The sequence below is a fragment of the Ruditapes philippinarum genome, unplaced genomic scaffold, assembly GCF_026571515.1.
Source record: "Ruditapes philippinarum isolate M1 unplaced genomic scaffold, ASM2657151v2 ctg8460_1_1_1_1, whole genome shotgun sequence".
NCBI classification, from domain to species: Eukaryota; Metazoa; Mollusca; class Bivalvia; order Venerida; family Veneridae; genus Ruditapes; species Ruditapes philippinarum.
In genome coordinates this window covers 3648-75736 of record NW_026858383.1, presented here as the reverse complement: position 1 = coordinate 75736, position 72089 = coordinate 3648, and the positions used below count along the sequence as shown (strand labels likewise).

Sequence of the window (72089 nt, the reverse complement as noted above, 5' to 3'; positions counted from 1 at the left end):
AATATCAATTTGTAAAGGCGCTCGGTCTTGCAGTCGAATTATTCAGATTACATATGACAATGCTATTATTTTCAAAACTGTCACACAAAACTACACAGCATCTGCCAATAAATTCAATTTTGTGAATAATGAATATTCGGGGAGAAAAACTTTTTGATTAAAATCTCCATATTTGACTACCATATCCCTTAATTGTTACTATGTAATAATCCAATATACTGGCATATCATCTATTCGTATAGCTTGAATTTTATAGTAAGTTAACTGTTAGGAGTTTTCCACATCTTAATTTGAAGATTTTGACCCATCTGTCCTTTTATACTTGCATTTTGTGGAAGACCGTGATGCTGTAGTAACCTCTGAAATCAATCACCCAAAATGGCAATAGCAACTTGTCAATCTTCGGATAAGGACCTCCAACACAAGTGGATGAATACATGTGCACAGAACGGATAGGGTATTTCGTTAACTAACGCTAAAAACCTTAACATGTAACAATTAGTTTTTTTTAATGCTTGGAGTTTTTGACAAACTTATTTCAAATATTAGAAGTAAAAGTCCACCTTAAATAAGTGAATTCATAGAAACAAAATGCAAACAATACATTATTTATATATTTATTATTATGAGTGTAGAAACCGAAAGTACAAAATGCCAACCTGTTGACATTTAGTCGGATTTGTTTAAATTGTACACCAGTGGGCATTTTAAAATTCAAAATGGTTGTCATACATATTTTCAATCATAATTATCCCGAGACAATCTTTATTTTTCTTTGGATGTCAAAATAGAGAGAATATGAAGATAACATTCTCTGTTTTTGTATACATCTGATACAACGTGTTAAAACTACTTTCAATCCGAGGTTATAATTGATTATAGCCGAGGATGTTCCGATTGCGGAAATGGCAGATAATAGAAATAGTTTTAAAATTAAAAGACAATTTATTGAATATCTTGAAATAGAATTCCACAAACAGTTTTGGAAAAGGATCACTTATTAGAAATCATGTATGATTTTTATATATATATATTTTCCCGATAAATGTTAAGTACCGTGCCCGGGCTATAATTAAGGCATTTATGGCGCTCCATAGATATATTTTGGCAGTCCGTGACACCTGGTTACTATTAATAGTTTAATGTTCATTAGAGTTAATTCAGTGCATTTCAAGGCAACCAAAAGTTGACTTTTTGTTATAGAAATAAATATAAAGTGAGATGAAACAGTAAAAAAGGTATATACTTGAGACATTTTGTATGAATTTCAGTTAGATCTCTCTATATATTTCGTACAAATTATTAAAAAAGTGTGTTCGTCTGCTTTTTTAGTTAAAAAAGGCAGACAAATACAATTTGTATCTTTTTGAACGATTTTTGTTCGCTTTTCTTTTCTTTATTAGTGAGGCTAATTGTGTTTTATATACATCAGACTTCCTGAAAGTTGAAAAAACTGTCAGACATTCGGTCTGACAAACCATGAAAATCTGTCGGACCGCAACGAAATCTGTCAGACCGAATAAAATTGATCAAAATCAAAGAAAAACTTGTGTTTGTATTTCTAAGACACTTTTTGGTTTTAATTTTTTCGCCGTTAAAATTGGCACATTCCGTACAGCGCATTTTCATCTCCTCCCTGTCATACACCAACGATTCATGGTCCTGCTTCCATTTTTCCTTAAATTTTGTCTCAGTTCTATTCTTTTCATCCTTTTATTGCTGTTCTGCGCGCTCCTCTGACATAGATTTTCAATTTTTCCAAGGTTTGGCACCTTTAGCGACGCCATTTTGTATACATTCGGCTTCGATAAAAGCCGGACTGTCGGACCGATCCGGAATAAAAAATCGTCGGACCTGATCAAAATTTATCGGACATGTCCGTCGGACCGACGTATTTCAGGAAGTCTGTACATGTATTATAATATATATGTACACACTTCTAATCATATCAGTGTTTGTTGGTTTTTATTTCGTCACCTGAATGAATATTAATTAGAATCTACTAGTATATCAATTATTTCTATTTTAGAACTAAAGAATGAACTCATTACATGGTACAACACCAATCACAGTACAGTTCCTCTTTCACCACTCACAAATGATCCCCATACCCCTCTAGCTGGGTTCTACATTATGCCAAAAATTGACATACAGACGAATCTACCAGGTGGTAGGAAAGAAACAACTAGAGTCAAGTCGTTACATGACCTGTTTACATCGGGTAGAAAAGTTCCAAGGGAAATATATTTATCAGCGGTCGCTGGATTTGGGAAAACAGCATTTTCAAAATATCTTGCTATAACATGGTGTCAAGCTCATAAAAAGGATGGAAATTATAACCATTTTAAAAAAGAAGAATTGGAGGCGATATCTGGCTTTGAGTTTTTATTTCTAGTGCTATTGCGAGACTCAGATACAGAATGTGATATTGACAACATGATTGAACAACAAATCATAAATAATCTTCGTTGTAAATCTGAAATACCAAAAGCTTTTTTAAATGACATTTTACGCAATGAAAAATGTCTTGTTATACTAGATGGACTTGATGAATGGTTTCATCCTGACAACGAATGTACAAGACTTCCTAAAAGTATTCCACATCGATATGCACGTGAAAAGTGTGTAATCTTGACAACGACCCGGCCATGGAAGCTTGGAGTCTCAAACTTAAATACAAGTCAAATGGACAAAACAGTAGAGCTAGTTGAACTAAATGCAGATGATACAAGGCAGTTTAAGCTTAACACTATGAAAATATTGATAGGCAACATTGAAGATGATAAACTGACAAATGAACTGTGTAGATTTGAAGAAGAAATCAGTAATCATGACATTGACGATATGGAATCTACCCCTCTTCTGTTACTCTATCTTATATGTTTATGGATTGCAAAAATCCCAATAGGAAATTCCGCAGTAGAATTATATACAGGCATTATTCAGCTCCTTCTATCTAGAACAGAAAAGTTACATGGAAAGTTTCATTCATCGTGTGAAACATCCCCTAGTAATGTTCCTGAATGTTTCAGAAAACATCAACATTTCTGTCGTTACTACACGTTTCTGAAGACCATTGGGAAACTAGCTTTTAATACATTGTTCAGTAAGAAAAAGGAGCACACATTAGTTTTTGATGAAAATGTTGCAAAAAAATATCTTAAAAACCAAGAAGATTTGAAAGCAAGCTTTCTATCAGGAATATTATCAGAAAGTAAAGTAAAAACATTAATAAATGAAAGTTCTAAAATCTCATTTTCACATAAAACAGTGCAGGAATACTTTTCAGCAATATTTATTAGTTTTCAAAATACAAGTGAAGTTCAAAAAATCATTTTTGAAGAGTGCAACTGTTTACAAAATATTCTAGACATGTCAAAAGTGTTTGTCTTTATAAGTTACATGAACCCTAAATTAATGTCTACGATATCAAGTGATTTGATGCCTGTGATAAACAATGATGAAAAAACAAGCAAATACAGAACTTTGACAGATTATGAAGACATGTACATTGATCCATTACAAGACATACAAGACATGTACATTTCTTGTGCCAAAGAAAGCCAGGAAAACAAAGACCTCAAATTGTGTTTACAGGATTTCTTCATTAATGAAAAATGTAAACAAGAAAACTACTTCAAACAATTACAACATCTTAGTCAACACAATAAAGAAAACATAAAATCAATAATGATAGAAAATGAAGATATTTGTAGTCTACAAGAAATAATCAATTTGTTTACACTTTCTGGCCTTCCCCATATAGAGAAATTATACTATCATGGTGAAATTGTAGAAAAGGAAATAATGAGCTTGTTATTGAACCCTTTAAAATGTTTAACTGTGAGATCAAATACATGGGAAAATCATGAATTTGTAGGAGAACCTTGCCTGCTGTCTGCAGAGATAAATGGACGACTGGTAAAATTACAACACCTGGAGTGTTTACATATAAGCTGTTTCACTATGACCCACGAGGTAATGGAGACATTGTTAAATTTCCTCACTAGTAAAAAATCAATGAAAGAAATAACATTGGACAGTTTATACTGTAGTGATCACACGAATACTTCATGTAGGGGATTCAACCTTGACCTGTCTCAACATTCACAACTAAGATGTTTAGGATTGCACCGGATACCTGTGTCACAAGTAAATATGGATGTATCATTGTTAGAGAAATGTGAGGTAGGTAATTTATATAAACCTGGTGTTGTGTCATCTTATCTCAGTCAACTACCAGCAGCCAGAAAACTACAATCATTTAGGTGTATTCGTCTAGAATCTTCCAGTGACATAAAAACAATGTTACAAACATTATCATTGTTATATCACGTGAAAGATGTTTTGTTGTATGATATCAATCTAGGTAAAAGATCATTAACACTGTCACCTCAAATGATCAATATTGAACGTGTTGACTTTTTGTATATAACAATGTCTTGTTCAGTGTTATATGATCTCATTACTGTTATAAACAAACTACCACATACAGTGGCAGTAGGTATGGTAGGTTGTGATATAAAACCAGAAACAGAATTTGAAAACTTTAAAACATTTATAAAACAATCAGACAATTTTGTGGTCACCATTGATGGCACCGGGAAGTCTGGAGAGTACCTGTTTGAGTTTAAAACAACAACAAGTACTGAGTAACCTTACATGTACTTGGGAGAAACAATTTATAAATAGATTATGAGACAAGTGACAGGTGAAATAGACATCATTTTTTTTATTTTGAGTCTGAGATTTAATCAATACTTTGCTGTTCATAACAATGTGATGTGAATGGAAACTGAGGATTTTCTTACTGGGATAACAAATGTGGATTAATTTTAGATGTATTTTACCCAAGTAAGTGTTGTTTATTTTTTACATGTACTTTATAACAGTTATATGTGGCATATACATTGATGCTCCTGGGCCTGGTTCAGCATTATTAGCATTACTATAAAGCATGTCATGCCAACTCAGCCTAGGTCAGCTCATCCTGTGACCAACTTGTTACCTTTTGGGCAACTCGTAGCATGAGTATTTGAAGAAGAAGAGTTATCCTAGTACCTATAGAATGGGGTCTGCGTCGGCATAACCAGTTATGCTAAAGTTTGCACACTTGTTCACCATTCTGCCCAACCTGTAAATAAGAGGAGGTAGCTCTATCAAGTATTTTGACAGAATAATGCTCCCTTTTCTACTTATAATTTTCACCAAGTTTGTGTACCACCTTAAATAAGTCCATATTAATTGACATATTGCCTGCTGCACAGTAAATGGGCCAATTGTGTTAGCATCTTAGTCAACAAATAAAGTTAAACATACAAGGAAATATTTGCTCTTTTTAAGAACCTTAGGATGTCTGTAACAATATTTTTGGGATGAAAGGATAAGTTTTTAAATACTTTTTTCAAAATATTAAATCTTATGCAGTGTCGGTAGGGGACGGATGTTACAAAGATATATACTAAAACTTAAAAAAGTCTGAATATCTTAAAATTTATAATAAAAATTGTATTGTTTCTCTTTATTTTTAGCTCACCTGTCACAAAGTGACAGGGTGAGCTTTTGTGATCGCTTTTCGTCCGTCGTCCGTCCGTCCGTCGGTAAACTTTTGCTTTAAAAAACATCTCCTCATAAACCACTGAGCCAATTTCATCCAAACTTCACAGGAATGTTCCTTTGGTGGTCACCTTTAAAAATTATTCAAAGAATTTAATTCCATGCAGAACTCTGGTTGCCATGGCAACCAAAAGAAAAAACTTTAAATATCTTCTTTTAAAAAACCATAACAGCTAGAGCTTAGATATTTGGCATGAAACATCTTCTAGTGAATGTCTACCAAGTTTGTTCAAATAAAAGCCCTGGGGTCAAAATTGGCCCCGCCCCAGGGGGTCATTGATTTTCCCTATATGCATATAGTAAAAACTTAAAAAATCTTCTTTTAAAGAACCCAAAGAGCTAGAGCTAAGATATTAAGCATGATACATCTTCTAGTGAGTGTCTACCAAGTTTGTTCAAATTAAAGCCCTGGGGTCAAAATTGGCCCCGCCCCCGGGGTCATAGATTTTCCCTATATGCATATAGTAAAAACTTAAAAAATCTTCTTTTAAAGAACCATAAGAGCTAGAGCTTAGATATTTGGCATGAAATATCTTCTAGTGAATGTCTACCAAGTTTGTTCAAATAAAAGCCCTGGGGTCAAAATTGACCCCGCCCCAGGGGTCATAGATTTTCCCTATATGCATATAGTAAAAACTTAAAAATCTTCTTTTAAAGAACCCAAAGAGCTAGAGCTAAGATATTTAGCATGAAACATGTTCTTATGGGTGTCTACCAAGTATGTTCAAATAAAAGCCCTGGGGTCAAAACTGGCCCCGCCTGCGGGGGGGGGGGGGGGGGGTCATTGATTTTCCTTATATGTGTATAGCAAAAACTTAAAAATCTTCTTTGGAAAAACCCAAATAGCTAGAGTTTAGATATTAAGCATGAAACATCTTTAAGTAAATATCTACAAAGTTTGTTAAAATAAACGCCCGGGGGTCAAAACTGGCCCTGCCCCAGGGGTGTCATTGTTTTTAACTATATGTGTATAGTAAAAACTTTAAAAATCTTCTTTTAAAAAAGACAATGAGCTAGAACTTAGATGTTTAGCATGAAACATCTTCTTATAGGTGTCTACCAAGTCTGTTCAAATAAACAAATAAAAGCCCTTGGGTAAAAATTGGCCCGGGGGTGGGGGGGCCTATATACAGGTGAGCGACCTCAGGGCCATCATGGCCCTCTTGTATTAATATAGTATGTATTCTGAAAAGTCTGTCACAAAACTTTTTCAGAAAATTCATCTTAGATATAAAAATATTTGCTTTCAAATTGTCAGCATTTTCCCCCCGCAAAATTAAATCTTCAAACATGTTAGAAACATTAAGTAAAAAAAACAAGGATAGGTACATCAAACCATACTTAAATCAAATATGCAAACACATTTCTTTTAAACAGTTAAAATTATAGGACTTTCTTATGTATATTTCTTGTCAGATAATACAGAAATGAATTTATCAGGGGGTCGGATGTTACATTTTTTTTTGGAGGGGACGGATGTTACACTAGATGTTTAAAGCTGATAGTTCATACTTTCTTTTGGATTTATTATAAAGTAATAAAATTTCTAAGAGTAGTATGCTTTGTATAGTACAATAAACGTATAATAATTGAACAAATTATGAGAAAAATGTAGAAATATACCTGACAATTATGGAGTTTCTTACTTTTTGCGTTTCACAATGAAAAGATGCATTGCGTTAGTTGTCTTCCAGTTATCTTACATTTGAATGAACTTTGAAACGTTTGGATTAAAATAAGATCATTGCTTATCGATTTGATGAAACTTTAAGTAAATTAATGTGGAAAATAAGCAGCATAATCCAAAGATTTCATTATGATTCAGTGTCATAAGCTAATTGTACCCCCACCACAAAATGTGGGAGGGGGCTATAATGGATTCGCTTTGTCGGGTCGGTCGGTCACTCCATCTGTCTCCATTTTCGTGTCCGCTCTATAGATCCTATACCAATTTAAGGATTTTCTTCAAACTTGGCTCAAATGTTCACCTCAACAAGGGGATGTGCAGAACCCATGTTGCCTATGTGTCAGCTCAAGGTCAAGGTCACAATTGGAGGTCAAATATCAAACAATCAAATATTACACAATATATCGTGTCCGCTCTGTAATTAAATTTTTGCTTCAATCTTGGCTCAAATATTCACCTCAACAAGGTTATATGCAGAACCCATGTCACCCTATTGCCGGCTTAAGGTAAAGGTCACACTTGAAGGTCAAAAATTGACTTAGAAAATATTCTTAAATTTTAACATGTAATTATTTGAATATATCTGAAACTAGAAAAGGTATTTGCTTGAAACTTAAAATATATATGAAGTGTCACAATTTAGATATGCTTTTCAAGTTTCATAACTCTGTATTGCATTTTAACAAAGTTATGCCCCTTTGTAAGTCTTAAATTTACATACAATTAGACAATATGTTGTGATCACTCTATAAATACTATACTAATTGAAAATTGTCTTCAAACTTTACTCAAATGTTCACCTCAACAAGGTTATGTGCAGAATCAATATCACCTTTGTCATGTGCCGGCTAAAGGTCAAGGTCACACTTGAAGGTAAAAAAAAATGACTTTGAAAATGTACTTAAATTTTCACACGTACTTGAATTTTTCTGAAACAAGAAAAGGTATTTGCTTGAAACTTAAAAGATATATGAGGTGTCACAAATAAGATATGCAGGTCAAGTTTTATAACTCTGTATTGCATTTTGACAAAGATATGCCCCTTTTTATTTGTATTGTCTTCATACTTGGCCACAGCAACCCTTGGGACAAGACCTTTCAGTAGATCACACTAACCTTGACCTTCATCCATAAATGACCTTGACCTTCAAGGTTAAAAGTCCAAATTTTGCTTGTTCATGCTGTTATTGGCTGTAACTTTGTTATTTTTGAATGGATTGTCTTCAAACTTGAACATAATAATCTTCAAGGATATACCTTAAAAATAACCAGATAGACCTTGACTTTCACTCATTAATGACCTTGACTTTGAAGTAAAATTTATTGAAATTTTCATTGTTTTGGCTGAAACTGGCTGTAACTTTGCTATTATTGAAGGGATCAACTTCATATTATAACAGAACATACTTAAGGACAAGACCTTGTTGTGACATCACCATGTGACTTTACCACGTGACTGCACCACATGACTTACCACGTTACTTCACCACATGACTCCACCACATGACTCCACCACGTGAATCAAGCACGTGATACACCACGTGACTTCACCACATGACTCCACCACGTGATTTTACCACGTGACTCCACCATGTGACTTTACTACGTGACTCCACCACGTTACTCTACCACGTGACACCACCACTTGACTTCACCACGTGACTCCACCACGTGACTTTACCACGTGACTTCACCACGTGACCTCACCACATGACTGCACCACATGACTCAACCACGTGACTCCACAACGTGACTTTACCACGTGATACACCACATGACTTCACCACATGACTCCACCACGTGATTTTACCACGTGACTCCACCATGTGACTTTACTACGTGACTCCACCACGTGATTTTACCACGAGACTCAACCATGTGACTTTACCACGTGATTTTACCATGTGACTCTACCACGTGACTTTACAATGTGACTCCACCACATGACTCTACCACATGACACCACGTGACTCCACCACATGACTTTACTATGTGACTGCACCATGTGACTGCACCACATGACTTAAAATCGTGACTCTACCACATGACTTTACCACGTGATACACCACGTGACTTCACCACGTGATTTTACCAAGTGACTCCAACACTTGACTTTACCACGTGACTCCACCACGTGACACCACCACGTGACTTTACCACGTGATACGCCACGTGACTTCACCACATGGCTCCACCACGTGATTTTACCATGTGACTCTACCACGTGACTCTACTACGTGAGACCAGCACGTGACTTTACCCTGTGATTTTAACGACGTGACTCCACCACGTGACACCACCAGGTGACTCCACCACGTGACTCCTCCACGTGACTTTAACACGTGACTCCACCACGTGACTCTACCACGTGACACCACCAGGTGACTCTACCACGTGACTCCACCATGTGACTCCACCACATGACTTCACCACGTGACTTCACCACTAAACTCCACCACGTGACTCCACCACGTGACTCCATCACGTGACTTCACCACGTGAGTCCGACACGTGACTTCACCAAGTGACTCCATCACGTGTATCTATTTATAGAATTTTCTATTTATAGAATTGTGTGTTTCTATTTATATATATATAAATTAGTATGCTGATATATAAAAAATATATAGACAAACCTAATTTGACAAGACTGAATGATTAATTTTATAAACGTTGAGATTTTGTTCAAACATTTCTTTGTTTGCTTTTAGAGAAAGTAAAAAGTCGAGCGTTGCCCCCGCCCGGCGGTGGCTCTTGTTTTTCATATAATATGGCTAATATAAAATTTGACTTTTCAAAACCTGTCACAATTCTCCCTAGAATTTGCTGTTCTCTGAATGATGAAAAATGTGATATCACAAATTCAAAATTGTACCAGTTCATGTTAAATGTTGAATTCTGCTTAAGCTGCTACTAGGGGGCGTGGACAGTAGTTTGCACTTAACAGTACCGTCGATGAACAGGCTCAATCAAACTGAGCCTGTAACATTTTTCATTATGCCATTTTGAGCTTTCTTTAGGGATTCTTATTTTATAAACATGTGTACATGGAATTGAAAAAAAAATAAACTCTGTTCTTTCAATGTGACATTACAGTTAACATTTGCACAAAAATAAGCTACGAAATCTTTACCAAATTCACAGAATATAAACATGTTTTAGAGCATTATAATGTCTTACAACTTTCTAAATATATGTGAGAGACCTGATAATAAGTATGTCAATTCAAAATGCTTCTGGCATTGGTTATTGTAAGATTGTTATTTTAAAACTTTGATTTGTTTTGTATTTTCAGCATTATGTGTATTCCTTCTCCCAAGAAATGGACAGATTCACAAGAGACTTCAATTAATCAAAGAACTGACATTCATGTGAAATTTTCTGTAATTGTGATATGAACAAAATCATAGACTACAAAATGGGTCCTAAACTAACATAATGTGTCACATCGGAATCATGAACAGTACATGTATGGAGAAATTTTGCATGTATACAAATACTTAAGTCACCTAGTGTAATGACGTCCAGCAACTGTTTGAATATACTGGTATTTATAAAATATATAACAGTTGATATTAACATTACTCTTCCAAACTTAGGACTCCAGCTATTTATGAGATGATTAGTTAATAGTTAAACTAAATGAGTACCTGACACTTAGTTATTACCAGAAAGTTGCAGTCATTGTATTGTTTAAAACATGGATATACAACTCAGACAATTCCAAGCATGAAAATAACCTACTCGTGCAATTTTGCGTTATATTAACTCTCGGGAAAATTTATTTAATGAATGTATACATATTTATTTGTATAGAATTTTTACTGTATAGTCATAATGTGCAAATTTTATAATCATGTATAATATGTAAATATACATTTATGTAAAATATAACTGCTAGCCAATATTTGTACAAAAACTATTTTTAAGTTAGATTGTTAAAAAAAAAACATTTTGCCCTTGACCAAGTGTATGTAGTGAGTTAATGAGTACGTTTTATTTTTAAAAAATATACAGTCATTTCAGCTCAAATTGACAATGAAAAATATTATGTCACTGTCACTGAAAAAAATGTACATGAATGTCCACTTAATGTGATAAATTATATTTTTGTGTTACATGTATTTTTGAAATAATAGCTAATGCTTAATTTATCTTTTGTGATTGAGCACCATTGATTGTAATGTTTTGCTATTTTACCAGCTATAAAGTTTTCTTTAGTATGGAAAAGTGGTAGGATTATTACTTGTTAATGGGGAAAAATCAGTGTTATGATTACAAATAACTTATATATAATTTATGTATATCAAATTGTTTAGAAAAAGTGAATTAAGATTTATTTTCATTCATATGTTGAAGATTTTAATATAGATTTGTGAGTAGTATTACACAACAGCTTATCAAGTTATGTTTCTTTTCAAAGTTACAAAAGTATTGTTTTCTAATATGTTTTAACTCAACTTTTTTTTTAGAAAAGAGAGGTACTGTTACAAACATGTTGGCGTTGCCTTCTTCAAACTTGTACCTTGAACAGAACTTGTTAAGTTCTTAGTTTATTGTCTTCATACTTTGCCACAACAACCCTTGATACAAGACCTTTTAGTAGACTAGACTGACTTTGACCTTCGTTCATATATGACCTTGACCTTCAAGGTCAAATGTTAAAATTTTGCTTGTATCTTGCTATAAGCTAGCTAGATATATATAGTGGCTATAACTTCAAACTTGAACATAATAATCTTTTAAGATAGCCCTTTAAGTTAACAAGACATACTCTGACCATCACTCATGAATGACCTTGACTTTGAAGGTCAAATTAATTATTTTTTGCTGTAACTGGCTGCAACTTTGTTACTATTGGATGGAATGACTTCATATTATAACAGAACATTTTTTTAGGATAAGGCCTTCATGTATATCAAACTCAAATTGACCTTGGGTCTTTAATGACATTGACCTTTAAGGCTAACTGATTATAGCTATAATTACCTGTTTTTTTGTAATTAATCCACATATTATTAGATTATTAAGTTGATTGATTTACATATGACCTTGACATTAAGGTTATGTTAGGTTATAATGTTATATATTCTTAACATTGTCATTTTTATTGGAAAGGATTCATACTTAGCATGACTAGACAGACCTATAAAAATATAAAAAGGAAAACTAAACTTTTTTCTTGAAGACTCGAGATTAGTTTAAGCCGTTTATTTGTTTGCTTTTAGAAACAGTAAAAAGGGCGAGCGTTGTCCCTGCCCGGAAGTGGCTCTTGTTTATGAGTTGCTGTAAATAGATTTTTATGCCCCGCCACAAAATGGCTGGGCATATAGTGTTATCCTGTTTATTATCTCTCAAATTGTTGTTCACACTTAACTCAAATTTGCCATATGTCATAGAAATACCCAGGTAAAGTTCGAAATAGGTCATGGTTTGATGATTTTTGACAGAGTTATCTGTCTTGAACTTTGTAAAAATAAGATATTTTAGTTGCCCTTCATTATCTTCCCAACATTTTTACAAATTCAAATGAAATTTTCCATACGGTTACGTTAAGAGAATGCTCAGGTGAAGTTTGAATTTGGTCATGCCTTGTTGATTTTTGGAAAAGATATGCCCCTTAAACTGTGAAAAAAATAACATATTTTCGGTTTTTGTTTATTATCTACCAATTTGTACACATTGAACCTAAATTTAACATATTGATATGTCATAGGTATACTCAGGTCAATTTCGTATTTGGTCATGGTTCGATAGTTTTTGACAGAGTTATGCCCCTTGAACTTTTGAAGAAAAAGGAAGAAGTTGTTAATTTCCGTTCATTAATTCTCCCAAACAGTTGGTCACATTCGACTCAAATTTGACTTACAGATAATCACAGGAAATGCAGGTCAAGTTTGTATTTATAATGTTGAAATCGCATGTGCAGCCCGTATTTAACAAGCAAATACAAGTCAAGTTAATTTTTTTAATTTGATGCGATAAGTTATCATTTTTGAACTAAGAAAAAAAAAGAAATTTATGTTTTAGAAGATTTGCATTTTGGTACATGATTTATTACAAGACTTATATTTGTTGGCATAGTTTAATGCAATATTTGTATTTGTGTACATAGATAAATGTAAGATTATTATTTGTGTACATAACTTTCAACAAGATTTGTATTTGTGTACATATTATTTATCACATTGTATAAGATTTGTATTGTGTACATGAGTCATAGAAGATGTGTATTTCTTTGCTTGATTTTCTTTAAGATTTGTATTTGTGTACATCATGTACATAGATAAATGTAAGATTTGTATTTATGTACATAATTTTCAACAAGATTTGTATTTGTGTACATATTATTTATCACATTGTATAAGATTTGTATTTGTGTACACGAGTTAAAGAAGATGTGTATTTGTTTGCTTGATTTTATTTAAGATTTGTATTTGTGTACATAAATAAATGTTAAATTTGTATTAATGTACATAATTTTTAAGATTATTGAGTACATGAGTTATAGAAGATTTGTTTTTGTGCTCGAATTTCTGATCTTCTATATGATTCGTATTTGTGTACATAGCTTACAATTAGATAAGTTTTTTCTACATTATATGAGAAAGGTATCAAGCTAGCTTACTCAGGTGCCTGTTTATGCCTGATTCAATTAATAGAAGGGGGCACCTGATGTTTATGCTCTACCAGTAAGACTGGACATTTACTGAGTTGGTGTGCCGTAAAACCCAAACAAGCAAACAAACATTTTTTACTATAAAACTTTTATATTATGTACATGATTAACTCTCAGTTTTGTATTTGTTTACGTGACTATCTATAATAGTTATATGTGTGTTTTCTATAAGTTTTACTACATGAATAAGATTTCTATATTTGTGTACATGATTTACTTTAGGATTTGCATTTGTCTATTTCATTTACTGTATAGATTTTACCATGAAAGTTAATTCATGTAAATAATGAGGAGAATATTGCTGCTATAATGACCATTTGAATTTTGTAGTTACTTATATGATGTTTTCCCCCTGAAACATATAATAATGATATGCAATGAAGTTGTTAAGACAAAGTACACTGTTTTGAAGAAAAGACTAAAACGCATGTTCAGGTGTCATGGGAGCTGTATGGTCATTCTATTTTAAGATTTTCAAACAGCCTTGTTTACACTTGTAACCAAACTAAAAAAATCATCACTCTATTTGCTTCTTTATTCATAGCTAGTTGTTTTTACCATGCAACAAGAAAACTGACTTAAAGTTTTACACCTTAATCTGCGCTCAAATCTAGTTGGTAGAATCTAATCGAACTCAGTAAGAACAATCTTTGAGTGGACGATATAAAATTAGTTAACATTATATAAAATATATTTAAACTTTCAATCGATTTTTATATTTAAACTACGTTTTACCACGAAAAGGAATATGTTATATAAACTTTTCTGTAATAATTCTCCTTAAATGTGTAATAATTTTCCTTTTATGCTTATAAACAAACAATATGATTTATTTGTCATACTTAAATTAATTATGTCTCCCAAAATTTTTGGAAGACATATTTTTTTTGCCTTCGCCGTGTGTCTGTCCGTCCAAATTAGGCTTGTCCGCCCTTCACAGGTCAGACTACTTGTGGGATTTCAACCAAACTTTACAGGAGTGATCAGTACCATCCCTTGTTATCGTACATTCGCTTTGCTGCACAAAATGGGCGCCAGAGCTAAAAAAAGAAAAATCTTGTCCGGCCTTCACCTGTCAAATTACTTGTGTTATCAGTACTATCCTAAGTTGTGCACATCACCATCAGGTTACGCTTCGCTGCACAAAATGGCCATCACAGTTATAACTAGAAAAACCTTGTCCGGCTTTCACTGGTCAAGATACTAGTGGGATTTCAATGAAACTTCACATGAGTGACCATACATAGTTTTGGTTGGCATATGTTTTTGTGACAGAAACCCTTCTAGTTAGTCCCCTACCGGTTTAACCGGAGGGGACTTTAGGTTTACCCTCCGTCCGTCTGTCCGTCTGTCTGTCTGTCCGTCTGTATGTCTGTCTGTCTGTCTGTCTGTCAGTCCGTCAGTCCGTCCGTCCACAAAACTGGATCCCGCGATAACGCTAAAAGTACTGAAAATATTTTTATGAAACTTGATATATGGATAGATGGCAGTATGGAGATTATGCACGTCTTTTTTTTTCTTCCTATGTTGAAAATTCTGGTTGCTATGGCAACAAATAGTCTGAAAATATGGCAAATTTAACACATAAACTGGATCCAGTGATAACTCAAAAAGTACTGAAAATATTTTTATGAAACTTGAAATATGGGTAGATGGCAGTCTGGAGATTATGCACATTTTTTTCTTTTCTTCCTATGTTGAAAATTATTGTTGCTATGGCAACAAATAGCCTGAATTTCAAGATTTCTGATTTAAATATGTCAGCTTTTTCACTATATGTTCTTTATTTCTTAAGGTGTTTACTTCAAACTTTAAATATAAGTTTCTGGTCATCAACCACATCATATGTGACAAGGTTTATAACTCTAGCAAAAAAATTATCAGTATTACCTCCCTTGAACTTATATTTTTTAGGGAAAAAATGTTGTCTTTTTTAAATAACTTCTTTATTTCCTAATGTATCTACTTCAAACTTCATATATATGTTTCTTATCACTTGACATTTTTGAGAAGGTTAAATACTCTAGCAAGACTATTTCCAGAATTATGTCCCCCTTGAACTTAGATTTTTTTCAAGAAACTGGTATTTTCACTCCAACTTCTTCATTCCTTATAGGATTTACTTTAAAATCCCACATCGTAATAATATGACAAGGTTGTATAAACATAATTTCCTTACTAAGCATGGAAACTTAACACATTACTGTGATATAGACAAACTTATTTTATTATGTTTTGTGGTCGATATTTTCAAATACAGACTTCATCCTCAAATTCATTATAAATGGCAATACACAGGAGTGTATGACAATTAAAGAACTTTTTGAGGGACCGGTAGGGGACTACTGTATTGCCCGCAATACTATCAAATGCTTGTTTTACTTAAACTCATTAGGAATAATTATTGGGGATCATACTCAAAATAATTAGAATCAAAACAAGATGGCTGCATTAGCAAAATAATGATAAGAAAAACCTCCAGCCGACATAGCTTGTTTTTGTTATAATACTTGGCAGTCTTATAAAGCTTAAAAGGAAATATCATTAGAGATTTGTTTACAACAAATAGGTATAGTCGTTTTGTTCTGCTAAATTAAAGATCCTGCAAATTGAAACTATCATTTTAACAACATCTGGTAATTAACAATTGGACAGACTTTGGTATAACTTAACAAAAATACTTTTCCTTTGTTCTTTTAACATGTCTTGAAAAGGTTTGAAAAGGATCATGTTGTCTTCAAGACCTTAAAGTACAACATTGTTTTCCAAATGATTGAAATCATTAAGAAGTTTTCGTTGAGACTGGAAACAAAATGATTCTTGGAAAGTATTGAACAAAAAAGGTTATTATTTGTACTGTTTATTACAGTTAACAATTGTACTAGCTGTACAAGATCAGTTAACAAGTGTACTGTCTGCTGAGCGAACGTACTTTCCCTTTGAGTCGTTGACTCGGATTGGAAATTAATTATTGAACTATTGTTGCTGGAGTAAAAAAAAATATTTTATTTTTCGGACATAATATATCCAAGATTTACAGTATTTTATTATTATCATAATTATTAATATTATGTATAAAAACATATGATTTTGTATGTTTGCATAATGATTGTTTTAAGATATTATCTATAATAAATCAATAAATCAGTGTTGACACAATGTTATTTGCTTTATTATTCCACTGTTTACACCTACTTTCCATATATTCATGTCAAAATGACAGTTGTGTGCCTTAAATGTTACCAGAGCTATTTTTCTGTTCAGCACATTGAAAAAGTAATGTTTGGCTTTTGGACGGTGCAAGTTATTTTCGTTGCGCTTGATCATGAAATCCTTTCTACGGTCATTCGCACTGTACATCTGCTCTTGCATGTCAGCCATTCTCCCATAATTGAAGCACTTTTGGTTCACAAAAAATGAAAATTCTGACTTTCATAAACAACGTTTTCTATGATTTGCTTTTAATGTTCAATATCTTGGACAGATTGTGTGGAAGTTTAACACACACCATTCGCTCCGTTTGTATACTGGAAGCTTTTGAAGTTAGTTACTGAATTACACTGTTACGGAACATATATATACCATAGGAAATACTTTGGAGGTATTGTTTTACTAACATTTTAAATTAAACAATCCAAAAGAATTTGCATTGAAAAGTTGAAGACCAATGGTTACCTTTAGCAAAAATATTTTATGCCATATCTTATTCTGAAATTTGTATACTTCGTATTTGAAAAGCTAGTATAAGCAAATATTTTCGTAACTTAAGATTGACATTGTTTCAATATCATGCACAAACAAATACTGCCATAAAAGTTATCGAATTATATCTAAAATAGAAGCAGAAAACAAATCAAGCATAACTTTTAATCGGTGTAACGTTACCAAAAAAACTACGCTGCACCAAATGATCATCAAACAGACCTTATGATCTGTTACGGAACATAGGTGAAAAAATTATAAAACATAGGATTTATAACTCAATAGTTTCACTCTTTAAAATTACTTAAACAATTTAAATGTGGTATCTTCACAAACAACATCAATCATAAAACACTGTATCAATTAAAAATAACATCAACAGTTTAATTTAGTGAGAAGTGCCGGTAAAAGATATCTGTTACGGAACATATGTTATGGAAAATAGAATATTATGTTTTTCACTGAAAATGAACAAGAATTCTTTTTTTTTCACTTTTATTTGCTTTATTTCTGCCCAATTTAACAAATTTGTTGTAAGGTAATAATGTTTCATGTAGTTTCCTCTACATTTTCTTCACCAGTGCTTTTCCTTTTTTGAATGGGAACATACTTTTTTCTGCTTTCTTTCTCTTTTAAATGATTTGTTGTTTTCCCCTCTCTGCTTTGTCTCTTGTATTTCTGTTTTTAAAAGCACCATTCTAAAATAGAAAATTATAGCTTATTATAAATATATTAACCTTGATACATGAATATCATTAAAATAATTATTTTTATCATGATTATTATAAATATAACAATTACATAATAATCATCATTTTTATCATTATTACATAAATATCATTATTAATATTACTTTTTTCATGATACTTGTTATTCTAAAACTTTTAGATAATGTAAGTGACATAATGATACAATTTTTTTATAAATATAGTAAAAAAATAAAAAAATCATATTCAAACATAGCATTTATGAATGCTATGTTCCGTAACAAATTTGATATGTTCCGTAACGGAAAACTGCAACCTTCAACACAATACAAATCATGTTAGACTTCCAGTTAATATTGGACACCATTTTCATATATCTTTATAATGAAAAAAACACACTGGAACAGTTTTTATAAACAAACTGAATATATGTATTATGGTGCTGAAAAAGATGATAGAAGACTATGCTTCCGTAACAAATTGCCTTTGATTAGTTGATAAACTGTGCACTTATTTTTCATCAAAAATATGTGTTCCATGTTTGAAACCAATCATTCATTTCAAATTGTTAAATACCTATGAATAAAGTACATATATGACATCAGATTATGATATCAAAATAATTAACTATGTTCCGTAACAAATTGTTTCAAACAGGTAAAAAAAATATAAATAGCACCAACTTGCTACTTTTGACTCTGTGGTTTGCTGAAAATAAAGCTTGCAATCGATTTTTATCAGTAAAATTTCTCGTGTAAGCAACATAATTGTGAAAACATCGTTATCAAATCAAAAACAGTGGTTGCCAAAAAAAAGTACAGTGATTGCCAATTACCTCCAGTTGCTTAATTGTATCATAAAAGTCAATTAAGATGTTGCATGCATACCTCTAAGTGACGTATCATTTGGAGCGGTGATAGGCAAAAAAGACACACACGTCAATTGAACCGTGTACTGTACCGAAATTCGGATGATCGTTTGTTACGGAAAATAGTCGTTATGGAAACATAGTGAAATTAGACTTCTACGGGTCAAGTTATCACATTTTTGTGCAAACGACATCTAATTTTTGGTGTTTTTCATTTAAAGAAATACAAAACAATATTTTAAAATTTTTATTTGATTGGTATAATGTATATTTTAAAAGTATACGCCCGTTACGGAGGCATAGCATTTTAAACGCGACATTTGAATTATTTACAATAAAACGGTTTGTGTTGAAATGTATCATCGCAGGAGTATAATTTATCAATTTTTATTCCAAAATATAGTCTTTTGATATTGTTTTGAGTACAAATTTAAAAGAATATAACGCATTTCAAGATCGTTACATTCCAGTTTAAAATCGTTACGGTACCATAGTTGCATTTCGGCGACGGCAGCATTTAAAGAAAATCATGGAAAAAAAGGTCTCTGTCTCGAACTTCTTATGTAATTCTTAATCTTTTATCAATATTGTATTGATTTTAGGCACAAATTTGTTGGAAAACATAGAAATGGATTGTTTTTTTCACCAATCTTAAACTTTAATTGGTCAAGCGACAGCGCTTTTTTGCAGTTACTATAGCTTTTCAGTTTAACACAAATGAAAAACGAGGAGCATCCACGCTACAAAATTTAAGTTAAGCTGCTGAGAACATCCCAGTGTACTTATTTAATTGTTTGTCACAAAGGATTAAGCTCGTCTGTAAATTTTACTACGATTTTAAAAGTGGAGACAGGAATTATTAAAAAGTGCTTCAATTATAGGAGAATGGCTGATGTACTAAAGTAATCAGTTCCTTGGAATATGAAGACAATTTGCAATTTACAAGTTGGTAAACTGCTTGAAAATCTGCCCAGAAACGATGCGGGAGCTGAACTGTGCTCTGGTAAATTCAATGAGGTTACTGCCAGGATCCGGAGTAAAAACTATCACCATGCTTATAACATATCTTTTATCTGGTTATTTCCAATTTTAGCATTGCTAATCTATTCCAATCAGTTGTATATAAGTTTTATAAGTAGATAAGTATTATCTACTGATAATTGCATACTATACGCATAAACATATAATTAAAAGTTTAATATATCGGCAAACAACAAATCTGTGGCAAACTTTTACAAATAATTCTTAAGTCAACTATTGAATATAATAATCTTTTTAAAGTTGTTTTACCTCAATCATTTCTCCATAATGTTATCTTTACATAAGCATGACTGACTGATTATTCGTGATTTAAGGTCAATAAATTGTACACAATGGTGTACAAGTGTGAGCGGGAGACGAATATTCTCTGTTCGTATCACAGAACCATTTGTGTAACTTACTAAAGGAAATTAAAAAAAAATTACAAAAATACACTTATGGATAATGCAAATGTTAGACTATAACTATTTCAATTGTATTAAATATTTACATTGAGCCATTAAATTTGCATAGTTTACTTTACAGAACATCGAACAGTATAAAATGAATAAAGTGGGAAAAAAAGATTGGAAAACTTCCGAAAAATTAAAGCAACGGCTTACCGCAATGATTGTCATAGCGCTTCTGATCGTTTAATGACATTTATGACGTCAAAACTTCACACGTTTAAGTCTTCGTAAAAGTTTGACGTCATGAAATGACGTCATCAACATATCAATAAACAAACACTTGCGAAGAATAAGTTATGATAAGTTTATTAGTAGGTATAATTGACTTTAATTTTGTAAATACGTACTAATAAATTGGTCAGGTGCGGCGCGGCCGCGCGACTTAAGGAATTAGCACCCTAATGCATTACCTCCGCTTTGAAGAGTATTCAAATAGGCTAGAACTACTGTTAACTACATTGAAAATGAGGGTCATGGGTTCAATCCCCAGAAGGGTCAACTTTTTTTTCTTTCTTTTTTTCTTTTAACATTATTTATGTATCTCTCATGTCCCATTTGGAGAGAAAAAAGTGTTTAATTTTGATTTTTTAATTTATATAGGTATTTGTTGGCTAAATTATGCTATTTAAATCTAGTAATAAATATGGTACCTGATATTTTCAAAGTGTAATATAATCAAAACTAGACGGTAAAAGTATTTCATATTTTACATGATCAACCAATATACTTTTTTAAAAATTTAGGGAAACTTTGAAAACAGGCACTCATTTGGGTAAATTTTAAGAATTTTTAAAATTAGGATCCCTAAGTAGAAAAATGGTCAGACACGTGGTAAAATGGGTGGGGTAGGGTAACATTTTTATACAGATTTCATAAATTTTAAGTAGAAACCATAATTTTGCTTATTTGGATTGTTAGCTGAATGGTACTATTTGTTTCTCACCAAAAATTAATGGGAAAACATTTTTCATTAGAATGTTATTGCAGATTATTTAAAGGTTCCTACTTTCTAAAAAAGGGCCCTCATAACATCCTAGCTTGAGTTCAGAGAAGTGGCCATAACTTGATTTCCGTACGGTAAACATTGTTTAAATTTTGCATACAGGTGTACTTTAAGGTATACATCTGACTTATGATGTCAATTTTTTAGTTCCTGATAGTGCCCATTAGGGTCCTAATACCTTAACATAGGTTAAAGTTTATTAGTATATGTATTTACAAAATTAAATAGGTCAGGTGCGGTTCGAAATTATATTCTAACACTTATGTGATTTTATCACTATAGACAAAGAAGGAAAAAAACTGGTGTTAAATTGCCAATAAACACTGGTAGGGGTCTACTTCTATATGCGCTGTTATATTTTCACCCTCGATTGTATAGTTTACAAAGCATTTTAAAGCAACAATAAAAAGCATTTTTATTTATATCTTCAGTTCGCATAATGTTTTCTTTTCATACAATACCGAAATAATATCTCACATACACTAATGCCACATATTAGATCCATATCAGTTAATAAATATTTTGACAAAACGGCACCAATCCGTAAGCAGCGTTATGACGTCATCCTAAGTAAACAACTCATTCATAAACAAGCTTAGTTTAATAATATTTTATTGCAACTATATAATACATGTAAGATATGAATAACACACAAAGAAACAAAAACAAATGTACATATAAGTATAGTGCAAATGGGTTGGGCTACAAGTTATTACAACATTAGCAACAGCCCTTCCCACAAAGTCAAACTTTATAATACATATATTCCGGATAGTTTCATAAGAATAGTTACACAAGTGGAAGTGAGAAAAAAATCAAAACGCGCACGCACGCACGCACGCACACACACACGCACACACGCACACGTGTATTTACATATGCCAGCATAAACAAGCTGACGTTATTTCATACATACACGAATGATAAATGGGGCACTGATGTAAACACAAAACGACGTAAGTTTTTATTGTTGAAAACTTGATGAAGAAACGTTTTTTTTCTTATTATTTCTTTTGTTTGATAAGCAACAATAGGGTGCGAAAATCGAACAGCGTTATATACGAAAATCGGCACCGGAAGTTATTTCCGCTTGAAAAATAACATTAGTGATTTTCCTTATTTTATCGTGTTAGAATCGAAATAACATCGTCCAGAGAGGTGTATATCGGCTATTTAACACCGGTTTTGTCGTTTTCATGCGAAAAAATTAACCACTCAGGCCTACGGCCTTCGTGGTCAATTCCAAACCGGTGTTAAATAGCCGATATACACCTCTCAGGCCGATGTTATTTCTTTAATATATAGCATTTTACGTTTTCCATTTATCTCTCCTCATTGAGTAGGTACGTGATGCTGATAAAGAATGTACGTTTCCTGACAGTTTCACATTAGAGTTCAAGGATCATGGTGGTGGTGGGAGCGATGGTAGTTTTTATCCCGGATCACGGCAGTAAGCCTCAGTAAATTTAACAGAACATAGTTCAGCCACCGCATCATTCCTGGGCAGATTGTCATGGAGTTTGCCGGTACTAGCTGCCTTCACATTCGCCAGAAACTGAAACTTCTGTACATACCAGAGCAGGAGGTACAGTGCGAATGACCGTAGTTCTAAGGATTGCATGATCCGGACTAACGAAAGTGACTTGCATCGCCTGGGAATAGAACTGGACGGTTAGGTCAAGGATCATGTTCTAATCGCCTTGCTTTATAATAAGCAGACTTCATCGTTACTCAGCAGTGCAATAATTTAACACTTTTGCTTTGTTTTTTTTTACGCCTCAAATGTTAAATCTGTGTTTAGGGAAAAGTTATTTTGGTAATGATTAAATTTTTTTCATTTATTTTTCATCTTCCACGTGTACATACATGACTTGCCAGCACTTTTAAGTGTTGAGAATTGAGTACCGCTCAAGCCGGTGCTAGGGGCGTGAGGGATGTTGCACGTATTCATTATCCCTCGTGTACAGACTCAATCAAACCGAGTCTGCAATTCTCTTGTAATTTTGTTGTGAGTAATGCTCCCGAGGGATCACTTTGTTTCCAGATTTTTATACTTCACAACAGCAGGTGTCAAGTGCTGTGTGGCAGCTGTAAAACATGTAAAAGGTTGCCCCGTACTTCACTTCAGTGTTGTAATATTTTTCGGGATTTTTCTTCGGGATCATTGATGCCAGCACTATCAAGTGTTAATTGAGAATTGAGTACCGCTCAAGCCGGTGCTAGGGGCCGTGAGGGATGTTGCACGTATTCATTATCCCTCATGTACAGACTCTTAAACCGAGTCTGCAATTCTCTTGTAGTTTTGTTGTGATTAATGCTTCCGAGGGATCACTTTGTTTCCAGATTTTTCACAATAAAAAAACGATCGCTATTGAACTTGAAAATTTCCCAACAGAGCCGTGTTGCCAAAATCATATCTTATTTATTTGCGACAGATCCAGTCCAAATATGATATTGATTTTCTTTTAAGCGACAGACTCCGCCCTATCTACTTGTTTCTTGCATATATTGCACCCTGAATGGATTTTGTCGGGGAACGCTTAGATATAATGTACCTTTTTCTTTACATGTTTTTAAAAACAATATTCCCTTCAAAAACGAAGAAGGAATGGAAAAGCATGAGAACAAAGATCAACAAGGCTACATTCATATAAAACCTGCCCCCGACACAACAAGCCACACTCGCAGTTTATTTAGAAGGCACCGAACCAAAACAAAGAAATGACACAAGAACGGAAACCCGTTTTAGCAAATTTGTTACTGACAAGAATCAGAACCGGTTTAATAATGATTATGTAAAATACAAATATCAAAGGCTTATCAACATTACAAATTACGTATTTAGCGTTCAAAGAAATGCCATATAATATTTATATTAAATATCTGATTTTCTGTAATACGTACACTCATCTGTACAGGGGAGATAACCGAAACAGAAAAACACAAAGTAAATGTAATGGTTATCCTATCGTTGGCTATGCTGTTTGTTATTCGCTGATAGAATCATTTAGTAACATTTTAAGCTTTTATCATTTTCAGAATCATAGGTGTTTACAATAATAATCTTATTAGCATCTTTCATTAATATAATTTTATATGATATATACATTCATATACATTTATTTATTCAACGTATAGTCAGTACGTATATAAACAAAAAGTGAAGCGTGACACGTGCTTATAGATTAGAACAAAAGAATATGTATATGTTTGTGAGCAGGAATGACTTTAGGATAATTATGTCAATTGATTTTCGAAATATGTAATTTACTTATACAGATATATGGTGAGGATTATTTACTATTCAGGTTTCATAGGACAAAAAAAGGAAAGTGTTCTGTAAATGAATATGTACGGTGGCACAAAGGTGACATGTGTGTGTTTTTATTTATCTCGTGGCCACGAGATACTATGTCGTGGCCACGAGTTACTAAGTCGTGGCCACGAGATAGCTAAGTCGTGGCCACGAGATACTATGTCGTGGCCACGAGTTACTAAGTCGTGGCCGCGAGATACTATGTCGTGGCCACGAGTTACTTAGTCGTGGCCACGAGATAGCTAAGTCGTGGCCACGAGATACTATGTCGTGGCAACGAGTTAGTAAGTCGTGGCCACGAGATAGCTAACTCGTGGCCACGAGATAGCTAGGTCGTGGCAACGAGTTTCTAAGTCGTGGCCACGAGATAGCTAACTCGTGGCCACGAGATACTATGTCGTGGCCACGAGATAGCTAACTCGTGGCCACGAGATAAGTAACCAATCAGATTACACCATTTATGTGAATTTCCCTAATTAACTAGACATGTGCTGTAGTACAAGGATACCCCTACTTCACCAGTCAGTAAAAGTGCCATTTATACAACTTATTGACTTGTCAATAATTTTACATTTAGCGTCGCTGTGACCCTGATCTTTGACCCAGTTACCTCGAAATTATTAGATGTCATCTACTGATCAGGTGCAATGATCTTTCTGGGTTATATAAACCATGGCTTATCCCTTCTAAATTATTCATCAGACAAGGATTTTACCTTATAGGCTATCTTCTGTCCATGGGCAATGTCCCTTACAAATAAAATAAACAAGGACTTATTCCTTCTCATGTTATCATATAAACAAGGTTTACAGGCCGTAGTACGTACAGACTGACCAATTCGATCACAAAATTGTCCAAACAAAGAGCTATAGTCAAAATTAAAGTCTGATGGGCCTTGGAAGGTGACTTTCTAAAATGATCCTAAAGACAAGTTCAATGTGAATATCTTCAGTACTTTCAAAGATTAATGTTGCATGTAAAAGTAAGCTGTTAAGTTTTTAAAAAATCATAATATATATAGTGTATTCTGATTGGTTAATTATCTCGTGGCCACGACTTAGCTATCTCGTTCCCATGCACGACTTAGTAACTCGTGGCCACGACATAGTATCTCGTGGCCACGACTTAGTAACTCGTGGCCACGACTTAGTAACTCGTGGCCACGACATAGTATCTCTTGGCCACCCAAACAAATAAAAACAAACAATAAAACAAAGAAAAAAACAATTGACGCATGCGCGGACATTAAACTCGTAGGTTTCAGGGGGTTCATTTTGTGACAACGTGTTTTTATTTTGCCTATGATACAAAAAAAAAGAATATCAAAACACTCTCGTCAATCTGAATAATACTCGAGAGCTATGTCCCCGTGTACAAATCAGATTTCTATTAAATATCGCGACAGACAGTGTGGAAACTGGAGTGCGGGTAACTAATACCTGCACTCCACAACAGAAAGGTCCCCAAACTATCATACAAATAAAGCATGCTCGTTGATTGGCAACATTTTTTCTACGGTTTACTTAATTGTGACAAAAGGGAAAGAGATAACGATAGAAAAGTCATATACAGATGTTCGTAGACTGATTACTTTTTTTCTTGGGTTTCATATTGTGACTACAAGGAAAGTGTTTTCATTTTTGCCTATGATACAAAGGAGAAAAAACACCAAAACACGCCCCTCATACAAAATCAGATATGCTCTTTCTATTACTTATACACAGACACGTAAAAACAAATTTACTCAATTGCTTAAATATACAAGTCATACATTCGAAAACCGTTACAAATTACATGTATTATAAAAGCGCATGCAATTGCCGAAAGAACGCACAAAACCATTTAAAATGCACTTAAATTCATACATTTGTAAATGTTTATAATGCGGATATATTTTTTTTAATTTAAAGGAATGTATTATTATTTGAATCTATTTTGCCAAGGTCTTTCAAATAGAAAGACCTTGATTTAACGTATGAGAGTCCCATTAGCCCATGTATAAGGAAATGTTTTTGTATGTAACTATGAACTATAAATGTTCAAAAAGACGAAATCTTCTGCTTTGTTCCAGATTAATAACATTTACTAAACATAGCATCAAATATTTATAATTTAACAAGCTTTTTACTAACACAGTTAATTTGCTTCTCATTTACAATAAAATTTCAATAATTAATACAGTGTAATGGTAAGACGAATCGTATGGATATTCTCAAGTTACAGTGTCGGACATTTGTGGTTCAAATCGTAATCATTAAACTCGAACTTGTTAAACAAGCGGTCATAAAGTTTACTGACCGATGGTTCTAGTGTATAAATCTCGTTCCACAAATAAGTCTGAAATATTTTTGAATGCTTATAGTTCTAATGGCTTCCCTGGTAACTAGTACAGTGACAGGCCAATGTAAGGTCAGACATAAGCATTGTGCGCTGCTCCAGCACATTTGTCGATATATCCCTAATATTATATGATAGAGAAAAAAAGGAATTTATCCCTAAAACGGTTAAAAATAAAACGGGAAAAAAATGAAAATATTGAAGATTAGTTTGAAATTTAACATGTTCGTGGACAGTACAAAAAAGTACATTTAACGTGGGATGATACAAAGATGAATTTAGAAACATCCACAAATGTGTTCATTGGACATTCCACATATATAGTACTTCAAGTCCATTTCACAAATTAGTTGGGTGAAGATTCAACAACATTTTTACATACCGCCATGGCTTTTCATAACCGGTCTTTGTCAAAAATACATTGACCTACTTTTTTATGAATTTGTAAACAAATCTTCTTGTCAAATAGAGCATGCTTTGTTTACAAAATATACACTCGCGAAATTTAATGTTTAACTATAAACTTAAAATGGTATTAAAAAACATTTAATATATTGACAGTTGTGAAAAATTAAACATAGAGGACTAGACAATATTTACAAATCATTATTTTTTTCACATGGTAAACCAACTTAACAGATTAATGATATGCAAATGTATGTAAACCGTGAACTATATTAAACACTACAGCTAGCTGTACTTTGATTGCTATGAAGAATTACCTGTATAATAAAATTGCAGTGTTTGGTGTTTGTACCTTTTTCTGAGCGGGATGTAAATTTTTAGTGACAGATATTTGGCTGTCAACATTAATAAATATTGAGGATTTCGGAGAATAAACGTATGTATGTTTAAATGCAATTTGTTTAGTTTATGATTAAAGTCAAGTTACGGTTAACAAACATCATAAGATGCATATATTGTATTATTTCTTTTTAACGTACTTACTGACATAAGCATTCATATTACGCATTTCAAACAAATGATTTGTTTTGTTTGTTTACAATCAGAATGATACTGTCACACTGGTTTGATTTTTGAGTTAGGCGTACATGATGAACCTGCATGTATTATTTAAACGGTGAAGGGCTGCCTGTCTCCCGTCTGCGATTTGGAAAGTTTCCTTATACGACAAAGAGCGTCTGTCTTTGGGATCGGGCTCTATCCAAAACTTTTTATGAGAAGATGTGTGTCAAAGTTTCGAACTTGATTAACTCTTAACGTTTTAAAGTTACCCAGTTTGAATTTTTAACAGTTCAGTTTAAGGGATCTCAATACCAAAATATACGTGTATATCATAACCTACCAACAGTATCGAGCCCGGTTAAACTGGACCGATGTCCCTGTCAGACTGGCTCCTATACTGGTTGCAAAAGTTTATCACTTCCGGTTTCAGCCGGGTCAGGGTTCATTTGTTATGAAAGCCGCTTTTATTTATTTCAATCACGAGTCTACAAAACGTTTACTAATTTAATTATAACATGATTTGATACACACGCTATAGGTGGATATTTTAACTTAGTAAACTCGACAGTTCATGCTTCAATAAATATGAATGACTTAAACGCGTCTTCCTTAATGAAATGAATACGTGTATCTAGATATTTTTTTTACGTTTATAGATGAATTATATAATTTATGCACCGATAAGAGTACTTCTATTTTTTTCAAGGTTAGTTTGATTTTGTATTTGATTATAATAAATCTAGTTATTCTGTTTTTCAAATTCTTGTTCGACAAATCTCAAAGATAAATAAATAAATTCATTATTTAATAACTTAATAAATAAATAAATTATTTCATATTCATTTAATCATATTCTATTCTAATGTATTCAAATAAATAAATTAATTAATACTTAATAAATAAATAAATGAGTTCATATTCTTTTAATATATTATATTCTTATGTAAAATATGTTTTAATAATTTAGCCATCGAAAGCTCAATTTTTACCACTTCTCTGTATGGTTTATAGAGGATATTCAAGTTTTTCAATAAATACAGGATTTATTTTCATTGAGTGATATGAAAATAAATATTTCATACCACAAGATGACAAAAAAATCTGCATTTAGAGAAAACACTTGAATTGTCTGTTTTTATATATAAATTTTTCTCTTTTTGACATTTCATAACTTGAATTTTACATATTGGCTGAATTTGGAAGAAAGAAGTCCGGCAAGACACCAGTGAAAACACGGAAAAATATGTTTCACAACAGTGAAAATATTTTTTTACTGTGAAAATACGGAATATCGAAAATAACTTTTTATTTCATCAATATTTCATGTATAAGTATATAATAAAGTGGTGTTATTAACCTCATCGAAATGTAGAGTGCGTGTATTTTACCCACCGTTCGTTTGATGTAATACATTATTGCAGCATCTTCAGAAAACATAAAAAGCGGCATTATTTGTATACCAGCACTAAGCTGATGTTGTTTAAAACCTGTGTCAAAATGAGTTAGTTATTCAAAACGGAGCTTAGAATAAGTAGAATAATAGGCGTTCATGTTATATGAATATAATTTATTTCAATATAATTCAAGACAAATTGAGTAAGCTAGTTTCATTTGTTTTTTTGTTTTTTTAAGGTGACTGAAATCTGGAATATTTTGCACAGAGTCAATGGCTACATCAGAAGAAAGGCTTGCCTTGTTTAAGGCGGAGTACCCTCACACAGATAATGTTTCCCTGACCGGGGCAGATCTGGGCGTGGTGGCCGGATACTTTGTTATCATCATTGCCATAGGAGTTGTGGTAAGTTGTAAAAAAATACAAATTGTAACAATTTTAGATGTTTCATGGTAAAGCTTTCTTATAAAAGAAAGAAACAGTTTGAATGTTAAAAGAAAAATATTGCGTGGTTTAGTGTGGTTAATGCAAAGTCGTGGTTCTTTTTGTGTAACACAAAAAAAATACTTTTATATAGTGCCATTTTTAATAAGTAATCTAGTTTTAGGGGTTTTCCGATCAAATGTTTGCCTTCCCGATTTAGAATTGCCATCTGTTTAATTTTGTTTGTAGTATTTCCTTATTAAATGACATTAATTGAAACAAATTAAAGTGCATAACAAGGGGAAAGAGAAAAAAAACATGTCTGCATATAAAGTGCAAAAACTGCATGGAGACAGTAGTTTGTCATACTTACATAAATATAAATATTACAAGGTTTATGTTGAACGTGATTTGAATAAAGAAATGATATTTTAATTTACACATAAGTGAAAGGAGATAAAGTTGAGCTTCAGGAGAAGTAAATAAAGCGACCATAATGAACGTTGAGATAATTAGAAAGTAGAGGATACGGGTTTGGGCGCGTTTTCGTTGGCTTTTATTCCAAGGTTGAATATTTTGATAATTGTGTGTTTCCCATGTTTAGGTTTAATATTGTAATTATAATATTGACTGATATTGCAGACGACATGCGTCTTTCAACAGTTTTCCGCATGTTACATTATTATTCTTTTAGTTCCAGTAGACAATTTGGGTAAAGTGAAAAACATAGAAAGCCTCTCCACGAAGAAACCTTTTTATTCATTCTTTTTATAACAAATGAACCTTCTCATTATAAGTTATTACCTCCCCTTTTATTTACTACAGAATAACCTCGGTATAGTTTCTACGACAGTCAGTCAACAAAAGAAATTAAACAAACATAACAAAGAGTCAAGGGAAAATGACATTAAAGGATATATAAAGTATCATATTACTATAACATCCTTTTATTTCAGGCAATGTGCAGGTCTAACAGAAGCACAGTTGGTGGGTTCTTTCTCGCTGGAAGATCTATGTTCTTTTTACCTGTAGGTATTTTCACGATGTTAATGTATGTCAAATGGTGTGCTGGAAATAACTGACCATTGGCCATTCAGACAACAGTACATTGTACAATGAAACAATTCTTGATCGTATATTTTAAAGATTTTTTTCTAAATTTATTAAATAAAAATGTTGTTTAATAGTTAAAATATGAATGTGTATGGCTGAAACAAAAATTAATATGAAGTGCTATATAAGTTTGATATTCATTAGAGTTTACATCTGTAGTTGAGTTCTTGCAGGCATTATAACGTGAATACGTAAAACCTGAAACATTTACGAGTATTTATTGCAATGATGGTGTTTCTTACATTACTACTTGTATCTTTATATGTTAAATGTTTAATATCTAATGTTGTAGACGTCTTTTGTTGGCCACATATCATGATATATATCACAAGTAAACTATACCCAGGACACATATTATGATATATAGTCATGCTTTGGACACATATATGATATATTTCACAAGTAAACCATGCATAGGCATATATTATGATACATATCACAAGTAAACCTTGCATATTACTCATATTATGCTATATATCACAAGTAAATCATGATTAGAACTCATATTATGATACATATCACAAGTAAACCATGCATAGGCATATATTAAGATACATATCACAAGTAAACCATGCATATTACTCATATTATGCTATATATCACAAGTAAATCATGATTAGAACTCATATTATGATAGATATCACAAGGTATCCATATTTACAGGATAATGAACATTGGTGCATTTATTATATTAGTTTTGGCTCATTTCAGATTGGTGCTTCACTGTTTGTCAGTAACATTGGGACAGAACATTTTATAGGTCTTTCCGGTTCGGGTGCTGCCCAGGGTATTGGTGTTGGGGCATGGGAATTTAATGTAAGTAATTAGTACAATGTTTGAGAGGAAATACAGAATTTATATTTATGTATAGAATATATTACCAAAATTTGAAGCCCTGAAATACCAAACCACCAGCATAGGGAGCGACCAGCAGTAAAGTGTATATGTTTGCTGATGACATAACTGATCAATAAACAACCATGAAGTCTTGCAAATTAACATCTTTGTGATAATTACACCTAATTCTGAAGAATATTATTGAACAAGGAGGGCACGTACAAAATATAAGGACATAAGCATAGAACACTTATTTTAATGCACGATTGAACATATTAAATGAAAAGTTCCTATTTATTTTAGTTTATTATTCCAATACAATAGTTTATTTTACCTTTCAATCGAAGGTATCTCGGGTTCGACCTGTATTTAGCTTAAACAGAATTTTGTTAACAGTATATTTTATGGAAAGAAGGTAATGCGTCTAATTTCTGGCTTGTCTTTATGTTATGTTGGTGCCGTAATTCAATTGATTATCAAATATGATGATAAATGTAATGTCTTGACATATAATATAAATGGAAACGTGTTTTTTGTTGTTGTTTTTTTCAGGCAATCCTACTTTTACAGTTACTCGGCTGGATATTTATCCCCGTGTACATTGCATGTGGGGTAAGTTTCTTTTAAATTCGTTGTTTTGTTTTTGGTGCGACGAAAACTAAAACTTTAATTCGATGATAAGTTTTGTGGGGAAGTTATCAATCTGAAGAACAAAATATGTTGATATTATATTCTTGACCTTTTTTCAACTTATTTTACCTTTGAATAATATTAGAGAACAAGTAGAACATTATGTTTGTATATATTTACATAGGTTATTATTCAATGCTTGAATATTTAATGGTTTTAACTTTCTCCACTCAAGTATGCCATCGCCTTTGACATCAACGTTCCATCATCATTAAACCAAGATTTAATCATGATAATGAAAATCTGAATTTTATCTTGACTATTTTAGTTTGCATACCTGTCTCTCATTTAATATTCATGGCAAGCTAGTTTTAAATTTAAAAAAAATTTAAATGAAAACTTTAGCACCCCCAAATCTCCCTCCCTTGTCGAAATTTGCAGTTTTAAAATTTAAATAGTTCTCATTTAAAAATATTTTTTTTTTGGGGCCCAAATTGGGGGTTTCTTTTTTGAGTATTTATGAGTTAAAATTGAGCCCCGTCCCGAAAAAAACCAAACCAAAAGGGGTTTGCCCAGAGGTTTCCGCCCAGTGTGCATCGCCCCGTTGTTTCAGGATCCGCTTTTTTGCTATGGTTTCTTATTAAAATGGGTTTGGGTTTGGGCCCGGGGTTTTTCTGGACCCATTTTTGGTGGGAAGCCCCCTATTTTTGGGTTTTTTGTGCGCGATTATAATTTTATTGCCCAAATTGTTTTAGAAAAAAAAGTTTTATAACTAAATTTCGGACGTACCCCGATCCCTAAATATCCCCAAAGCTTTTTGGGGGGGAAAGGATGCGGTTTACTTTGCATTACTGTCTTTAATTCTATACATATTCACAAAATGTTCTGTAAGTATTTGAATGCAATTAGCCATTTTACACTGTAAAGTCATATATTTATAATTTGAAATTATTGCACATTGTTGAGTGCATTTCCGAAATTCTGTAAGAATAGTACACAGATGTGTACCTTTATAACACGAGGCGTAAGACATTAAATATGTCTTGTTGATTTTGTGTCAAACAGGGACTAGTTGTTCTCCGTCATTGGTAAACATGGTGAATTACTTTAATAAACGTCAAACGATTGAATTTGTTTTTTTTTACAAACGTTTATTCATAAAATTTGAGAAGGAAATTATTAAAAATTGATTGAGCTAAATGAAGTCGGTGAGATAGTGTTTAGATTGTCATCACTCAGATTAACTTGCAGTTTTTGTTAAATCAGACGTTTTAAGCAAATAAAACCAGCTATATCTCGCCATACTTTTACTTTATATGGTAATATATCAAGTAATATTCCCGTGGGCAGGGAAACTGGTAAAGGGGAGTGGGGGCAGCACGGCAAAGGGGTACGTAACATGGGTGGAAGTTGATGTAGCGATTATTAATTGCACTATAAACTCTTTACCTATTTAATTTAGACTTCTTTGGCTGGAATTGTCACTTTTGTATGATTGTCACTGCTGTTCAGTGTAATTTAAATTCATTCATACCTACACAGTAAAAGAATTATAGTAATATAATTATACCTGGCATTTTTCATATTTCAGGGCGATCTTTTCACTGGGGCATTGTTCATACAGCAATCACTAAAATGGGATTTATATTTATGTATATTTATCCTAGTCACTGTTACAGGAATTATGACCATGACAGGTACGTTCCTAACATGTTTATTTATTTTGTATTTTTCGACCATGTGCTGTTTGTATTCGCCAAGACTTCCGGTAAATGTATGGGCTTTTCGCTATCCCTTTTCCGTTATTTTCCGCACTGGCAGTCCGTGTGTTACGATATCGTTTTAGCTTTGCTATAGATATTCATTATGAGGCCACATATACATTAAATCTACCAAGTAATATACAGGCTAACCATATGATGAACGATTACTTCCCTAATGACTAACGATTATAAAATCTGCCATATATAATTCAGAATAATTGGAAAAGTGATCTGCCTACTTATAATATGAATTTTTATTAGACTGATTTAGCATTTAAACCAAACCGAACCATCGTCCCTGTTCTCTAAATTAAAGTATTTATCTTACACCATCTTATTGTTCAAAACATACCATTATGATATTGATTAATTTGACATGCGCATGTTAACTTTTTCATCTTGTAGTACTCTGATATTTGAAGAATAGATAAATTTATTTATAAAAAGAATGATTCTGTATCAATTTTACTAAAACAAATTGTATAATTTATCACATCTATATTTTTCGTAATTAACGTGTTACAGGTGGTTTGACTGCCGTTATTTATACAGACACCATGCAGGCCATATTGATGGTTGGTGGCGGTCTTACTTTGATGGCAATGAGTACGTATCTATTGTATATCATTATTTATATCATGTATTTTGTTTCTACATGTATATGTTTTTGGGTGTTTTATTTTTTTTAATTGTTTCTTGTTTTGTTTGGTTTTAGTTGTTGTTGTTTTTGTTGCAGTTGTTTTGGGAGCGGGGTGACTGGGAATATTTGTACATTATATAGATGTTATATAGTTACAGCAAACTTTGTTTTTGATGTTTTGTCAATTTTAATTACCCATGCTGGCAATCGTTAATTCGTATAAACAATTATATTATACATGTACTGATCAATGTCAATCAATTAAAAAAATATCTAAATTTCTTTTTATGTACATTTTGTACACAAGTTCGTGCACAAAGATGCGCAATGACAAAAACACTAAAATGATTATCCATCAAATCAATGTGTAATATTACTTAAATTAAATAAATGCAAGAAAAATACAGTTTTAAAGAAATTGTTACAAAATAACAACTCTTTAAACATAATCATTCATCAATATCTTGAATTTCAGGTTTCTCAAAGATCGGTGGTTATGACGGGCTTGCCCGAAAATACCCGAATGCAACTACCAAGATGACGTATAGAATGCCAAACACCACGTGTCACGAGACAGACCCGAACTCGTTCCGGATGTTACGTGAAGCAGACGATGACTATATGCCGTGGTTAGGGTTTCTGCTAGGACAGACGCCGGGGTCTATTTGGTACTGGTGTGCCGATCAGGTATTCTAACGTAAGCTTAATTTCTTGGACCATATAATATTTGGACCATGTAATATATTGTCTTGTATTTGTATGTAATTGCACTGTACCATTCACTTAAGTTTCTTCAACACAACCGACATTCATAACATACAATCTAAGAGATAAAAGAAATTGTGCAGATTTCTTAATCGTTTGACAAATTAGCATCTTCCTTTTTGATAAAGCATCGTCCGAGGCCATTTGTAATGTATGATTCAAACATCCAGACTTTGAGCAAAAAGAAATGTTTTTGCATTCTCTGTGGAGAGGTACAGATGAATCGGTGAAACAAGCATATAACAATGGTCTAATTCATTTCCATTTTCTTGCAAGGACCTTCTTCTGTGTGGAAGGTGACGGATATATACAACTTTGTTAAAACTGTCAATGCGTTTCTATAAAGGGGCTGATCTCTTCTTTTATTTCATTAATATTTATGTTTTTTCTTGTCAGGTGATTGTACAGCGCCTCCTAGCGGCCAAGAGTTTGTCACATGCTCAAGGAGCCACACTGATGGCCGGCTTTATAAAAGTTTTACCATTATTTATGATGGTGATGCCGGGGATGATCAGCAGAGTTCTCTACGCTGGTAATAAAATATTAAATGTATAAGCTAGTACCATCGGGGCCATGCAGATTGGGATTGGGATGCAAGTTAGAGCTTGAACAATATTAAATCATACAACACATGCAAATCATATATATTGCTTTTAAGTTTGTTGTAACTTTCTCTCTCTGAAATATGAATAAATTTCAAGAGAAACTCAGAAGTAAAATTTAAAGGTTTTAGTTCAATCGTTGTTGTGTGAAATGGATCACTGCTTATCCTTTCGAAAATTTTGAAAGGACCTAAGCAATATATGAAGAAAAACCTGACTTAGCTGCAAGTTGTTGTTAGTTCATAGTTCTTTTTTTTTTTGTTATTACAGACGAAGTTGCATGTGTTGACCCACAAATATGTAACTATGTTTGTCAAAGCGAGGCTGGCTGTAGCAGTATAGCTTATCCGAGGCTTGTCCTCGGTATCATGCCAGAAGGTGGGTTACAAAAACAAGATGTCGTTCAGACTTTTAGAATTTGCTTTTTGTACATATATCGGTTCTTTCCTGCGTTATCTTAAATGGCAATATATTTTGCCAAAATTCTTTTCGTCAAAATTATATGTTTCGGTGTGTACAAATGGCAGTTTTTGAAAACAAAGCAAAAATACTACTGAACGATTGAAACTACTGAAAACTTATTTGCAATTTTAAATGACAAAAATCATAGATTATTTGTAAGATACCGAATCGTTTCAATATATTTATACTATAAAATACATGTCCGTTTAATTTGCAAAATACATTGTCGGTCGTTCTGACAATGCAATAATTATATTTTCCCTTTAAAATAAACTTAAAAATTGTATATATTTTTAATCTTTGACACATGTTTTAGCTTCATACATAAAGATAGCAAATTAACTTTCCTTAAGACCCTTGCCACATATATCTCAATTTTATTTCCGATATGTGCTGAATGTAAAAATTAATGATAAACAAGTTTTGTTGTAAACGAACATGTATATTTAAGTTTAGGTGGTCTTATGTTCAGATTTACGTGATCATACTTTGTATTTGAATGTTTAATAATTTATGTAATCTTATATTCAGGTTTACTTGGTCTTATGTCAGGTTTACATGATGTTATGTTCATATTTAGGTTGTCTTATGTTCAGATTTTACGTGGTCTTATGTTCAGATTTTACGTGATCATATATTTAGATTTACGTGATCATATATTCAGGTTTACTTGGTGTTATGTTCAGGTTTACGTGGTCTTATATTTAGAGTTACGTGATCGTTATTTTCAGGTTTACGAGGTCTTATGATGGCGGTGATGATAGCGGCTCTTATGAGCGACCTTGACTCCATCTTTAACAGCGCCAGTACCCTGTTCACTGTTGATATTTATACTAAAATAAGAAAGAACTGTTCCCAAAGAGAACAAATGCTTGTAGGCAGGTAAGATTTAAATATTCTAATTACTCTATCATTATATGGAGCTACCTTTGTCGGGAGAGTATTTTGAGGAAAGAAATGTGCTGAACAAATCTGCGAATTTTTCTAAATTCAAAAGTTCACCATTTTCATGTTTTAATGTTTAATTCTGCTTAAGCCGGGGCAAGGGGGCGTGGACGGAAATTTGCACTTGACAGTACCGTCCATGAACAGGATCAAGCAAACCGAAACCAGCAACATTTTCAATTTTTCCGTTTTGGACTTTCTTTAGGAATTCCCATTTTCTCTATTTTGAAGCACGTATGTGTAGTACTGTGTGGCGTCTCTAACGTCACGTGTGATTTTATATTCGTGCCCGGTGTTTGTACCCTATGCTCATTGGAATTGATATTTGTTAACTGAAAAACTCCCTTGCCAATGAGGGCATATGGATTTTTGGTTGTTTTTTGAGATACTGATCAGGTTTTACAGACATCATTTTTATTTCAGACTATTCATACTCATCATGGTGGGCGTGTCAATAGCGTGGGTACCAGTGCTAAAGGAGACACAAGGGGGTCAAGTTTTCATTTATATACAAGAAATAACAAATTATTTGGCCCCACCTTTTGCAGCTATATTTCTGCTGGCAGTACTAGTTCCGATGGTCAATGAACAGGTTATATGTTCATTTAATTGATTGTATTAATTATAAACAAGGCAATAGAAATAACTATAATTCACTCATGATTTGACCCTTATGAAAATGTAAATCTGCACATTATACCTCAGTTATCTATTTTAGAATGTCAAACATACGTTTATATAATGGATTTAACAAAAGAAGAAAGTTGCGCTGAATGTGCAGTAATGTGTCGTGAAGCGTAGCAAAATGTAAACCAAGTAGTATTTTGACTTCCATCCAAAATGCTTATTCACTATGATTATACCCCAATGTCAACACAGCAAAAGAAGTAAAACTTAGCTCATCTATGTGCCAAATGAGTATTTGTTTGAAAACTGTATCAAATAACAAAAAGGAAAATTTTGTAAAATTGAAATGATAGCATTGCTGAGGCACAATTGACCGTTATAGCTTGTGAAATTTTCAAACATTCACTTCTTGTGTTTATGTCCAGGACAACTGGAACTATGTGTCTAAATGTCATTTTAGATCCATTATTTGGCTTTTTATTAATTGACCATGAGTTTATGGGGATCAATCTATGAAAAAGACTGTAAAGTATAGTATGTGCTAATTTTACAGGGAGCATTCTGGGCGTTGATGTTGGCTTTTCTAACTGGTGTTATACGGATGATCTTGGCATTTGTATACTACAGTAGTGGAGGCTGTGGTAAAGATGACAATCGTCCCGCCATCTTGAAGAACTTTCATTACATGTATTTCTCGTTATTCATCACACTGTTGACTGGTGTGACGGCTATTGTCATCAGTTATTTTACCGGCAGACCTCATGAAAAATACGTAAGTAGGTTCAACACTGGATCGTTTTCAACTTGATTAAGCTTGACATCATTTTACTGTTACAAATTTAAGTAGGTTCAGCGCCAGGTCGTTTTCAACTTAAATGAAGACTGTCAATATCATTTTACTGCGATACTTATTAGAAATATATACAAGATTTTTCATCTGGTAAACGTCTAGAAAATCCTACTGTATTTATAATGCATACTTGATGTTAATATGTTCAGACCAGGAAACCATAGTGACAATCCCTAAATAAATTACGTAACAGCAAAACATCCTTATACTTTGACAGTAATATCTCCGGTTAGCGTTACCATTCTTCTGATATTTGTTTTGAAAATCGCAAAAGACACTTGCAAACGACACAGAAAAATAGTTAACTTTATCGGCAAAACCTTACTGATTTAATTTATATGACAAACAAACAAGCGCAAATTTGCTTCATTAGCAGAATTAACTGTGTTAAGGATGTGGCAAACCTCATAAAAACGTTATACTATAAAACACATTACAAAAGTCTAAATTCCGTAACATTGATAAATAATGTGGGTTAATTGCTTTGTCGTGTCTGTTGTTTTGCTCGAATTGTCAATCTTAATGCTTTGTCATAATATCAATATATCAGTATCTTTTTACACCTGAGACTAAATTCTTAATAATTACAATTTACCTGTTTAATATATCTTGAGTAAAACGGTACGTTTTTGTTCATTTTCATCTTTATATATGCAAATAAGTTCATGAAAAATTCATAAACAGTTTCTTGTCTAAAAATGCAAATGAATTTGTTTGATAATATGTAAATCGTCTTAATTAGAGATCGTCTTAATTAGAGATTCCATACATTTAATAGGGATATATGTAACAGCTTATATGCACGTTATATAATTGACGAAAGTACACATGAAACAAATGTTCTCCATAAGAATTGTATAAATCACAGAAAAGTATAGGAAACTATTTTTTTTTATAAATAATCATATCTACACATATTCTTATTTTCACCTAAGTTCATATACCAGGTTAAAACGATTCAAAAGTAATTATTCTACGTTTTCATATAATTTTGTTCTATTTTTACGTTTTGATTTTTTCAATCAAGTATTATAAATATGCATTAATTTGATAAAAATATTGTTGTTTGTTAAATACTAACAAAGGTTTCAAAATTTATTTGCTATCGACATGTAAAATGTCTTTGGCCATTTACGTAAAGTATGTATAAATGTTGTATCATTAATTTAAAGATACACAACTTTAAAAAAAAACAACATTTTTTTCTTGTTAAGTTGACACGTACGACATTTTGGACGAGGAAATCAGCTCCGTACATAGAAGAGACAGAACCTGACAAACTAGGTAAAGATAAGGAGAATGGTTTCACAAATCTTGCAGCAACAGGTGATAATAACATGCACGTGTTCTCCGTGGAGGAAAAACATCACTACAGGGACCCGAAACTTGATGAACCAGAAGAAGATAAAGGTTTGACACCTATATCATATCTAAATTTCTAAAGGCATAGAAATTGAAACATGAATTTTAGTATAATCTAAATCCCGCCTATCGGTATCAATAATTAACAAGCACTTTTCGAGTTTCTCACTTCTGAAAATCTCTTTTTTATTTTATTTGTGACGCAAGATTTTTATTTAAACAGAAACACACAATTTTTTTCCTCTCTTTCAATATACATGTATATAACGATTTTCTATCAAATTTCTTATCCTTTTAATAGCATTATTAACATGTTTGTTCTTGCTTTGCAGAGATGCATTGCGCGGAAAAGGCGTTGAATTACGTTTGCGGAATCACGAACGAGGTCGACGAAGAAAAGGAAAGACAACTGCGGTTACACATGGAGAAAGTTGCGTGCCTTGAACAAAACAAATACGCCAAAATAGGCCTAAATATTGGTTTAGTGACAATTTTATCCCTCGGTGTTTTCTTGTATATATTTTGGTCCTTTTGGAAATATGAACCCTGAGCTCGGTGGTGTGTTAAAGTTGTATTTGACACAAACTATCATCAATAGTGTGTTAACGTTGTATTTCACACAAAATATAAAAACTCGTTTAATCAGAACTAGCCTAGTGAAGTTATAGAGAACTATTTACATTCTATATTTGAAAATATGTAACATTGTAAAATTGTTATCTCTTTAAAAAAAAAACTCGCAACAAAAATCTAGATTAGCTAGCACAATATGTCTAAATATGTATTAATATTAAATGATTGATATAAAATTATTCAGAATACAAGTGTATAAGACTTAATTAAAACTGCAATATCAGTATTTTGACATTTTTGGAGTCTCAATATATACATGATTGTTTCTTTCCTTTCTCAAAAAAATAACTTTAACCTTTCAGGCCATGTTGCTTCATGGGAATGTTATTTTTTATACATATCAAATGTACACGTATATGTATTTCTATTAAAGATAAGCTCGAAAATTGCGTTTGATGTTTTTTCTTTCTATATTCTTTTTAAAATCATGCATTAATTTATACCCCAATTTAGTTCATGTAAAATGAAAATGTAGTAATAAAAACAATTAGATTTTAAGACAAGACTTCATTTCTCTGACCCAGCTGTTGATTCATATATATATATATGTACAATTGTTTTCAGTGCATTACCTGGTCCAAGAGTTGAAGATCAGGATCAAAATTAACAAGTGTTGGTGCGACAGCGCTCAACTATTCCAAGAGCTTGATAGTAAAGCAAGAGCCTAGATAATGTAGAATTTTCAATATTTTCTCTATATGGCACTACAGGTAAGTTAAAAGATCGGTTACGACTAGGTTGTTATGGAAATTCAAGGCTTACTTGAACAAGATAATAGCACCTTCACAACAGAGACGATTTATTTTCCAAGAAATTCAAAGTATTTTTCTATGGGATTCAAAGAATTTTTCCATGTGATTCAATCAAAGAATTATTCCATGGAATTCAAAGATTTCTTTTAAGTAATTCAGTCGAAGAATTATTCCATGGAATTCAAAGATTTCTTTTAAGGAATTCAGTCGAAGAATTATTCCACGGAATCCAAAGATTTCTTTTAAGGAATTCAGTCGAAGAATTATTCTTAAGAACCCAATAAAACAATCATGAATTGAAACAGTGCTGGGTTTAGAAGTATAAGAACATTTTACAACAAGAGGTTTTAGAGGAGATTTCTTTATTGATCACAAATGCAAGTTGCATATTTTACATACATAACATAATACTTATGTAACACATATATGTGCATTTATGAATCTAAACTTTCAAACTGTTAAGTAATATATATGTTATTGAAATAAAACATTCAATAACATTTATTAAATAAAATAACAAACATGTACATATAAATAACTCTGAACATAATAAAAAATCATTATCACAGTAAATATGGACGTTAGAAATAATAAAAAAGAAAAGAAAATACTTTTATCTAAATGTTAATGTGGATGCTTGAAAAAATTATTAGATAAAGGACAACATTATTTCAATAAGTTTCAGACTTATTATCCTAGAATTATTATCTAACATTTAGTAGAAAGTAACCTTTATAAGATCTACGCTTTTCCATTCAAATTTCACACAGTTCAACAATGTTAGGCTAGCCGCTTTATATAATATTATATGTGTTAATGTTGTTTAAATTTTTAAAATAATTTAAAAGCCACTTAAGTTATAGCTATAGGCATTTGCATTTAATATTGAGCACATTTTATTATAACTTTGTTTAACACATTTATATTTGATATAAGTAATATGTTTTAATGTTGACCTTAAATTCAGCATAGAACAAATTATGACAAAATTCTGCACTGTTATTATACCTAAAAATCACAGTTTTTGTTATCACATTCATAGGCACATTTAACAATATCAGAAGATAGCTGTTTCATTTCCCAGTTCATTCACTATCTTTTTTTTTTAATCATCATTATAAAAAGCTTTCAAAATTTTCCAAGAATTATGACAACAGAGAATTTTCCAAAGATTTTTCCATAGAATTAAATTAAAGAATTTTTCTACGGAATCCAGTCAAAATATTTTTCCAAGTAATCCAATTAAAGAATTTTTCCATGAAATCCAATAAAATAATTTTCCCAATCCAGGAAAAGAATTATTTCAAGGAATCCAATAAAATAATTTTTCCAAGGAATCCAAATAAAGAATTTTTCCAAGGAATCCAAATAAAAGAATTTTTCCAAGGAATCAAACATAGTATTTTCCAAGGAATCTGAATAAAGATTTTTTCCAAGGAACCCAATTAAAGAATATTAAAGAATATTTCCAAGGAATTCAATCAAAGTTCTTTTCCAAGGAATCCAATTTTTCCAAGTAATTCAGTAAAAGTTTTTCCAAGGAATCTAATTCAAAAATATTTCCAAGGAATCCAATAAGAGCTTTTCCTAGAAATCCAGTCAAAGAATTTGTTCCAAATCATTCAATTAAGAAGCTGTAACTATATTAAAGTAGATCTGTATTTGTATTTAAGCCTCAGTAACATCCGGGGTCTGTGGTGGTGGTTTATAGAAAGGATCTTTAGGTAACATGATATCTGTTATCTTCTGAAGTAACTCATGGCTGGATCGTACCTTGTTCTTCTACAAAAAAAATAAATAATTTAACAATTAGTTTACTAAAACTTAAAACTGTAATCCGCAATCAAATAAAATTTGTTTGTTTGTTAGATTGGGTTTCACGTCTAACTGACACAATATAGGTCATTTGGTGATATTCCAGCTTTACTGGTGGAGGAAGACCTCAGGTGCCCTACCGTGAATTATTTCAGGTACAAACGGGCACCTGAGTAGAACAGCTGACGTTTCGTAAGCTAGCTGGATAGCTTCCTCACATAAAAAATCCAAAGTCCCTGTCAGGATTCGAACCTACTGCGGTGAGGGGCAAGAGATTTGAAGTCAACGACCCTAACCACTTGGCCACGGACTCCTCAGAAAATACAATGAATCAATAACAATGCAAGCCAATGTTAACTTACCCCGACTAATAATCTCATAAGCCCAGTTCCGCTACTTTTGTTTTCCATACACAATGTTGTTTGATATTGCATGGCCTTCAGTAGAGCCTCAAGGCCTGTCTCGCCTATCTCATTCCCTGTAATATTTTACATATTCAATATTATATATACACAATGTTGTCTGATACTGCATGGCCTTCAGTAGGGCCTCAAGGCCTGTCTCACCTATCTCATTCCCTGTAATATTTTAAACCTTTAATTTTATATATAGAATATTCAACAAGTTCAAAAATTTAGTAATGAAGCTACACGAATATATAAAGAGTGTAGGTTTAATACTTAATTTATTGAACAAGTTGAATAAAATTATATAATGCCAGCCTCAAAGCGAGCATAATATTTCATTCAACGGGTTTAATAAATTTAGTAATGAAGTTATACACAAATTTAATATTCTATTTATAACATATCAAAAGTAGAAAAGTTTACAGTAAAAATGAAGTTTTTTCATTGTTTGATTAAATGTATTCCATGTTTTTCTAAATCACAAAATAACATAGCTCATTTAAGACCACAATGGAGATATAAGCTTATTCTAACTCTTCTATTTTGTGTGTGTAATTCTTCAAATAAACATGTATAATGTTTCTTTCAATATGGCTAATAATTACTAATTCATACACTTTGTTTTAAATTTTATGTATTTATTTAATGATGTTGCCATGCTGACTTATTGAATATCAATCAATCAATAAATCAATCACGATATTTATTAAAAATCCAAGATATTCATAATCAGTAATTCAACTCAGACCTACAAATATTAAGTAACAGAGCATTTATATGATTAAAATTAACATTAAACTTGAATACATACGTGAGAGATTGAGGTTAATGAGAACCCTGTTACCAGCTACCCACAGTTGACCATCTATATAATCAGCACCTTCTAACAATGGGTTTATAAAGTCAGGACTGTCAGCTGGCTGAAATATTAAGTTATAATAATAAGACTGTTCTGTTATAATACAAATTATGTTCAACTTTCATTTCACAACTCGATGTTTGCCAAAATTTGTATGAAAATTAAAAAAGATGTTCATGAACAAGCAATGTTTAATACAAGTATACAAATATCTACTGCTTGTTGTTAAATATTGTATTCCCAACCAAGGCATCATAGGGTACCTAATTACATGTATGTAATAACAATAGGTGTCTGTTAGACAGTGGGCTAGACTTTTCTCAGTGCTTGACAGTAAGTAAAGGGGCATAACTTTGTATAAACGTAACTCAGAGTTGTGTGACCTGTGCTCATCATGTTAGATAATCATCATGTAAGATGAACGAAGAGAACAAGTGGGCGAAGTTTTAACCCATTCCCTTCAGTAGTTTTGGGTATATCAATTTGCACGCAAAAACTTGACCAAAGAGTGACGACAAAGACTCCACAGACCCTTACAACATGGCGTTACATGCATCAGCTCTCCCTATTCTTCAAATAGTCAAGCTAAAAGTGGATGCACAACACCTTTTGTGTGAGTGCAGTATTGTGACGATAAATCTGCTTTGAAAACATAACATCTTCACCTCAGTAACATCCTTCTGAATTTAAAAGAAGTTAACCAGTTATTGCACTAAGGTGACGAAATAGTCACTTTAGTTGACATCAACTCACCTCTGTTTCTTGTGTAGGTTTACCACCTTTTTCTTTACCTTTTGCCTTATTGCCTTTACCTTTAGCATCTGCAGCCAGGGAAGCTAGAAAGTGACAAAATAATGTGATATTAAAATATGTTTCCATAGCACCAACTTAACCTGTGTATTATATAAATACTGTACATAATTTTAATAAAAGTTTTTTTTCTTCTCTTTGTTTCTTTACATTTTAACTTTAATATTCCAATTACAATAATAGTCTTAATATTTAAATCCTATATTAATTACTGACTGAATATTCCCAATTAAAAATATGAAAATAATTATGATAATATTTAAAATATTTATCTAAAATAAATGCTTATGAAAGAATAGTCTTTTATTTACATCAATAAGAAATTTATTGTTTAATTAATGTAGATAAATAAATTAAAATGTTAAATTGTAATTATTAAGAAATATCTTTTACTGATTGAAAGAGCTATTGGTAATTGACAGGAAAAAGGCTACATGACTTTATATCATTCATATAGATACTATACATGTATATTCATAATTAAGGCCTCTCTTCGGTAGATGTGGTTATATCGCATACTTATAGAAAAATTATAATTGCTGATAAACATAAATCGAAGTTTGTTTATGGCATTGATGGAAAAACACACATATCCAGGAATAATTAGATAAAAAAAGATAAATTTTGTATAAAGATCAGTTTTTAAATAAATTGTAAAAGTTGTCAAATCGTGTTTTTTATTTGAAAAATATTTTAATACAATAAATATAAATTGAACATTTTACATTCTATTAAACATATTATAAAGTTCTTATATTGAATATCTTAATTTTACAAATAAATAATGTGTAAATACACTTTATATTTTTTACTTTCAGTCACCTTTTGATTTAAAACGAATAACTGCAAAAAGATGCACAATATTAAGTTAATTAATTAGAAACCAAAATATTTTATGAACCATTGCTGACTTTAAATTTGACTAAAAATTAATTAATAATATTCAATTTAAACTGTGCTAATGATAAACATAAGATAAATTATTAAGATGGCAAATTTGAACAGATTTTTAACCCTTCCCCTCCTTTATTTGATGTTAATTAGAGCTCCTCCTGCTTTGAATTTGGAACTGTTCATTTTTATGGATACTCTAGGGAAGTTCAGTTCTAATGTCCATAACTTGACGCCACGGTACACATTCTGTATATACTATAATAAAAAGTTATTTTTTATTGAGTTTTTAAGCCATACTGACATTGTTATTGTCATAGCAGCCTTAGTAATGTCAAGAAAAAATCTCAGGTGCCCAATTTGTGTATTTATTACAGGTATGAGCAGGACAGGTAGAAATACCAACAACCAATAAGCTAACCATGTATTCCTCCTAACTAACATTGGTTAAATATTGATTGATGCTAAATATCCAAATGGGTAAATTTAATTTTATCAAATTTAAATAGCCAGCAACAGTGCATTATGCAAGAAAAAAAATAGTTTTTTTTTAACACACAGTATTTATTTGAGAAAAGAGAATAGAAATCTGCTTAGTAAAATACAGAGAAAAAATACACCAAACATCTAAATAATATTTACCCCTACAATTGGCTACTCAAGATAATTATATAATTTAACCCTTCAGCAACAAATAAATAGGTTAACACAGAAATGTAACACAAATGTACAACACAGGTTTAACAAAAATAATACAAATTCTGTCGGAGATGGCAAAATTCATAAGGCAATGCTGTTGTATATGAATAGACACTTAAAGGGTCTATTTAAAAAAAGTTACTTACAGGAAAGGGAGAAAATATAAGATAACATTTACAAGTAAAGTTTGCTGGGGTTTGAAAGCGGTATGAAAATGCAGGTAAAATCAAGCTTTACAGAAAGTGACAAATATGTGTTCCTGGGAAATCTAGTTTCTAAATTTATTTACTATAATTTTTTTAAAAATAAATATAATAACTTATTTGTACAGTGTATTTTTATTTTGGTTTTCTATAATTATTTATTGCATGTTAGAGTTTTTATTGAAAGTAGAATGAAACTTGTCTAACCTGCCCTTCTTAAAAAAAAAATCTTGACCTATAATAATTGCACAAAAAAGATATAAAATAAAAAGAAAAGAAACAATAATAATTACAAATACATTTTGTAGAAAAAAAAACACAAGTAGAAAAGAAAATTCAGAAGAAACAATCGACAACAAAAAGAAAATATGTAAATTAAGAGAGAAATTTGTCATTTTCTTTAAATGTTCTTTTGTTGAGGTTTCAAGAAGGAAATATAGTAGAGAGATAGGGATAATAAAATGTTTGTATAGTATAATTATCTGTCATACCCCTTCTACTAGAACTGCCATTTTGCATATCTGCTTGATGAGGTACAAATATATATATATGTACATAATAAAATATTGATGTTATAAATAGACATTTTAAATAAACAGTCATCTTGAATTTTAATCAAATTTTAATGGCTATTTTTTTAACAAACGATAACCTTTTTTTATTTTCCTATTAAATATTATAAATAAGGCTCTTCAGTGAATGCTAATAGGTTAATGCAGATGGCCTGTTGGTCAATGATGTCTGTAACCTACAAAGGAACACAACCATGCTTCTTTGTATGACAACATTGTAAGGCATATAAAGTAAGGTTATAAAACTTTGTCTATGAGGTGTCTCCGACCTCAAGATTTTCATTTATCAGTGCACATTCTGGGACTGTTTCTAACCAATCTGTCAGATGCTTTTCACTTGTCAAGGGAGGTAAATATTGTAAAAATCAAGAACTATCAGGATACTTATCTATACCTGATATATGGAGATTGAGCTGAGAAAATTTCTTAATAACCTTGGACCCTTAAACATGACAAGCGAGGGGATGAAAGTTTCATTTGCACAGTTTTTCATTTAGATGTTTTAAAATTAATCAGGCCTACCGGTATTTGATTATATCACTTAACTCGTAACAGACTGCAACAATTCATACAACATAATGCACTCAAAATTAATATTTATAATTTTAACTATCATTAATTGATGAACTGAGTTTTGAACTGAGTTTTTTAATACATAATTAAGGATCAGACATGCATTATAATATGAAAAAGGCAAAGCCTCAAAGCGAGCTCGATATACTTTTACCGTAAGATAGTTTAAAATAATCGTTCATTTTTATTTTAGCATTTTCCGTTTTAAAAATGTCATTTGGTATTTTATACACTGCTTCCGTTTATTCTGGTTCCTCCTTTCTATTATGGTTTCTAATATAAGTGCACAGGACACCAGTCTACGCTTCCGTTTTCAATCAGAGTACATCGGCTTTTATCGTTATCTTGTAATTTGAAAAGTTGCGATGTGTCCAATTCGGTATTTCGGACGAAAGTTTTCAAAACCACCACTTAGCAGGTACGGTACTCGCGTTACCGTAAAGCTCGCTTTGCGAGCAGGCCTTTTTGGCCTTTTGGGCCAGCTCGTCGAGCTCGCTATAATTGTCTTCTATTTCCTAGAACATACCGTATTTACTCGCCTATAAGACGGATCACTTATAAGACGGGGTCCTTATTTCGACTAAAAAAACACTTTTTGCTACCCTCTTATCAGATAGGTAGAAAATTTTTTTAAAGGAAAAATACTATTGCACCTCAGTTATTAATTGAAAATTGTTAAAAATTATTAAAATGAATTGACTGATTGGCTGGATGAATAACCTTTTTCAAAAAAAAAATTGTAACCTTACAAGACAATCTTAATTTCTAATTTCTAAATATAATTTAATTTATTATGTTCAAAAGCTTGGCAAAATAGCAATATAATACCTTTGACTGCTAGAAATTACCCATGACAGGTATATATTATCATCATAATATAAAATGATCCCCTTTCATTGAGTATAAAGGTCTCAAAAGCAAAAAAAAAGTAAAGAAAGTCTGGGATAATATAATTTTTGATATATAAGATAAGCAAATTGTGCACTTATATATGCTGATAAGTGTGACAATCTATAATTCAAGAGCAATAATAAAAATGTTCCTATCAAAAAGCAAGCAAGTCATACTATAGAGTGCTAAGGTTTTTTTTGTTTTGTTTTTTGTTTTTATACTTGTTACATTTTTTTCTAAAATCAGATAATAAATCATATTTTAGCCCTTTTATGATGCTGCACTCTCATTTATACATTTATCGCAGCAGACAGAGTAAACAAGTTTTTTTGTTATTTTTTTTAATTTAATTTGTTCATTAACATGTTGTGCCATATTGAATATAAATTTTTGATGTTAGACAGTGATTTTGATATCCAAATGTTAAAAAAACAGTCAACAGAATACAAAAATGATCCAAGACTACACAGATGAGCAGACCGGCTTGTTATGCTTCACTGGTAACATATACAGGGACTATATTATTACCATTGACAGCCCTAGTAGTGCACATTCTCAACTTCATGTACATTAAATGATCTACAATTTATAATTTTTTCTTCGTTTCTTGTGTTGTAAGACTTAAAGGTTAAATGACTACTTTCCAGATAAAAACAAAATGTTTGATTAAAGAAAATCTCATGGCCTTCTTTACATTATTTCTTGCACTTTACGAGGGCGATTTGAAATCTTAAAGGAAAAATGAAAATTTCTATTTTAACACTCTCAAGAAATGGAATATAATTATCTAAGTATGTCAAACATAGAAGTGTTATTTACTATCTACTTTGTGACAAAAATCTCTAACATACAAAATGTGTGCTTAATATAATTCATGAAAATAATCAAAAATAAAAAAGTTGGATATTTGTTCTAGGGAGAAAAAAATACAAAAAAAACAAACTGTATGTTGAACTAGAACATGCCTATTCAAACATTACAAAGAAGTTTCATATTCTAGAATGATCATATATTGCCAGAAATTCTTGCTTTTAAAGCTGAAGCAAAAATATGCCGAAGTAACTTTATAGCAATTTAGTAAAATATTTGAGAAAGGTTTTTGTTCAAACAAGCAAGCTTCATTCTACAATTTTTAATCAGAACATTCTTTATTTTTTTGGTCATATTCATGGAACTTCTTTTTCTTTTCTATAAAAATTATCAAAAAAAAAATTAATAAAAAATTTAAACAAATAATATGAAATAATGTTTATAACGTAGTCGACCTACGGGATGGTCACAACTTACCCCCTGAAACTGTGACCACCCACGTTTGCTCCGGCACCCAGAGTTGTAAAGGGAGATAACACAACACAAGTGATTATACAAAAGCACAGCACACATTGAAAACATTAGGAATTGCTTCCCTTTATTGCATTTTTTTTGTGCAAAAATAAAAACTTTTTTTATTAAAATGTATTATGTATTTATTCAGAAAACTAATTTAATAGTTTAAAAACGTTAAGAATTGTTGGTTTATTTAAGATCTAGTATGATGCATTAAGTCATATGATAAAATAGATCCCACTAACATTTCCATATATTAAATGCTATAATTGTTTTATAAAGCAAACCTATGGCGGGCTTTGTCTATTTGCCAAGCCCGCCATAGCTCAATCGGTTAGAGCCCGAGACTTGTAATCTCGACACTGTGGGTTCGATTCCCGGGCTGGCCAACTAAAATTACTAATCAGTCTTTCGGATGAGACTTTAAATCGAGGTCCGCGTGTATGGGTGCTTAAACACTTGGCACGCTAAAGAACCAGGAGAAGCTTCTGGATTGGGGCATCTTTTCTGTATCTGTAATTGCACTATCCTCCAAAAATCTAAAATGACTAATACTCTTCTGGAGGACTCGCCCATATGGGCAACCGGTGGCGAGTATAAATAAACGCAAATACACACACACAAATTTGTCTATTTTGTTCACCTCGTTAAGCATGATTTTATAATGCATGGTAAGGAATATAAATTAGGATTTATGAAAATGTGAAATGTAGCATTTTTTCAAACAAAGACCCGTTAATATAATACTTCAAACTGCTTCACACCAAATCAGAACATTTCGAGCTTTTCTCCAAATAGAAAACCATTTTGTTCCGAACAGAGACTTGTGAGCGTAATTTCAGTTCTAATCGTTACAAGTCTTGTACAGAAACCGAGTCTGTAATTTTCATGTAATTTATTGTGATTTATACTTCCGAGGGATCACTCTTTTATAAGTTTATCTTCACCTTCGAATGTTACGAACATGTCTAAAGGGGTCGATTTAAGAGATAAAATGGCATAAATCACAATTATTTTACATCATAATCACCATTTGCAATATAACTCCTGTATGTCTTCAAAACTGCGGTTCACATGTTGGAACAAAAACCGTGTTTATGAAATTGAAACCACAAATGAAACAAATTTTTGCTTTTAACTGTATCATTAGTTTTTAATTGATTGTGAAAAAGAATTAAAGGAACTAGCTTGGAAATATAAATTCGTATTGCCTTGTTCGTTTGTGTGACGCCATTCAACTCCTTATCATTTCTGATGCCACTGGTCATGTGGTATGGCCAAACTGGTCGAAAAGGTGATCCATTTAATAAATAAAAATATTTGAATACATGTCACTAAGTTAAAAAATATACATGGAAATAAAATCGATGATATATAAGATAATTAATTGATAATTAATTTTTTTTTGTGGATACACATACATAATTTTTTTATTTTCTTGTTACTTACATTAGTTACATAATATCATTGGTAAGACATTTTTTTGTCGGAACATGTGTACAGACATAAAAATGTTTTTTTTAATTTATGCTGATCTTCATAATCGATAAATTCAAAATGGTGGACGGATGCCGCTTTTTTGTCAACATTCGAAAATAATTCAACATCCTGGCGAAAAAGCCACGTTTTACTGATTAGAAAATATTTTAAATCATAATTAGTCATTATCAATTTATCATTGGCAAAAACGTATTACGCGACCTAGATGAGTCACACATTCGTTACATAAAATATTTAATATCATTTACATTTAATAAGCAATAAACACATTGTTATAGCTGCTTCATCAGAGTTTAAATGGCACTAAGTAAGACTACTGAGTTGCACAGTGATGTATCTTAGTATCGGCCGCCATACTTAGTTCCATTATTTTAAAATCGATAATAAATAAGGTCGAAAATAAGCCAGTAATCAGTATTTAAAATGACCAAAATGTGTGGTGTAAAGTTAACCGCACTTTGGCGTCCCAAAGTGCGGTGTTACACTGCCGTCTTCGCATTTAAACTGACATAATATTTCATGAAAATCAACCTTGATAAAGATTTTAAAAAAGATCTTAAAAAAGTTAATTCACTTTCGATTCAAGAATTAATGAACATACTATATGCATAAAATGACTTATTTTGACTATTTTCTATTGCGTGACTAACGTCGTAAGGCCTTTGTTGCATAGTCTGACCTATGTTTTTGTATTTTTTGTAAATTTTAAGTGTCGCCTGCAATGTGGTAAAATTCTTTCATTGTTCATTTAACAATATTTTTTACATAAATTAAGTTTATAAATTTTCATGAAAATCATAATGGATCTAGAGGCATGCTGCTTCAAAAATGTTTGCTCTTTTTTTTACCTGTATAAATTACAATTTGAAATGTTACATCTTCATGATAACTTATCTACAAAATTCCCCGTTTCGTTACTAAATCTAAATTTAGTATGTTACACATTGCATTGATTTGCCCTAGAGTATGTTTAATGTTGTTATTTATGTACTATCATACCCATATATAAAAAGTAGAAAAAGGATAAAAATAGATTTTCTGTTATATTGTTACAGACAATGTATGCAACATCCAAGTACGAAAATTATGGGTATCCCATTTCTTAGTGCCACAATTTTTCATCGGGTGGTATTATCGTCTATTTTTTTGCAAGTTACCACAGTTAAGTCAAAACCACTCCAAAAGATATGATCGTCATGACATGTACATTAGAGCCTTGTATTTACGCTTGAAATGCATTAACAATGAGAACAACAAAGGTTGAACACACATGCAAAAAACTTGACTTCACTTACTATTTAATTGGTCTTATGCTCGACGATTGGCCCTCAGTCCTATGTACCTGTATTTTAAGTAAAATTCTACATGTAGACGGTCTTTTTTGATAAGGTTATTCCTTACCAAGAAGTATTTTTACATAGTGAGTGCAAAAGAGGGTACCGATGCTTTAAACCAATTGAGAGACAAGATTCCTGTCACAGAAATTTCCAATAGTAATGAGGTATCCCGTGCCGCTGAGAAACCGAAATTAAGGTTTTTTTCTGAATTTAAAATGCATTTTCTTTCCACTATTTCTATTATGTTTTTAATAGTTCTAGAAATAGATGTTTTTGTATGACAGACCGGACCCAATCGTAGCATTTGAAAATGTGAGTTAATTGATTAGAATTTAAGGCAGAATTAACTTTGACCAAGGGTCAAAATGTATAGACAAATGTTTGTTATTCTCTTTCTGATATGAATTTGTTTCTTCATGTATATTTGTATGAAGACAGTATTGTCTTCTCTTGTATTCTTTAGAAACATCATATTTTGAAAACTGTTGTCTGATTGTTTTCTTGACCAGGCGTTATAAATGAAAGATATGCAATCAATGAATACACGTTTTAGGCTTCTATTTATAGTTCAATTTGATTATGTTTTTAGGTTTTTATTTGTACAAAAATTTGTACAAAAATTCATGTCAGGACACTTACGGAATGTGGCTTATCTTGAGAGTTTGTTTCATACTACGAACCCCCTCACACGATGGGTTGTGTAGCCGACAGCATACTGACTGGGAAAGTACAAAATAATTCAGCTGAAACCCCTTTAAATTATCAAAATATTTGCAAAATTGTGCGATAGCAAATAATGGACATTGAAATATGGTTTATAATATTGCAATATTATGCGATAGCAAAAATGGACATTGAAATATGGTTTATAATATTGCAATATTATGCGATAGCAATTAATGGACATTGAAATATGGTTTATAATATTGCAATATTATGCCATAGCAATTAATGGACATTGAAATATGGTTTATAATATTGCAATATTATGCGATAGCAAATAATGGACATTGAAATATGGTTTATAATATTGCAATATTATGCGATAGCAAAAATGGACATTGAAATATGGTTTATAATATTGCAATATTATGCGACAGCAAAAAATGGACATTGAAATATAGTTTATAATAAAGTTAATATTATGTTTATGTTTCATTGCCAATATGTGATAAAAAAAATAACCCACAATGCAGGTAACGTATATGAATTTAGATTAACGAAGAATATTATTCAGTATATATATCTGTCTGTTTCAAATCTTAAGTTTTATAATTACAGTGCATTAAAAAGATCTTGATCTAAGCTCGTCTACTTTACAAAAGATATAGTACATGAAATTTTACGGGAGTTAAGTATGGGGGAGACAAAGCTTTGAATTTTCTGATAGTTTCTGTTGTTTGATCTCTCCTTGTTTTTTCTCGATGAATACCTTTATCATATTCTTGTGTTGTTGTTTATCTTGCATAAATGATTATTTTCGTTTAAGCCAAGAGAATTAGAAAATAAAGGACTATACTGTCATTATGGCAGGGGGAGTATACTTGTCATATAAACAGTTAATTATAAAATTCAAATAACTTAATATTTTATTTTTCATAAAGCGTCACTTTTAATTAAAAAAGAATTTAAAATAGATCTACTTGGAACATTTTTGTACAGGGAAATGACCGTGTATGTTGTATGTATTTTTCAATACCTAATATTGATCGTTTTATCTCCTTTTACATGTATGAATAATAGCCGTTATGTATTCAAATTTAAATACTGTAAAATTTAACTCGTCAAGTATCACTTACCAACCGGAACATCTCAATTCAATCGGATCATAAACGGTGATCTTATTTACAAGATTTCAAGATTCAAGATTCAAGATTTTTATTTCAAAAGGCAAAAACATTTTACAATGTCCGTCGCCATAAAACAGAATGACGGTTACAAATAGTATAGGAGAAAAGTATGTAACTGTATACAAATAATTTTTACATTAACATTTTTATATTTAAAGAACACATAATTATACATTGTATTTCAATATATGTTTGTAAATAAAAGTATGCTATATATACCAATATCATTATTTGAAAACATCAATCATTCGTTCTATCACGTAATGCATTTGCAAAGTAGATATATTTTGATAATCTACTAACAGTTCCATGCTTAGAATTTTTTCATTAAAGATATAAATTTATTTAAGGTAGGCCAAGAGCAATAATATTTTGGTAAATGTTCTTTCCTTAATTCCCTATAAAAAGGACAAACTAGTAAAAAGTGATATTCTGTTTCAATTTCATTCATATTACATTTTAAACAAATTCTCTGATCTCTGTCAATATTCCTAAAATCTACCTTCTTCTATCATAAGTCTATGTGCTGAGCATCTAAATCGTGACAAAGCTATTCTAAACTTTGGATATTTTACTAAAAGAAAGGTATTTTTCAAAATCAAAAACTATCTTTATAATCTTATACGTCTCTAATTTTGATGAATTACTAATTTCCGTTAACCATTGTTGATTATATTGATCATATATACGTTGAATGATGTTTTTTAAATCAATAACATTGGGGTTATCAAAAATATTAGCAAATCCTAAATTCTGAAACAATTTTCTAACCTCAATCGACCATTTATTAGCATATTGATTATTTCTATCTTTTATCATTAACAATTTATACATAAGAGAATCAGGCTGTTACCAATATTTTACAACACGTATTTTGCGTAATATTAATAAAGGTACCCTTCCAAATTCACCATTATACAGCCGCATTTGATGTTTGCTGTCTAACACCCAGAAGTTGTTTCAAAAACTTTTTATGAACATGTTCTACATGTATGTCTGCTGCATTATGCAAACCCCATACTTTAGAACCATAATTGAGAATAGGCACAATCATGTAGTCAAATAATTTTAACTTTTCCGATATTTCTAGAGACACGTTATCAAAAAGTGAATTAAGTGAGTAAAGGGCCATTAAAGCTTGTTCTGACAAAGATTTTTGTGCTTGAAACAAGCTACCGTTTGACGTAATAGATACACCTAGATAAGTAAATTTATAAACACATTTCAAAATTTGATCATTATACATAAATACATCATTTTCTTGTCTAGTACCTTTTTTACATATCATAACAACTGGATTAACAGTGATTCCCCATTCATGACAATACGTATATAGTTTATCTAGTAACAATTGTAAACCACTTTTCGTATATGAAAACAAAACTGTATCATCGGCGAACAATAACAGAAATAATTTCATCTCTTCTAACGTAAACATCTCAACATTATCGTCATACAAATATTCATACATATCATTGATAAAAAAGATAAACAACAAAGGAGATAATGGTTCGCCTTGTTTAACACCATTATTACAGTCAAAATAATCAGTTACAGACCCATTAACTCTAACACATGCTTTAACATTCTCATACATAACTTTCAACATTTTGACAATTTTAGAGGAAGCTCCATGTAATTCAATAATTTTAACCAAATACCATTTCTATATACAACATCAAATGCTTTACGAAAATCAATAAAAGCACAATATAATTTCTTTTTCTCACTATTAATAACTTTATTTATTATAGAATTTAAAACAAAAATACAATATATGGTGCTTTTGCCGTTACGAAATCCATACTGGTACTCCGATAACAAATTGTTAGTTTCGGCTCACTTGCGCAAACGTGTATCTAACATTGTAGAAAATATTTTAGAAAAAACACTGGTGAGGGTAATACCTCTATAGTTATTTACATCATCAACATTACCTTTTTTGGGGATTGGAACTATCATACATTTTGTCCATATCTCAGGATATACACTATTAAGAAACATAAAATTAAACAATTTATAAAGACAAGGAAGTAAAAGATCACTACATTCTATAAATAGTTCACTAACCAACATCTCTACAACTCCACTTTAACCTCTTTTCAAAGAAGAAATTGCTGAAATTTTCCTCATCAATACTAAATTCTTTATCAAGTTGTTCAATAACATATTCATCTAAGCTTTTCTTGCCCAATTCATCCTCATCTTCATTATTAATAAAAGCACTATTTTCCGCAAATAATGTTTTAAAATGATTGAAACAATGTTCTTCAGAAATATCTCCAGCTTTAGATTTTTGTTTTTAATTTTTCGTATTTCTTGCCAAAACTTTTGAGGCTGGTGCTTGGCTAAATTTTGTAGATTTTTCCTCTGTTTCCCATTATACTCAGATCGTGCTTTTCTTTTAGCTTTTTTATATTCTCGTCGTTTAGTTTTTAACAATTCAAAATTTTCTACAGATTTATTTTGTTTAAGAGACTTATTAACAGTCCTAAATTCTCGCCTAGCGGCCTCACATTCTTTATTAAACCATGGGCTCTTATACGTTCTGTTACTTATATTGCTCTTCTTCTTCTTCTTCTTCTTCTTCCAATACTGTACATAACCCACTCTGTAGCATTGACGTACAGGGTGTATGTACAAAGTGATGTGCGGCGAATAAGTGCAGATTTAAAAGAAGAACATGTTAAAAATAAAATCGACTCCGGCATATTAGGGCCCCATGACTAGTCCTCCCTTGAAGGCCTAAATGTTGACTGCTGTGACTAGGTGCTCTGGAAGCTGGTTCCACAAGCGGATTATTTTATTACACGTAGTTTTACCAAAAACACTTTTAGTTTTATCATACAAAATATTAGATATTTCATTTATTCCAGCGCTAACATTAGTTTCTTTTGAAACAATACAACTAACAATGTCATTTATATTAGACAGTTCAGCAGATATAACGTCTCTGTAATAATCAACTTTTTCATTATCCCATACAATTTTTTCACATAATATAGTATTATTTGTAACATGACATTGTTCCCTGCGGGCCGGAGCCCGAAGGGTATTGGTACGCGCTTAATTTTTGAGGCATGGAGGAGCACGTGACCTGTTTTCGGTACATGGAGGAGCATGTGATCTATAAACCGTACATGATTGGTTAATTGACCTATTCGAAAACCTAGCTAAATACCGTTTCCCGGTACGTTACGGATTTACCTGTAGACACACCGGTCTCTCGACACAATGCTAGGGAATTAGTCCGAATTCCACCTAATTAAGAACATAACACTATTACGTGATATGTCTTATTTTCTATTATTATTTTACCGTTTAAAGTGGAAAAACTTGCATTATGTGTTTGAAAATTATTAATGTTTCTTTAATATCTATCTGAAATTTTACAAACAATAAATTGTTTATAGTGAAAATCCACATAATTGAATGATTCGTTTGTGGCATCTGCCATTATAGATAGAGATATTTTCTGCGTAAACTTGTGTGTTTACTTTATTTTAATTTTTATTTGCACGGAATTATTCATACAATGGTATTTAATCATTTTCTTAAACAGAAATATTGTTTTATTTTCGACAAAGACCAAAGACCTTCTTCTATTGATCGATTATTGTGAACTATATTCCTGATATTTTTTTTCTATTTTTTCCCCAAACAATGTTGAAAATAGTTAAATGAAATATCTTTAAATCATTATAAATGTTCCCCGCAGGAAACCATTTTACTTATTCATAACTATCTACATTTAAATCAATTTGGATAGGACAATGTGGTGAAAAAGAATATAGCCTAAATATTTGAAGCCAGGGGAAATAAATCCTCCGAGCATATAGCATACTCATTAAACTATTATCGTTCGCTGACAAATATGTGTAACTTCCGGTTCCGGCATCATCGCCAACTCTACAGCTAAATATTTTATACGTATATCTCGATGTGATACACTTTACGTGTTGAATGATATATATATATTTATAGTGATGTATTTAGTTAGATAAAGATTACCCCATATGGAGTGATGGATTTAAAATTGGGTATGAATTAATTCCAAATGCACTAACAAAGTTCTATGCTCCTGCGTTTATGGATAAATTATGCAAATGAGCCAGGTTGAGCCGCCATGTTGGAGTTTCGGTAAGCGTGTTGGAAATTGCTACCCCTGTTCGTTTTGAAAGCTCGTCCTAACTTACAGTTTCCTTGAATGTAGGAAAACTTGGTTTTGTTTGATTGCATGATGAATGATAGGCATTACAAAATAAATAATGAAAATCGATCAATCAATAATTGCATACTCCGTCTCGTGAGCGTTATAAAGTCAATTTAATTCGTCAGAATAATAAGGTTCTGTTGCAGGGTATCGGCATAGGAACTCAAGAACGGGACCGCAGATTGTGGCGCATATTTTCGATCGTGTAACGGTTTTTAAAAACGTTTCTGCTACATCTAAATATCTTTAAGTATTATCCGAGCATATGGTCTCAAACAAAATATTATCACTTGAACCCAATCTGTTACTTTTAAAACTGGCCAAATTTTACGGTATTATAAAAAAGACAAGGAGTGACATCCGCCATTTGCCGCAACGTTCGGCATGAGTTTTCCCCCTTTGGCTACACTTGATTACTATTTTTTCAGAATTTTGTTCCCGTTATCGTTGTCAACTATCGGGTAACGTAACGGTTTAATGTTTACACTAGTGTTTGACATGTATAGTCGGCATTATAACAGGCGTATTCGTGTTATGATTTGTTTACATGGAGAAAACAGACACTTTAGTAATATGGTCTAATAGATTTTGCCTAACTGAAAAAAGGAATATTAATACATGATCCATAGATAAATATTCAAGGCACTAATCTGGTATTCCTTATTAGGAAATCCATGTGTTGAGTGACATAAAGAGAGTACTAGAAAAATTAAAACAAAAATCAAGCGTATCAAGGGGGATAACTTACGCCGAACGTTGCGGCAAATGGCGGATGTCACTCCTTTTCTTTTTTCAATATACCGTAAATTTGACTGATTTTTAAATTAGCAGACTATATTAAATTGAGATAAGATAATTAAAGACCATCCGCTCGTATAATATAAAAAGAAATTCAAAGGTCGGACAAACAATATGTAAAGCTGGTACGGATTCGGATTTATGCGCCGCAATATGCGGTCCTGTTCCAGAGTTCCTATGGGTATCGGTAAAAGACTGCTTTTTTCCCCGTTTTTGAAATTTATTTGAACACGGAGACAATTTTTCTCAAACAGGTTTATGAATATACTTTACGTTGCAACAGAGTTTACCGTGTGTCCATTCCTTATTTAAATTGTCTAAGAAGTTAAATCTGTTTGTTTACATGTAAATGTGTACCGTCATTTTGACGGACTGGAATAAAAACTATGACGGTACGTTACGTTACCGAAATCAACTTTTCATTACCGAAATCAACTTATAAAATCACAATTAAGCGTTTTATTATATTTTTTCATAATAATCTATTACAATAGGTTAAGTTTAGTCCTATAAATATGACGTCGCTTTGAGATATTTTTGCTTCTGGGCAAAGCAACGTCATATCGAAATTGCTCAAAAACCTATAGCATGTTCCGCCAGAAAATCGGGCGGAACGAAAAACAATGAAGACAGCGTGTATTTACATAAGTTTTGACCTATTTAAGAACAAAACTAAAAAATAAATACCTTTTGTCAAAATAATTAAACTGTCACATCCGAAAAATCATGATTTAATCCTCTCATGTATTTCAATTCTTTTTACAGCCGATAAACAAATGGCGGCCATAAAGTGCGCGAAATCTGATTGGCTGATTCAAATGCAAGCGTTTATCTGAGTCAGAACAATGTAACGGAATATTTTTTTAACGAAATAATTTCCCATGCACCGTCAGTGTGTTCGAATATATTTTTCCGTTCAAAAATTTGGAATCAATCTGTAAAGCACCTTGCTTAACCAGTATGGCTGATAGACAAAAATAGATTGATGTTTATATTTTATTTTAAATTGATAAGTACATTGTTTGAGAGTTTTGTGTATGATTGAGCATGAAAATGAAAGAAAAGAAGATAAGCTTTTGAATTATGCTTGAAAGGCAAGACAATAAACAATTTTTGATTTTTTTATGATGCAATGCGTGTTTGAGCAATAACTATTAGACGTCAGGCTTGACCGACATAAACTATAACAAGCCTGTAACGTCTAATTATATTGGACTAGGTTAAGTTTGACTTTCATGCAAAAAATCAGTTCGAAATAATTATTAATAATGAAATTAGAAACAAATAACTAAATATCAAGATTATTCCCTGATTTGTCACGAACCGAAATATATGTTACCATACCGAAATCGACTTGTAAAATCATAATTAAGCGTTCTATTATATTTTTTCAATTATAATCTATTACAATAGGTTTAGTTTGACTTTCATGCAAAAAAATCAGTTCGAAATAATTATTTATAATGAAATTAGAAACAAATAACTAAATATCAAGATTACTTCCCTGATTTGTCACGAACCGAAATATATGTTACCATACCGAAATCGGCTTGTAAAAGTTAAAATAAACATTTTAATAGATCTTGTTTAATTAATTGATATAAAGTCATTCAAACTGAACCATAAACAAAGGAAAATAATATTTACTTATAAAAATGATGATGTTATAGACGGATATGTATATTATATCATGATTACTTCTCTTGTTATTAATGTGTTGCATTACCGGAATCAAATCAGATTTCATTTCAAAGATGAGAACAACCCCTAAATAATTTGCATGAATTTCAGAAATAGTTTATTGGAAATTATCACAGTATTTAATTTGAATCCAATGATTATGATTTGATTAAAATAAAAAGACATAGCGGTAGCCATTCACCATAACACCTTTACTAATAAGGAGCAAGCATACACGTGCTCGGACAATGGTGGTGTTAGTTGACATAACATACTCGTTCACCGCAATCCTTTAATTTACATCGGCGCATGGAAACTTTAAAGTATCCAAACAACATAATTAGACATAATTAGTTTACATGAAATTAAAGCTGCTTGTCTCCATGAAGACAAAAAGTACATTACAGTTTAATATAAAATGACGTATAGCGACCATCCCTATATGATATGTATCAAAATACTTTTTTTATATAGTTTTATGGTAAAAATATTTCAGATCTAGTAAGCTGGTAAAAATATAATTTTATATTAAATAAATTGTCAAAATCTGTTTTAACTAACATATAGGGGTGGTCGTTATACGTTTCCGTAGAAAACATATCAGTTGTTCCAAAATTGTATGCAATTTTTGATGTCCCGGATACTTAACTACATATTCTACTTTAAGTCATAATTAAGTCGTAATTTTATGTTGATCAATTTAAAATCATTTTAAATTTCATATCTGTAAACAGCATAGATTTATGGAATGACTGGTATATATTTAAATGATGGAAAAAATGGAACACTTTATACTGACAAATTTCGATAATGAAATGTTGTAACTTGTATGATTTGACATGTTGTGTATTACTGTATAAAGTAAGGTGTGAAGTAATTAAGACAGGAGGTACAGTTGGCATACAATGTATGTTAAAGATAAAAGATTATAATGAACCATCTGTTTATGTCGTAATAAACATTTAAATAAATGACTAAAATTAAAAAATACTATATTAAAGAGTCCTCATAACATATGTTAGCAATTTGTTAATATATAGTTTAACTGTTCAATAAAAGAAAGACACAAACTTTCCAATTTCCAATTTTACTGCCTGATACATTATACAATTTTTATGGAACATTTTTAGAGCAGTCGAATTATATATATATATATGTATTCAAATTTATAATAGAAAATCATAAACTTCCGGTTGAAGTTGGATATTTTTTCTTCATAAAAAATAAACATGTACAAAATTTATAAATACGTATCTTTCACTCATATTACAGAATATTTTATTTTTCCATCGTAGTCCGATCATAGCTTTTTAAAAATACGATTTGATTAGAAAATTGTTATGCACGACAATCACGTGCAGATATATAACATGCTAATATGGCGTTGCAGACTTTTTCTTAATTCACTATATACATTGCATTATAATATGAAATGGTATTTGTCTTCTAAGACATTACATGAAAAACATTTTCTATCATTTAAAGGTGTATTATTTGGTTAATTTAGTTCATCTACCTGATTCTATGTGCAACCTATGAGATGATACTCTTAACCTAGTGAGATCATTACAAAACCGTTCAACATTGATAATATTAAGATATGGTTGAAACTTCAAAACAGAAATATGTCTATAAAATAGAGCTCTACTAGAGTTATCTAATCTATTATCTACTAATTATATACATAATTTAAACTTCACAGCTGTTTTCGGTAATGCTAAACACATAACGGGTTGTTTAAAACAAAGGGAAGTAACTCAATAATTACATTTTTGTTAATACATCATTAAAATACAATATTTTCAATAGATTTTTTAGATGAAAGTCTATTTCATTATTTTTCATCAAATTATAAAAAAATAATAGCAATATTTTAACTAGTTTGGTTTTTACTAGTTGATTTCGGTAATTTTACCGAAATCAAGTTGATTTTGGTATCGTAACGTACCCCTACTATGACGGTGATAATACCGGATATGTAATGAAAATTACGCCGTGTAGTGCAAAGTTTTGGACATTGCAATTAAAATTAACGCTTACGTTGATTCAAACTGTTCCTTGTCGGCAAAATTGAAACCGAAAGTAGTGGTTGTTCTAGAATTTAATCGAATAAAATGGGTGGGATTTAACCACCGCGCATGCCCTGTGCGAACGTATTGTTTACATCCGGTCGTAGCATAGGGTAAGAGTGCAAACTTTGTTAGTGAAATGAAACCAAATGAGGTAATTAGTCCCCTACCGGTTTAACCGGAGGGGACTTTAGGTTTACCCTCCGTCCGTCTGTCTGTCCGTCCGTCCGAACGTCAGTCCGTCCGTCCACAAAACTGGATCCCGCGATAACGCAAAAAGTACTGAAAATATTTTTATGAAACTTGATATATGGATAGATGGCAGTATGGAGATTATGCACGTCTTCTTTTTTTACTTCCTATGTTGAAAATTCTGGTTGCTATGGCAACAAATAGTCTGAAAATATGGCAAATTTAACACATAAACTGGATCCAGTGATAACTCAAAAAGTACTGAAAATATTTTTATGAAACTTGAAATATGGGTAGATGGCAGTCTGGAGATTATGCACATCTTTTTCTTTTCTTCCTATGTTGAAAATTCTGGTTGCTATGGCAACAAATAGCCTGAATTTCAAGATTTCTGATTTAAATTTTTTAGCTTTTCACTATATGTTCTTTATTTCTTAAGGTGTTTACTTCAAACTTTAAATATAAGTTTCTGGTCATAAACCACATCATATGTGACAAGGTTTATAACTCTAGCACAAAAATATCAGTATTACCTCCCTTGAACTTAGATTTTTTAGGGGAAAAAATGTTGTCTTTTTTAAATAACTTCTTTATTTCCTAATGTATCTACTTCAAACTTCATATATATGTTTCTTATTATCACTCGACATTTTTGAGAAGGTTAAATACTCTAGCAAGACTATTTCCAGAATTATGTCCCCCTTGAACTTAGATTTTTTTCGAGAAACTGGTATTTTCACTTCAACTTCTTCATTCCTTATAGGATTTACTTTAAAATCCCACATCGTAATAATATGACAAGGTTGTATAAACATAATTTCCTTACTAAGCATGGAAACTTAACACATTACTGTGATATAGACAAACTTATTTTATTATGTTTTGTGGTCGATATTTTCAAATACAGACTTCATCCTCAAATTCATTATAAATGGCAATACACAGGAGTGTATGACAATTAAAGAACTTTTTGAGGGACCGGTAGGGGACTACTGTATTGCCCGCAATACTATCAAGTGCTTGTTATTTTTAGAAACCTGTTACAATATAAATATATATGTAAGAATGATGAATCATATGATTATTGGTGAATTTTCTTTTTTTGAACATTTTGACCTGGATTTGCTAAAGGACAGTATTCATGAAAACAATGAATTTGTTGTAAGTATCAAGGACTTTTAAGAGTTTTCATAGAATTTTAATTGGTTGACTACCGATAAAAAGGACAATTTTACATTTTTCAATGTTTCTTATCGACACATACAAATAAATAATGGACTGTTCAATTGATTCAAATTATGAGGTTTAAGTTTACAGAGATTTAAAGGAACTCCACTACTGGGCAGGAACCAGTTTCCGGACAGAATTCGAGTTTTTTTAATTGTCTATTTTTTAATAATAAACATGCATTAATAAAACTAACATACCAAAAACCTGAGCTCTAACTACATCCGATAACACAATTAATACTGCCTGGTGACGTAAGCAATGTACAAACTGAAGGGTTAAATTAGGTCATTAAAAGTGTAAATTGTTCACTCTTGCAGAACCAGTTTCCGGACATATATTAAGCTGCTATTCATTTCTTTTTTTAACTGATAATTATTCTAATATAACAAAAAATTTCTTCTCACATATTAGCTTTCTTATATAATTAAGCTGATTTACTGAAAAATGTTTATGATAGGAAAAATAATGATCACGTGATGGGTCTCGGAATGACTGAAAAGTGAAACGAATATTTTTGTGTGTACGGCAGCAAAGAAGTGCGAACGTGGAGTAAACCTAGCCAAACACCGTTTTCCGATACGTTACAGATTTAGCTCTGGGGAATTACACACAATGAACTTTGAATGAAGTACATTGTGCATTAATTGCTACCCCAAATAATATTCCGAAATAAACAAAATATTGCGCATGCGCAGAACAAATTACATGCCCCTAAGGGATATAAGGCTGTTTTTAAAAAACAGGTAAGATATCCTCACGAAATTTTAATGATGTATCAACTTGGAAGGAAGTTGATTTTCACAAACAATCAAACCAAGCTTCTTCATGATATATAATACCGATCGTTATCGATAAAGCCAAAATTAAGCCGTTATAATACTTGTCCGGAAACTGGTATTGTCCGGAAACTGATTCCTACCCTAAGTAAGGTTTAAACGCCTAAAAACTTAAAATTTTAATTTCTTACAAAAATTAGTTGATCAAAAATCATTGTGAAAAAGAATTATGCAAAATATAAAGGAAATAAATTGAAATCGTATTTTTGATCTATTTCTGTTCCGTTTAAGTGATAAGCGTTTCAACGTTTATTCATTTTCGGTCATTTTTGTGTTGCCTTGAAAAGTCGACATTTACGGGTTATTTCTGTGTCGACGTCGGCGGCGTTCCCTTAGTCTTGTCCGGAACATGACTCAGTCACTAAAAAGTTGATATGCATGCTTTTTTTCAATGACCCAAAGTGCAGTGCACAGGGATTGTCACTCTGCACTCTAATTTTTTGAGTTATTGCCCTTTGTTAATTTTCATACTTTTCTTTTTGTCCGGGCAATTTCTCCTAAACTGTAACAGCCATGGACTTGAAATTTCAATGGATGGTAGATCTCATTGAGAAGTGCAATGCTGAAAACCCGGTACTCTGTTCCTTATGATGTTTGAGTTATTGCCCTATGTTTATTTTCATATTTTATTTATGTCCGGGCCAATATCTACACTTTAAAAGCTATTGACTTGAAACTCCATAGGATGTTGGATCTCATTGAGAAAAAAGTGCAGTGCACAAGAACTTATTTTCTTCACTTCATGATTTTTTTAACATATACTTAAAAATAAAATGCCTGACTGACAGCTATACTGTTGAAAAAGCGACACATCCGACTCGCGGAGTTCTAGTTTTCAATTAGAATAATTATTCTGGAATAATGGAGAAAGCGAATGATCTAAGATTTTGCACACAAGTTAATGGCATTGAACTGCTTCAAATGGAACATTAATATCGAAAATTTATAACCAGTCCCGATATGCCAAAAAAACTCAATGGAGTTCCATTAATATGGAGGAACCAGGCTAAAATTAGATAATGATTATTCATAAACACGTAGTCTCCTCCTAAAGGGGATCAATTTTGTATTGGACAAATTTAAGCAACAATAGTTTGGCTGTTATATTGCATTGTTATAAAGCATTTCAATTTTTCAATCTATTTTGTGTTTATTTTTAAAAGCTAAGAAACAAGTTTGTTTAGAAGAAATTTAAATGTACATATATGTTTTTCTTTCGTAATTATTTGAATAGTGATGTGCGGACATTGTTTAGGCTTGAAAACCTTTAATAACCGCCTTTTACGAGGGATGTCCGGAAAAATAATATTCTTCTTCAATTTTTACTCTAAAACAAACAATCCTCGTACAAATTTTGTTAGCAAAATATACAAATCTAGCGAACACATATTCAAAAAAAAATACCGAACTGTTATTTACGTTTGTATTTTGAAAAATAGATAAAAAAGTAATAACAAATAAAATAACAAAAGATAAACAGGCCTAATAAAAGTATTACCCATTTTGGGATTTGAACGTACCACCTTCAACATGCAAAACGGCACCATAACCACTACACTATCAGGCAATATAACATTCTTTCAACTGTTGGTGCGTTTTCTTATATTATAGCGTATTCCTGTCACCCCTGTGTATCTTAAATTTAAGATTTTCCATTCTCGATCAAATTAAGTCGACAGTATTATTTTGCAATATTGACCTGAGACATTTATATATTTCAATGTCCTTTTGTCGGTAAAAATCGGATTCTGGAGTAAAACGTATGATATAACGGTATACATGGTTCATGTTTAGTAAGGAGTAAGTAAGTAAGTAAGTAAGTAAGTAAAGGCTTTATTTATCGAGGCTACACATTTGGTTTCCCAATCTTCCATGTGGGCCTCTAAGAAAAACATAATTTACAATATATACAACTACAATATAACAGAAATAATTGCAACAACATTGTAGTACAATGTACATTGAAATTATCAGAACAAGAAATACATGTTAACAATTTACAGTCCATTCATAGCATAATACATGTCAAAGAAGTACATATCAAATTAAACAAAGTGGGAAATATGTTTTAGTTGGTACATCAAATGATAAGATTCTAATTTTGTTATAAAATGATTAATTTAATGATGAAAAATGCCAGGATAGATATGAAGCTTGAAATTCCTGAACTGTTTTCGATTTTCTTATGTTAAGAGGGATATTATTCCATAATTTAGGGCCAGAGTATACTAGGGATTTTCTGAAAAATTCTTTCTTAGGTCGTGGAACAGCTAGGTCTGAACTATTTGTAGATCTTAAGTTGCGCTCATGTTTTTGGTAAACAAATTGGAATTTACTTTGCATGTATTGTGGATATGGTATGTCATTGATAGATTTAAACATTATGATTGCTTTTTTTGTATATCATTCTGTCATCAAATCTCATCCAATTTAGTTCTTTAAACAAATCACTGGAGGGTGCATCGAAACTTTTATCTAGAATTATTCTTGCTGCTCTTTTTTGGAATTTTATGATTTCATTGATCAGATCATTGCTGCAATTGCCCCAGAAAGTACAGCAATAATCTAGGTGTGGTAAGATGTATGAGTTAAAGAATAGTTTTCTTGCATGTAAGTTTAGGTATTGCTTGATTTTGAGAAGTAGGTATAACTGAGAGTTGCATTTTTTAAGTATCATTTCTATTTGGATTTTCCATTTTTAGTTTACTATCGACAAAAACACCTAGTAACTTTTTCTGTTTCAGAAAATTGGATCATTTGATCTTGAAGGTTGTAAAGGTGGTAAATGAAGCTGTGTATTATTTGATGTAAGGTGCATTGCCTTTGTTTTCTGTGTATTTAAGACCATTGCATTTTGTATGCACCATTTGTTTACATGTTTGAGGTTGGTTTGAAGTTTATCATGTAGTTCTTGTGGTGAATGTCCTGATGCTGTAAGTGTGGTGTCATCTGCAAACATGTCTATTTCTGAGGTCTCTAAATGAAGTGGGAGATCATTGATGTATATAATGAAAAGCAGGGGCCCAAGGACAGATCCTTGGGGAACACCTGATATAACTTCTGCAGATTCTGACAGTTTACCTGATACACTGACTTTCTGTGTTCTGTTTGCAAGATATGATGAAAACCATTTAATTGTATGATAAGAACAATGGTAATAATGCAGTTTTCTGAATAAGAATTTTATGGTTTACAAGGTCAAATGCTTTGGTTAGGTCAAGAAAAATTTGTGCCAACTAGTTCTCCATCATTTATTGCATTTATCCAATTGTCAACTATGTTTGTTAATGCTGTTTCCACAAGAGTGCTTGGTTCTGAATCCTGACTGGGCCTTAAAAATAAACTTATGAGTTTCTAGAAATTGTTTTAGATGATCAGATACATGCTTTTTTCAAATATTTTTAGAAATGAGTGGAAGTACAGATATTGGTCGGTAATTATTTTTATCAGAATTTTGTCCTTTTTTAAAAATGGGTGTAACTTTTGATTGTTTTAATTTGGTAGGAAACTTTCCTGTTTGAATACTTAAATTGATAATAGTTGATAAAGGTCTATATATTACAGAAGATGCAGTTTTTAGAAATCTACCACTGATTCCATCGAGCCCAGTGGCCTTTTTTTGACATCAAGTGAGTCTAATGTTTTTTTTAACATGATCCGGTTCAATTGGTGGTATCACAAATTCTGGAACATCTAAGTTAACTTTACTTCTAACATTTCTTTTAAAATAGATTCATTTGCTTTATTCAGTGCTGAAATATTTCCTGATTTTTTAAATACGTTTGAAAAAGAAAGTATTGAATATTTCTGCAGTTTCTTTTGGGTCAGAGACTGGATTTCCATTGTCATCATTTATATAGTTTGTTTGGAAGTTGTGAGTTTTGCCAGATAGTGCTTTTAGTTCTTCCATAATTTTTTAGGATTTTTATTCTGTGAATTTATTTCTTGATTAAAGAAGTTTTTTTTTTGATTGATGTGATAGTATTTTAACTTGTGATCTCCAGTATTTGAATTCTTCTGTTTTTCTTTTTCTTTTTTGCATAATCTCTCATATGAATTGCATTGGCTATTTCATCTGTGAACCATTCATTCTGGTTTTTTGTGTTTTACTCGTTTTTGTCTATGTGGTGCATGTGAATCAAGAAACTTTTAAAAATAAGTCATAAAATGTGTCAAGAGCATCATCTGGTTCAGTAAATACATCAATCAATGTCCATGGTTGATTACTTAGATCAGCTAAAAATGTTCTGCATTAAATTGCTTTAAATATCTATAATTGATAGTAAGATGTAATGGGCCTTTTTTAATTTTTTCCTTAGTTTTACGGGTAAAAACAATGGGAAATGGTCACTTATTGAAAGAAATTGGGATCTTAATATCACATATATTTTGAGGCTGATTTGTGTAGAGATGGTCAATGATAGTTGAGGATGTTTGTGTGACTCTAGTAGGTTGTGTTATAAGTTGATTTAAATTGAATGTACTTATTGTATTATTCCATTTTGAATTAACTGAAATAGAGTTAATAAAATTGTAGTTAAAACTTTATGTTTATAATTAAATGTTGTAGGTTCGAATCTTAATGAAACATTATATTTTATGTTTGTTTTTAATTATATTTTTCGAAACTTATATAACTAAGTTTTTGTGCTTGCCAATCATCCATTGTACGACTGTACAAATCAAAACTATGAAAATGTGCATATTATACATCTATATTTAAAAGTTATTATTTTCTTTTAAGAAAAGGCACAAGAGATTAAAGAATTTATCTATCCACTTATGCTGCATATGACAAAATATAATCAAAGAAATCTGAAAAAAAAAAGCTGAAGATTTGAACTTGCAACTTCTCGATTGCTTTGTTATCAAACTTACCACCAGGCTATCGAGACGCAAGTACAAAGTACCAAGAATGTATTTTTTATCTAAAAAAACAGTTAGTAAATCGTAATAAATTATGGAAACTCACGAAAAAGCTCCCGAAAATTAATGAGTCACTGGTTAATATTGCCAAACAACACATTTAGAATAATCATTGGTGCATTGAAATAAAATCTTTTTGTATCACAGTTTGGGGATCTTTCTGTTGAAAATTACCACAGACTTTACATAATCGTATACATATACATGCACAGTGCATGCGTTAACTGGAGTGCAGGTATTATAA

At 31.6% G+C, this 72089-nt stretch overlaps 3 protein-coding genes across 3 annotated transcripts; 2 read left to right on the top strand and 1 right to left on the bottom strand.

Moving 5' to 3' along the window:
- The first annotated feature begins 1925 nt into the window (after window positions 1-1925).
- Window positions 1926-11415, top strand: LOC132753038 (uncharacterized). Its single transcript, XM_060743449.1, has 2 exons — window positions 1926-4854; window positions 10599-11415. The coding sequence occupies exon 1, from the start codon at window positions 2134-2136 to the stop codon at window positions 4654-4656; it is 2523 nt and encodes an 840-aa protein (XP_060599432.1). The 5' UTR covers window positions 1926-2133; the 3' UTR covers window positions 4657-4854; window positions 10599-11415.
- A 16640-nt stretch (window positions 11416-28055) lies between these two features.
- On the top strand, window positions 28056-41823 carry LOC132753037 (sodium/myo-inositol cotransporter-like). Its single transcript, XM_060743448.1, is given in 16 exon segments — window positions 28056-28246; window positions 30004-30169; window positions 31144-31215; window positions 32012-32116; window positions 32690-32749; window positions 33532-33654; window positions 34359-34464; window positions 35056-35136; window positions 35646-35857; window positions 36332-36467; window positions 36808-36915; window positions 37731-37881; window positions 38368-38536; window positions 39125-39343; window positions 40636-40831; window positions 41116-41823. Coding segments are annotated over 15 exon segments (2088 nt in total). The 5' UTR covers window positions 28056-28246; window positions 30004-30037; the 3' UTR covers window positions 41334-41823.
- A 999-nt stretch (window positions 41824-42822) lies between these two features.
- Window positions 42823-48371, bottom strand: LOC132753036 (leucine-rich repeat-containing protein 71-like). The gene is made up of 5 exons (XM_060743447.1): window positions 48344-48371; window positions 46003-46085; window positions 45202-45310; window positions 44346-44461; window positions 42823-43950 (listed from the first exon to the last, which is right to left on the bottom strand). Exons 1-5 carry the CDS (start codon window positions 48369-48371, stop codon window positions 43837-43839), a joined length of 450 nt encoding a protein of 149 aa, XP_060599430.1. The 3' UTR covers window positions 42823-43836.
- Window positions 48372-72089: the final 23718 nt, after the last annotated feature.

What these genes read in the sequence shown, in the direction of transcription:
- LOC132753038 (XM_060743449.1), top strand. Translation starts at nt 2,134, where the DNA reads ATGCCAAAAATTGACATACAGACGAATCTACCAGGTGGTAGGAAAGAA.
- LOC132753036 (XM_060743447.1), bottom strand. Translation starts at nt 48,371, where the DNA reads ATGCAAAATGGCAGTTCTAGTAGAAGGG. An exon ending in AACCTACACAAGAAACAGAG is followed by an intron (nt 45,311 to 46,002) that starts GTGAGTTGATGT and finishes TTAATATTTCAG; the next exon opens with CCAGCTGACAGTCCTGACTT. An exon ending in CATTAACCTCAATCTCTCAC is followed by an intron (nt 44,462 to 45,201) that starts GTATGTATTCAA and finishes AAAATATTACAG; the next exon opens with GGAATGAGATAGGCGAGACA.